This window comes from Acomys russatus, chromosome 17 (assembly GCF_903995435.1).
Source record: "Acomys russatus chromosome 17, mAcoRus1.1, whole genome shotgun sequence".
Taxonomy (NCBI): domain Eukaryota; kingdom Metazoa; phylum Chordata; class Mammalia; order Rodentia; family Muridae; genus Acomys; species Acomys russatus.
Window position 1 is genome coordinate 58,615,163 of NC_067153.1, and position 72,089 is coordinate 58,687,251.

At 45.3% G+C, this 72,089-nt stretch overlaps 1 protein-coding gene across 1 annotated transcript; it reads right to left on the bottom strand.

Moving 5' to 3' along the window:
- Positions 1-14,627: 14,627 nt before the first annotated feature.
- On the bottom strand, positions 14,628-60,430 carry Slc38a1 (solute carrier family 38 member 1). Its single transcript, XM_051160266.1, has 15 exons — positions 60,309-60,430; positions 49,949-50,024; positions 45,356-45,471; positions 28,967-29,040; positions 26,898-26,990; positions 26,213-26,294; positions 25,077-25,159; positions 23,398-23,456; positions 23,170-23,280; positions 21,851-21,930; positions 19,914-20,014; positions 17,357-17,478; positions 16,721-16,862; positions 16,525-16,622; positions 14,628-14,789 (listed from the first exon to the last, which is right to left on the bottom strand). Exons 1-15 carry the CDS (start codon positions 60,428-60,430, stop codon positions 14,688-14,690), a joined length of 1,461 nt encoding a protein of 486 aa, XP_051016223.1. The 3' UTR covers positions 14,628-14,687.
- Positions 60,431-72,089: the final 11,659 nt, after the last annotated feature.

A 72,089-nucleotide genomic window follows, 5' to 3' on the forward strand; every position in this document is an offset into this window, starting at 1 on the left:
TAGAAAGGGAAGGGAGGATGGGGAAGGGAGAGGAGGGAGGGAGGAAGGAACTCGTGCTTGGGCATGGGCAGATATTCCGTGCTGTCAGGAGGCTGAGGCAGGAGGATTCCTAGTTTGAGTCCAGCCTGGTCTACATAGTGAAACTGTCAACGAGCAAAGAAGCAAGCAAGCAACACCCCCCACGCCCCCTGCACCACCCCACCCCACCCCCTACACCAACTCCACTAAACGGGAATGAGGCGTGTGGAGCTGAGATTAAGTAAGGACTTGCAGTTACTGGTGACGACAGGCCTAGATATGGCAGTGTGGGTGAGTGGCTGGGGTAGAGGACAGTCATGAAGGACAGGGAGGGTCCAGGACTAACCTAGGAGCCCAGACCGCCACTTACTGTCATCTGAGCCCCGTGTCCACTTCCTGCCTCAACTGCCTTGGTTTCTGCCTCAGCCTAGCTGCCTCGCTCAGAGCTCCCTCTGGTTTCCTGGAAAGCCATTTGTGGCCTCCCAAGTTTCCCTGCTGGTGGTCACAGCCATTGAGACCCAGGAATTGCCCTGACATTTTATGCCAGAATGTTACCACTAGGAGGAGCCTGGTTTCTTTGCTTTGGCATCTATAGCTTTGACAGAGCTGATGGGCACAGAAACTGGTGTGAGTTTCCTGGCCTCCAGGTTCTCCAGAGCCTCAGAGTAAGCCGGGGCAGCTCAGTGGGTCCTAGTGTGCTGTGAACCCCAGATGAGCGATGAAAGTACAGCTGGAGGAAGGATTGATAAGCTGACACTAAATGGCAGTATACGCCAGGCTGGTCTTTCAGCTGTGTTGTACAGTTCTATAGAAGTCCTCGTCCAACAGCAAGCTCTTGGTAACTGGAGACTCCACCATACAACCTGCACACACCTTGTAGTTCATAGGTTGACCTGTGGAACCCTCTTAAACTTTCTGAAGAAGGAAAAATAATCATATGAGTTATGTAGAAAATACCTGATACGAGGCAAATGTCATTTTTCAGACTTACTGTAGCTTTTCAGAGCTAAATTAACAGTAGTTTAAAAACCGGTGTGTGTGTGTGTGTGTGTGTGTGTGTGTGTATGTGTGTGTGTGTGCACGTGCATGTGTGTCCAAGTCACTACTGTTCTCATCACTTCCCTCAGTCCTCAAGGCAGTTCCATGGAAAGAGGCTAATACTATTCACAGTTGACAAAGGCAAAAGCCAGGCATTCCACTGTGTCTATGCATGTGTGTATGTGTGTGCAGGGGCATGTGTGTGTGTGTGCATGTGTATGTGTGGTGTGTTTGTGAGAGCACACGTGCATAAGCCAAAGGACAACTTGCAGAGATGTGCTTCTTTTTTCCTCCACACGGGTGCATGGGGTTGAACTCAGGTTGTCAGCTGAGTGGCAGGTGTGCCTAAGGGCCACTAAGGACACACAGAGGCCACGACCTGAGGAATGACGGGAAGAAGGCTTGGAGCAGGTTGCTTCTATTGGTGGCTAAAGTATCTGAAGCCTATGGGTCATCAAAGGCAGGGATGGAGAAAATATCATTTGCAATTATGACAAAACTACACAATTTCTAGGAACATGCTGTGAAAGGAAGGTAGAGGACCCATATGGCACACACACACACACACACACACACACACACACACACACACAAGCTTTGGTGGGAAGATGATAATCATTGATAAATATATTGACTCCATGTGAGTAACTAAGGTTAATGCATTTCTATTCACACCTGTGGTTTATCAATTTACAAAGACCTACGGTCAGCGATATTTCTTGTAGTGATGCGTATACTAGTAAATCCTATGTAAGTATTTCTGTCTATAGATAAAGAGAAATCGAAAATTTATCTTTGTCTTATTCATGCTAGGTTCACGGAATTTCTAGCGTTAACTCTAAAGGACTGTTTCAAAGGGATTACCAAGTGGAGTGGGCAGAAAAGACCACATAACCTGCAGTCTTACACACTGGTGTGAATTAGTCCAAGTCACTACTGTTCTCATCACTTCCCTCAGTCCTCAAGGCAGTTCCATGGAAAGTGGCTAATACTATTCACAAAGGCAAAAGCCAGGCATTGCGATCCTAAGGGACACGCCTAAGGTTGCCAGGCCCAAAGATCTGACTCCAAATGGGGCTGCAGAGTTCATGTGTGAATCCAGACTCAGAGCTGTGGCATTTACTCACATTTCAGCATTCAGAGACGAAGTCATCCCTGTGTGTGGCTCTGCACAGCTACTGGCAAATGGTGCTAAGTCATCCCTGTGTGTGGCTCTGCACAATTACTGGCAAGTGGTGCTAATTTTAGGAAACGGCATTATAAAACAGAAGATTATTAACCATTTCTTTGCTTTAATTATGTTTTAGATATGGTGTGTGTGTGTGTGTGTGTGTGTGTGTGTGTGTGTGTGTCCACACTTGTGTGGAGGTCAGAGGACAACTTACAGGGTCAATTCTCCTTGCCACTATGTGGGTCCAGGGGGATAAGACTGAGGTCGTTAGGCTTGGCACAAGCGTCTTTACCATCTGAGTCATCTTGCTAGGCCCCCTTACCCATCTCTTAACACATCTCTGTAATGTTCAACTTGTAAGGAGAAGCCTTGATTTTCTAAAATGTTTCCAAAGAAAAAGCTGTCTTAAAATCGAGCCAGCAGATTGTCTAGGCAGAGAGAAGCCAGTGTGGGATTGAGGTGCTGCCGTCTGTTTCAGGCCATTTCACCTTAGGGAGCAGCAAGGACTTCCTGTGACTTACTGCCACCTGTTCATCCAGCAAAGAGCCATCAGCTTCTTCTCTGGTGCTGACGTATAGCAGGGGTCGAAGTAGATGCAGACCCAGCCTCCCAGTGGGCCATATTTCAATCAGAGACAGAGAGACCACAGGCAAGTAAAAAGCAAACAAAAGTGCCTCTGAGGAGACAAGGGCTGGCAAGGAAAATAAAGCCAGGTAAGGGACATAGGGAGTGATGTGACTATGATGGAGGGGTTGCTATCTCTAGGGCGGGCTTAGTGATAAGGTGACATTTGAGACGATGCCTGAAGACAGTGAGGAAAACTGTCATGAATAACCCCTCTTAGTGAGTATGGGGGGTGGGGGGTGGAGTCTGACCTCAGAGGCAGCAGCAAGTCCAAGACATGAAGTAGGGCATGCTTAGAATGCTTGGTAGGTGGTGAGAAAGCCAGTTTCAGGCAAGGGTGGTAAGAGAGCTCATGACTGTAGTGAGGTCTCAAGCCTTTTCCCTGCATGGCATCAGAAGCAGCTGCAGAGGATGGCTAGTGACGCCATGTGACTTGTTAACTTACGACTTGGGGTCAGCTCCTGACCCAGTAATAATATCAGACTCAGGGGGACAGCGTGTGTTCGCATGGCATCTGCACAGCACTGCGGCAGCTGTCCCCACCCAACAAGCACGGTTTGAAAGAAGATGTGGCCTGGGAGTTTCCAGAGATCTTTGAGGGGGACCAAAGTCTTGGAAGAACAGCCTGGAAGTTCCATGCCAGGCTTCAGCTGGACAGACCCTGTGGTTAGTGTGTGTTGTAGACTCTCTGTGGTTGGTCCCCAACACTGTACTGTTTTATGAAAGAACCTGGGAAAAACAGGAGGGACAGTCTTTTCTACAGAACAATGCTTTTGTTTGTTTGTTTGTTTTCCCTTTGATATTGAGCTGATGGAAGAAGATTTATCAGACTCTCTTAAGGTTGACTCCTCACAACAATAATGATGAGCCCCAACACACATGTGCGCGCACACACACACACACACACACACACACACACACGCGCGCGCACGCGCGACCAAACCACAAACAACAATCAGGAAAACAAACAAGAACCAAACAGGATTTTGTTTGTCAAGATTTAGACCTGTAACATCATCAGGACATTCTTGCTGTACCACTAAGCATCACCCATGCCACAAGTCCTAGGCTCCTACTAGGAAGACTAGCCATCAGACAGGTGTGGCCTCCTTAAACAAACAAACAAACAAACAAACAACAAAACCCCAGCACCACCACCAACAAAAGCTCCCTAAGGGAAAGATCCAGGCATAAGGACGGCATTTGAGCATCAAAGGCATCTTTGCAAGCTTTGGACGGAGGCTAGATCTTTCTTCCATGCCTTCCCAACCTATCAGAATTCCACAGGAAAGGAAGTCGGGGTGGGAACCCAAGGAAGAGACCCCCAGGAACTGAAGCAGAGGAAGTGCAGGGGAATGCTTATTGGTCTTCTCCCAGTGCCTTGCTCGTTTGCTTTCTTACACATCGAAAAGGTAATGGGTTCCTTGTGGTCTAGTCCCAGTGTGTCTTTTTTCTTTTTTTCTTTCCTTCCTGTCTTCTTCTTCTTCTTCTTCTTCTTCTTCTTCTTCTTCTTCTTCTTCTTCTTCTTCTTCTTCTTCTTCTTCTTTTTTAATGTATGAGTGATCTATCTGCATGTACACACTTACATGCCAGAAAAGGGCATCGGTCACATTATAGATGGTTGTGAGCCACCATGTGGTTGCTGGGAATTGAACTCAGGACCTCTGGAAGAGCAGACAGTGCTCTTAACCAGTAAGCCAGCTCTCCAGACCCGGCCCCCCGCCCCCCCCCCCCCCCGGCCCCACCAGTGTATCTTTGTTAGGGGCAACAATGCAATGCCCTGGTCCTGCAGTGAACATGTTCAAGGGAAATGTTTCCGTTTAGCCGTAGGAGATCAATTGCACTGTTCCACCAGAATCCAATAGCTTACCTTCCCTACTTCCAGGGGGAGGGGCGTGTTCCGCCTGGGGTTCCAGAAGTGCTCGTCGTGGTGGGAGGGGGCCTACCAGATGGGGCACGCTCACTTCTGAGTTCTTTGAGATTTTCAGTCAGGTACCCCAACCTTCTCAAAGCCCCAATGACAGCCCCTAAGAACTGTCATGGGGATCCTGGTGGTCCTCTAGGGGACTGATGAGTTTGTTCCATGGGACAAAGGATACAACGCTGGGAAAGGCAAGAGGTGGAGAAAGTACAGGTAACTGCTCACTGATGTGGCGAACAGTTCCATTGGGGGTGGGAGTCTCCAGAGCGGTGAGTCTGGGCTGGGCGTTTTATGGAGCCCTTGGGTTCCTCCCCTTTGCCTCTTTGTTCCTGTCCCTAACCCTGCTCTCGTCCCTTTGAACTGCCTCTCCTTGCATTGTATTCTGGGGACAAAAGCTGTGACTTGAGGAGCCTGTTCTTGCTTTCCTGGTCTCCCTGCGACTCCCTACCTCTCCTTCGCCCAGGCAGAGGGGGCTGCCTTTAGCCTCTCAAAAGAGCCTTCCTCTCCAAAGGCGGGACAGCTTCCCTCGTGACCATTTCGAGGGCTAAGCTGTTGCTGAGGGTCAAGTTTAAGTCAAAAGTTACCAACTAGCACTCAGGAGCCTGGCCTATTCACAGATGTCTTTGTCTATGTTGCACATTTTATTTATTTATTTATTTATTTATTTATTTATTTATTCTTTTTTCAGAGTCTCTAGGCCTGGTTGGCACACAGGCTCAGTATGCAATAAAGGGTGGCATTGAGCTTCTGACCTTCTTGCCTCTGCCTCTCAAGTGTTGGGATCAAAGACGTGCACCACAGTACCTGGTTTTGCTTGTTTTTTTTTCCTTTCTTTCATTTTTCAGTTTCTCCTTCTTCTCTAATGTAGTTTCTTGGTGGTGTTTTGTCTTTGTCTTGTGGTACATTTTTTTAAAGGAATGATAGAATAACACAGCTAATTAAATACATAAGCTCTGAAGTTATTATTGTTGCTATTATTATTATTATTATTATTATTATTATTATTATTATTACTACTACTACTACTGAGTAGAAGTCACTTGTATTTCTACCAAGAAAAGAATGTTTATATTAACAATAGTAAAAAATAGTAAATAGCACATCCTGGCCTAATACTATGTCTTCTATTTGTACTGAGTTTTGAATATTCCCCCCCCCCTTTGATGTTCTGAAATGGAGTCAATTAAGTTTTGTGTGTGTGGCATCTGTGTTTTGGACCAGGAGAGCCTCCCTTCAACACAAAATGGAGATGTACACTTGGTAGAAAAGCCTTAACATTGAAATGGGGTGGAGGGCGGAGGATGCTGGCAGTTCCTGGCTGAGCGCTCAGTGGGACACTACGCAGTCATGCAGGCTTATTTTTAAAAAGACCTGTTGGTGAACAACATGATAGCCACAGGCTACTGCAGCACATCAGCTGTAGCCACCCAGGTCTAGTGTCTTCATCTCCCTGAAGGTTGCCCAAGGTTGTTACAAACTACAGCCTCATACTGGGGTCTCCAGCAAGGCCTTCCCCAGAACCCCTTGGAGAGCGATTGTGTGCCGAGATCCTTAAGCCACTGACACTCCCAAGAGTCGACGCCTGGCCACAGGCTTCTGAGTTGACAGTCCCTAGACATATCTCAGGCTGCACCAGCGGAGCAAGTGTGAGTGCCCAGGACTGTTTTCAATCCAGAAGCAACAGCTTTATGTACGCCAAGTGCCAACCCAAGATTCAGCAGAGCGGTATCCCAAAGGGGCAGGATGACCTGAGGGGGGGAAAAAAAAAAGCTTCCCCGAGCTGACAGGGTTTTAACGCTTCATTCCAAGGCCATATAAGGAAGCGGGAGCTCTTTCTTCTCCAGCTGCCTTCAGCCTGTGACAGTGCAGTAGGATGCGCCCAAGAGACCAGAGGGAAAACTTCCCTGCACTCTCCCAACACTGGGACCGAGTCCCTCTACTTTGGCAAAGCAGTGTAGTCACGAACATATGGATTCAACAGGAAGTTCTTCTTTTCTCTGTAATTGGACAAGCTTGTGTAGTTCTGGCTGGAGAAGGCTGGCCACTTGATAGGTATGGCAAGGAAGGGTAAGGAGCTAATGCCTGCAAAGTCCTCCCAAGCAACTGGCCTAGAACCAATCTTACAGGCCTGTAACCTGCGCCCTAGTTCCAAAGGTAGGGTACTAATCCTGACTAGCCTAACGAAGGGTACTTCCTCATAGACCAGGAACCTCAGGCACAGGGAAGTTCAAGTGGAAAGGAATACCCTCAAACAGACAGGACGGGCGGCTGCCATTGTTCCTTAGGTCTGCTTGCCTAATTTCGAGCTGGGAAGTAATAAACTTTAAAAGTGTGCTCTGCTCCACCAGGAGCTGCCCAGTACCACAGCTCTAGATTGCAAAGGATGCCTTTATGGTCTGTCAACATCTAACCACACCTACACAGATAAACAGGCCAACCCTACCGAGAACAGCCATTTTATTACCAAGAACAATCTGTGAGACTGAGAGAAGTCAAAAAAATTAACTTTGAATGAGGTTTAAAAAAAACTATTGGGTAAACTTTCAGTGACTGAGTGTGTGTCCCACTGGGTTACGGTATTTATTTCATATTTCCTACAAGTTGTTTTTTTGCCCCCCTATTAATTTTTTTTTTTGTCTTTGAGCTATTTTACAATCTTGTAACTTATAGCAGACTGATAAGAGATGAAACTTTTATTGTCCAAAGAGAAAAAAAAAATGAATTCTGGTTGAGCCATATTTAATAGATTTGACTTCCTTGTGAAGGGCAGTTTTACCTCAATCACTTCCATGTCTGGTTGTGAATTCTTTGAAATACCTACCTAGGCTTTGTGCTAAAATATTGAACCTAGAGCCTTGCTTTTTTTTTAAAACAGCTTCAAGTTTTTACTACATAGTCTCAAGCTAGTCTCAAGCGTCTCATGGTGTCTAGACTGCTCCGTCCTCCTGCCTCATCCTCGAGTGTGCTACCATGCCCGACACTGTAACTCATTTTTAACACCTTGATCCTTAGTTATTAGATGAGGTAAAGTTGGGTGTGTGGCTCACGGCCCCAATCCCAGCACTCAGGAGGCTGAGGTAAGAGGACTGGCAGAAGTCTGAGGTCAGTCTGGTGAGTTACAGGCCAGCATGGGCTACAGACACCTTGTCTTAATGAAATAAAGGCAAGCCAGCTAAGACATGATTCAAGTCATGCCTCAAGTACACACCATTTGTGTTTTGTATGTGTGTCTATATATTGTTAAAAGTCTTTGAGTTTTATTATTGTCTTTAGACATGAGATGTGTAGTGATCTAGAATTATGGTCCTCAAAAAAATAGCTCCCCTTCCCCCGGTATTTAATTATTAACCTTTATTGTCCCCGTAGGTTCTAAAGGACACTTTTCTGGTACTATTTATGCTGTCGTGGTGGCAATTATTTTTATGCCAATACCAATTTGGCTTTAGTGCTGTAGCTTTAAGATGAGCTGATAATTTGGTCAATCTGATATTGTGTTTAATCTAGAAAAGAAGAGCAGATCATAATTCAACTTGAATTAGTCTAAAATTTGCAGTAACCATAGATTTTTTTTTTTTTAAAGGCTCAAATTATTTGGGGCTCTTCATCCTCTCCAGACTATCCAAGTAGAACATATCTTTAGGATGCGGCAAACAGGGCCTGAGGTGCAGTCTCCACAAAGCCCATTTAATCTCCAGGGGTGGGACAGAGCACCTCTAGCCCCAACAAGGATGTTACAGGCAACAGAATGTGGCACAACAGTACACACACATACACACTCGCACGTGCGTGTGCGCACACACACAGGCACACAGTAGGCACAAGAGACATGTAAGGATAATGGTACACAGCTTGGATACCCATGTTCCTGCTTCTACCTAGAGACATGCATGTGCCATTGTGGCTCTGTGGGATGTAGGATGGGCAGCCTCATACCCAGTCACAGGGAAGGAGGGGTGTTTAAAAAAAAGAAAAAAAAAAAAAAAAAAAAAAAAAAAAAAGAAAGAAAGAAAAGAAAAAGCCCAGGCTAGCCTTGCAGTAACTATTCACACAAAGATTTTGTGTACTACATTTTTCGGACCATAAGACACACTCTCCTCCCCAAAAGTGTGTGTGTGTGTGTTTTGGGGGGGGGATTAGGGTGTGCTTTATGGCCCGATTGCTGTCCATTGGGCAGCAACAAAGAGGTCACTTACCGATGTCTTCAATGTGCCAGCCGAGGAAACTGGAAAAGTGCTTGAGTCTCTAAGTCTTTCCTCATATTGAATCAACACTGTTTAATGTAACTGTATTTTGTTATATTTTAATAAATATTTTATTATACTAGTACTAATTTGGTTCAGGATTTTTTTTTACTGTTTTACTGCTCTAAAATCTGGGGGCGTCTTATGGCCCAGCCTCCCTCCGGCTGCCGTTAGCAGCCAAGATGGCCTTTCAGCACTGCTTCCTGGAGAATAACGCAACACACTCATTAAGTACTTTAATTCACATTTTAATGTTTGAAAACTATGTTAACACTGCATTTATATAACATAACTTCTTACACTTTCTTATTTATACCACACCCCAAAGGGGGGGGAAGGACAACTTTATGTGATGGGACAGGGAACAGCATTTGTGACTTGCGACTCACTTTGGATGCCCACCTGAAGTCATTTACAAGATTTTTACATGAATAAAACAGTGGTGTGCTACATGTACTGAGTCAGATGGGGCCTAGGCACACTGGACTCTAGAGACCGTGTTACGTACCAATGATTAAGATTCAAGTGTTTGGGGAGGGGGGAAACAGACAAGACAGTCTAAGTTGGCATCAACACTAAAAGGCAAACATGCAAGACCTTCAAAAGCTTACATAACAGATGTTTTCCCTCAAATCTGTGCTCAGATTAATATCCAGCCCTCCTTTCAAGGATCCCAATGTTTGGGAAACAACAATTCCATTTTGGGAAAAAAACAGCAACAAAAAGCCCTCTCTAACTTCTGTTTTCATAAGTCCTATGCAATAACATCAACATTAGCCATGAAAGAATGTTATGAAGAAACAATTTCTCATTTTGAGCATATCTCTTTCTATATGACAATGATTTTCTTCTAAGTCATCTTTATTTGTAGCATCTAAATGACAGATCGTTAATCCCAGCATAAGAAATCAAAGTGGTTATTTCTGAGACATCTCTTTTTTTCTTTTTTCCAGACAATTAAGTACAGTTTTAGGGTCCAGGTTCACATTGACAGAGCTATGAGACAGAAGGTAAATTTCTTCTAGTTCCTGAACAAAACCACTAACATCTATGAGAACGCATATATTTTTTTTTTATATGCAGACACTGGTGACCTCTATTTCTGTGTGGATCCACAACTGCAAAAATATACAGCCTCCTATGTATTTACAGCAGTATTTACATACAAGCGAAGGATTCCTCAGGTGAGTCTCAGCTGCATAGATTCCCCAAGCCTGTGTACACATAAGCCCAGTGCTCTGTGGCTCTTCTTCAGGGAGACCCTAAGAAAGACACCTGCATCCACGCGAAATCTGCATTGTTCTCCAAGAGCCCAGCCCTTCAGACTTAGCATGACTTTCAGTTATTACCCACAAGCCCAATCTGAACCCCAAAGTCTATTATCCTTATCAGCAATTCGGTGTTATTTTAGATGACTGTGCTCTGTTGCAGGATTCTCAGATCTGCCATCCTGAGAGGAAAACACTGATTCATATTGCTAGGGAATCGTGTGGCATCTTTTCCTGAGTGCCTGATGCTCCCTTGAACAGGCACTGCCGCTCTCAAGCAGATGCCCTTCTGAAATGGATGAATGGAGGCTTTGCTCTAAGGCATGCACCGCCATGTGATCATACCCCCACCTCTGCCCTACTCCAATTGGCTCACCCTCACAGCCCCTTGCAGCTCCCTTGGCAATGCAGACCTACAATATTCATTGTATTGATGTTTAATACTTTGCAGTGCTGGGACTGAACTTCACCAGGGCCTTGCACCTGCGAGGCCAGCCCTCTACCCCACCATGGACACAGTCTTGACTCCTGAAAACTTAGCAACACTCTTAAGGCTGCATTAAAAAAAAAAAAAAAAAAAAAAAAAAGGCATTTCTTTTAATTTACCTAATATTTTTAAAGCCTCAATTTAAAGTCTTCACGGCTGTAAGAAAATATATTAGTGCCCCAGGCTACTTTCCCTAAAGGGTCCCCTCGGTTTCACTCATGCCCCTGCACGGCATAGAACTCAGGTAGGGGCTGGCAAGACTCTTCCTCTCCTGCTTCTGCAGACACTGGCTGGACCCTGTTCTACCGTTCCCAAGTGCTTCCTCACCCAGGGAACCATCCTTCTGAAGTTGGACTGACTGAGGAATGGCTTGGAGTGGTTCCCAAACTTGATGCCACTGGCATCACCTGGGGGCTAGACTTGCAGAAGACAGGTTGCTTTGCCCGCTGATGACTGATGCTCCAATGAGCCTGCAGATGAGGCCCATGCTGCTGGCCTGGGCGGCAGCAATTTGAGAAACACCAGCCTGGGGGTTTGAATCCTTGGCCTAGCTGTTGGAGGAGCCCTCGGAAACACTGAGGCATCTTACCACAACCTTCCTGCAACTCACCTCGACGGTTGCTCTTACGATTCTCAACAGGGTCCATAAACATCCAAGAAGGAAAAGTGGATGGAGACCCTTTTGTACCTTTTGTCTGATTACCAGGCAGTTAAAACATGTGTGCTGGCCTCAAAGCTGGCCCCTGGGAGAAGCTCTGATCTGAAATTAATGGCCAAGAAGGAGGTGACCTCCAGCAGCTAAAGGTCATAGAAATGGAAGTGGCCAGGGCAAGCCTGACGTTTCCAGAGAAAACAAGAGATACCAGCTAAGGATACCCCCTCCCCCACCCCACCCCTCTTTCATCACCATCCTACCAGCAGGTTTTTTTTTTTTTTTTTTTTTTTTTAAACTTAGCTCCTAATCTTGCTGGAGACCATACTTCAGGCTACTGTGGTGGAGCTCCGACCCTATTGCCCAGCAGGTGACCTGTGACAGAGGTGAACAGTCCGGGTTGTCCCTCAACAGTGTGAAGTGTTTAGTGACTCCGACACCCCGAACCTCCAGTCTACTGGAGGACATGGCTCTTCTGGAGTCCTGGTGCACGATTCCATTTCAGCTCAACTCTGACTTGACAGCCTTTTCCAGATGCTCTGGGGCCTAACTGCCACACAGAAGCCAATGAAGAAAAACTCCATTCCAGGTGACAAAGCTTTGGACTATGTTCTTCCTTGTGACCAGGGAGCTGCCTTGCCCACGCCTAAAAGAGTAGGTTTGCTTCTGCACACATTCTGTAGACCCTACTTCTAACAAGCAACACTAACCTAAGAATCTACAGTATTCTGTGTTACAATAACCAGAAAACGGTTCTAAACCGGGAAGTATGAAACTGGCCTTGGTCAGCAGTGTGGAGATCCCATGTGCCAAAGGAAAACACCGCTTCCCGTGGCTAAGGCGGTCTACTGCATTTGACTGTACTGTTGAGTGCTACCTAACATCTGTGATATAGGTATGTTTTGGCTACAAGTTCGTTATTCTGAACAAGAGTAAGAGCTTTACAGCAAATACCACAGAAACTGTGGAATTATTCGGTGATACCTGACAAGTGAGAGCAAGATCTGTTACCTTCAAACAGACTCAGGTACAGATATAAAACAGCCTTTTGAAAAAAAAAAAAAAAAAAAAAAAGCAGGTATCACAGACATCAACAACTATGTGCTCCCTGCATATAAATATCCTGCAAATAATACATTAGTTTTGCCAACACGTAACACCCAGAGTCCCGAATCACAACGCATCCTAGAGTTAACGAGAGCTCTAGAATTCACTTCAGGATTGTAAGTGAACATATTACAAGATGAGGAGAACAGGAAGAGCAGTGCGGCTTGCAAACTGAATTGATGTATTTTTTTTAAAGTGCCAAACAAGCTACAAAGGTTGGCTGAGCCTTCTGTCACTCCCTGTGATGTGGAGAGCATTTCCACAGAGGGCAGAGATGGCAGTAGGGTTTATCCTTTTCCTCTCTAGGCCCGGTGTTCTGTTGCCTGAACTCGAGGTTGACAGAGCTCTAGGTACCATACCAAAGTAATGACGCAATAAAGGAAATAGCTTTGCCTTCTTCCCCAAGAGGTTAGTGGCAGGCGCTCTGATGCTCACCTTGTCTGTGGGACTTCAGCATGTTGAAGGGACATCTCTGTGTGACTCTCGTGAAGATTCCTTGAGACCTTTGGGGATTTCAGGCAGGAGAAACAGGTGTCTATACCCAAGTTCCCGGGGCCTCTGCCAACTCTGTGTGTTACCTTCTTCCTATCTCTAGATAAGAAATGCGTGCTCAGCGCATTTTTATATCTGAGAATCCAACCAAAGCACACCTGGCTGTGATACAAGCCCTGTTTGCGGAGAGCAGCCACGGCACGTGCGTGCGCACTTTTTCCTGCGGCTAAGCTATAGGCAGCCACAGGTATTCCCATTGACAGGGTCATGCTGCTCTGGGTCCCCTAGCTGCCATGTCTGAAGCTCTTGTAGTTTTCAGTCTCCTTACAGTTGCCCTCTACTCTCCCCCGCGCCCCTCAGGAGGGGTTAGTGAAAGAACATAGGCAATTCTGCCCTCCTGCGTGGGTCACATGAGAGAGACAGTAGTAAAATAAAGGAAGAAACACAGATGGGGAGGTGCCTCCTGTCTCCCCCACCTGGGGCAAGAGGGGACACAGTGACTTCAGAAGCTCTCCACAAAGACTCTGTCAGTAGGTTTACTTTAGAGATTGGATGGAGGGTTAATGGAGAATAGAAATGAGGCTTATTTAAGGTACAAAAATCTTATATCTGTAATAACCTAGATTTATAGATATAAAACAAGTCTTCTAAAGACTCCCCTAAAGTAAAGTACCCAATATAAAACAGGCTGACCTACGTACGCTAGGCCATCCTTAGATAACACATTATTCCCTGTCGCAAAAAGCTGGTGGATGTAACTAAAGGATGCCGGGCGTATAAACTAACAAATCATTTCCCCCAATGCCGTGGGTGTAGACTGAAGGCTGGCTGCATCCGGAGTATTTCCTTGGACACTCTGGGCAGTCTCATCTGTCACTGTAGGTGCCGAGGGACCCCAAGCAGGTGACTGAGATCTGTGAGATCTCCCAAATGTGTATTATAACATATTTACAGAGGTGCCGTGCCCACCACTTCCCAGCTGCAGACACTCCCATGGAATAGCTCCATACGGGAGCAGGATGGAGTACTAGCAGGTCTAGGACAGTTCATATTGGGTGATCAGAGGTGCCTCAAATATTGGGCACGCTCAGACGCAGCCATGGCACGCAACCTGTCTTCTCAAAGGCTTATCCCAGTGTGCTATGTTAACCAAAATAGGCAAATTATTTATGAAACCTTTTTGTTTTTTCCTGAAACCCCCCCTTTTTTTTCTGTAAAGCAAAATAAATATATACAATTCAAGATTATTTTTCTCTTCTAAAAAGATACAGATAGCATGAGCGGACCATCAGTAGGAAAATGATTTCAGAATCTGGGTGTCTAACAAACGAACACAACTGATGATCATGTTTTCAAAGTTCTAAGAGACTGAGAAGCCATAAAACGTAGTGAGCCAGGGGGTGGGGGTGGGGGTGGGGGAAGGTAATGGTGGAAAGCGCAGGATTAAGATGACTGGGCAAAGTTTGGAAAAAGCTAAAATCCACAATCCCTAAGTGGAAACCCCGGGAGGACACGAGTCATTCTAGAAGCGGGTCTCTGTGTCGCAACCCAAGTAGTTATCCTGTGCACTTCTGTTTCTGTAAACTTGCAAAAGAAGTGGCGGAGGGCTGCGGATGAGTGAGGGGCGACCGGATGGGCAGGAGCAGATGCTGGATTTTGTGGCTGGTCTCAGTGGCCTTCGTCACTGCCGGATGAGCAAGCCCAGTCGTAGATGACCAGGGGGATGCTGATTAAGGAGAACAACACGCCCAGACCCAAGAAGAGGGCCGCCTGCAGCAACAAAAACACAGGTCATTTCCAACGTAACCAGCACTTTCCCCAGGTACGGGGAAGAACAGAAATTTCTGCCTCCTCGAGTTCGTTACAACTGTGGCTGAACTTTCAAGGTTTTTAAAACTGGATGAATGTAATTCTGTAGAATGGGCAAAGAGCAGGGCAGCCCTGATCCTCTGTATTTTACCCTTTGACTTCTAGGTCACCTCGGGTGTCACCATGCTACAAATGACTGAGTCTTCCTTATGACTTCCTCTCTAAAAAGACTGTAACATAATACGCTGGGTGTGATGATACGTGCCTTTCGTCTCAGCGCCTGGGAGGCAGAGGCAGGCAGATTGCTGAGTTCCAAGCCAGCTTGGTCTACATAGGAGTTACAACCAAAAAAGAAAAAAAAAAGCATTGGGAAATTTATCTAGGTTGTTTAGGTTGTTTTGTTGGCCATTACCTATCAACCCACATTATTACTGAAAAGCAAACAAGCAAAAGACTAGATAGAATACATGCTGATTTCATCCAAGGGTATTGGCAACAGGGTAAAACTAAATGACTTGAAAAAAAAAAAAAAGTTTGATGATGGTCACAGGTGAGTCAGCACCTGGGGATGTCAGCTTATGTACCACTTGAACTTGGTAATGCTCCTGGCAAACTTGGTGGGAGTGGGCGTCGGGGTTCCTGAGAGCCAGGGGCTAGCCTGGAAACTGGAAGGGGAGACAGCTAAGGAAAGGGTGGTAAGTGGTGGGACTGGCCCTCTAACATGTCACAGTCCCTACTCAAGCAGAGCTCCTGTCTAGTGCTCTTTGGGAGACTCAGTTTGTTTGTTTGTTTTTTATGGGAGTGGGGCTGGAGGAGCCTAGAAGTCATGTGCAACAGGCCGTTACTGTTGTAGCTTCAGTCTGAGTGGGTTTCACTGGCCTGCCCTGGGGACTCTTCCTTCCTATGCTAGGGAGGACTCTCTGCACAAGGCTACAGGATTTGGGACTCCTGGCTTTAAGGATACTCATCTTGGGGAAGCAGGGTTCTACAGGTGTGTATAATCCCTCTCGCAAGTGCACAGGGAACCATCCCTCCTGCTGGATACTCTCCTCTGGGTCCACAGACTAAAGTGACACATGTGACTACAGTGCGCACACTATTCCAAGGTCAAGTGAAACAGCACTCCAGACAGGACTGATCCTCTTTAGCCCCGATCTCCTTCCTCACTGTCCAAACCCACCACCTCCAAGATGCCCTAGAACTTCAGCAGATCCACAAACTGTCCCAATACAGAAAGGCAGTTCTGAATCCAGACCGGCTCGGTCCAAAGCACTTTTGACCCATCTTTATGCTAACTCCCAACACCTGTGCATAACGCATTGCCTGCATCCTGAGTCGTGCTAGGGAGTCACGTGGTGAGAAACTGTACTCCAACAGTAGATAGCATCAAAGTCTTTTGTGTCTGTGTTCGCGTCCCGTCTTGCTAAAGACACCGCATTGCTCTACAGAGACACTGGAGTGTAGCATCCAGTCTCCTAGCCAGCCACGCCCTCAGTGAGAACACAGGCAAGACCCAGTCGGAGCCAAACTGGAAAAGCGACTGTGAGGGGTGGGAGGGTTTGGCTCTCCCAAGGGGAAATCAAAAGGGCTGAAGCTGCCTTCCACGCAGCTGAAAATAACATTAGGAGATTGCCTGCGAGTTTAGGTGGGGAGGGATGGAATCAGGAAAATTAGAGTGGTCCAACAACAGACATACCCAGATTCTTTGAGTGCCTTTATCGCCATCCTGGTTTGTGATTTTTAAATAAAGAGATGAAGGAATGATGAAAATGAGCATATTAGCGGACGTGACTCCTGTAAAATGAAGAAAGCCATTGTTTTAGGGCTGTTCCTGAGAAGTTTTAACCGCAAGCAGCCTCTGTGGGCTGGGCAACGGCGATGTAAAACCATACCTACGACTCCGAAAATATCCTTCATGGAGGGGATAAAGATCACCAGTAAGTTGATGATCACCAGAAGCAGGATGGTCACTGAGACATGGCGGCACATGTGGAACTTGGTCTTCTTGGCCAGTTCAAACAATGACGAACGAACCTGCGGGGGGGGGGGAGGTTGGGGGCAAAAAGCGGAGATTCCAAAGGGGTTCCAGACAGTGTGAGGACCCCCCCTCCCCCGGCTCAGCAGCAGAACGGCTGACTTACTGGTGCATGGGATTTTTTAAAGCGTTTTTCTTAACGCTTGGCAAACCTAGAGATTCGCTTGACAGTTTGAAGGTATTGGGGGGGCAGGGGTGGGGCTTGATGCCAGCCATTAAGGTCCTCGTGTAGGAAATAGTAAAAGTGCGCAGTCTCTGAGGTAAGGTAGGACTGAGATGCCACCACCCTATCTACACTCTTGTCAAAAGAGGAAGCTGAAAGGCAAGAAGGCAGACCCCCCTAGAGACCACACAAACTTAGGGGTCCCACTCGCTGACTAAGAGTGTGGAGACTTGGGGCTGTGGCAGGCTTTCTCTGGCACAGGATTCTAAAGTCAAAACAAAAGTCCAGAACCCTGGCGTTTCTCCTGTGACCCGAAGGCCCTTTACTTACCGTGAAAAACAACACAGGCACGGTGAGGATGACAGCTAAGATGACAGCCAGCCGCACAGTCAGGATGAGAATGTCACCGTTTTTGCTTGGGTACTTATGGAGGAGGTCTGACTGGACCTTTTCTGAAATGAGAGGAAGCCAGGGGACTTTAGATGAGACCCTCGAACTGCTCAGTGACAATTCACCTAACCAACCAAGACTACAAAGAGCAAGGAAGCTATGCTGGCTGGTTTTGTGTGTCAAGTTGACACAAGCTAGAGTCGTCAGAGAGGAAGGAGCCTCAGATGAGGAAAAGCCGTCATGAGATCCAGCTGTAAGGCATTTTCTCAATTAGTGGTCAATGGGGGAGGGCCCAGCCCACTGTGGGTGGGGCCATCCCTGGGATGATGGTCCTGAGTTCTATGAGAAAGCAGGCTGAGCAGGCCATGTGGAGCAAGCCAGTGAGCAGCACCCCTCCACAGCCTCTGCCTCAGCTCCTGCCTCTAGGTTCCTGCCTCGTTTGAGTTCCTGTCCTGACTTTCTTTGGTGGTGAACAGCAAGTGTGAGCCAAATAAACCCGTCCCTCCCCCAACTTGCCTTTTGGTCACTGTGTTTCAAAGCAGCAATAGAGACCCGAGCTCAGACAGAAGGCAAGGTTTTGAAGTATCTATTACACCAAAATTTAAAGGAATGGCCCTGTGAGACGTGGCCACTGTACATGTGCTGTTACCTAAAAGGGATCTAAAGTCACCACCAGAAGAAGCTGCCCCCAGAGCTGGAGGCGTCTTTGTGCTGACAAGCACACACGGGGAAAGCACAAAGCCCTCCATGTGGGCCTTTCCACACCCTGGGAGCTCATCCCAAACGTCAGGCTCCCAAAGCAACTATGAACCACACACATCATCTCTCCTTCCCACGTGCTCCTTGGAATTCACCTCCCAGTGGCCCAGCAGCGAGCATGCTAACTCACCCACACCATCGGGAAAGAACCCTTCCTGTCTGGGTCCATTTCTCCCACGAAACAGTCTTTATAGGTATGGGTTACTTTGATTTTCCTCAACTCACAACTATAAAAAGTGTTTATTTTTAACTTTTTTTTTCCCCAAGTGTGGATGCTGGAGTGGAAACCCTGGAGTGTGAAAATGCTCAGTCTCACCCCCTCGTGACTCTCTTCCGGGGCGGGATTCACACGGTAACCAGTCCTACCAATCATGGTGTCAGCTTCAGAAAAAGAACTAGAGATTATAATTTTAAAAAATCCCAAATGTATGTGTTAAAAAGAAACATAATGAAAAAAATATATTTTAAAAAAGAAAAGAAAAAATTAAATTAAAAAGAAAAAAAAAATCTCATTAGGGGCTGGAGAGATGGCTCAGTTAGGTTAAGAGAGCACTGACTCCTTTTCCGGAGGTCCTGAGTTCAATTCCCAACAACCGCATGGTGGCTCACAAGGATCTGTAATGAGATCTGGTGCCCTCTTCTGGCATGCAGGCGAACACACAGGCAGAGCACTGTATACATAATAATAAATGAATAAATCTTTAAAAAAAAATCTCATTAGATCTAATATTCTTTACTCAAAATGCATAACCAAGGACCCGGTGTTCCATTACAGGCCACGGTGGGATGCTGCTTATTGGTTTGGACTAAAAAAAAAAAAAAAAAAGACTCATAACCCAGGCCTTGAATGTTAGCTCTTTTATCTCTCCTCTCCGCCACCGGCTCTGTGATGCAGGAAACCTCAGAAGGCCATTTATATAAAAACGAAATGTGGCAGTCACGTTCGGGCCAAGCTATCCTCCCTCTACTGCTTATAAAATCAATACCCTCCACGCTGACGTAATCCGCAAATCTGTTTAAATTTTAGATTTTTTTAAAAAAATGGTGAGGGGTGAGTCTAAAAGAAGCATTTAATAGAAAAGATGATGAAGTCTACTTAGGTTGTCCTCAAGCTATGGCACCATAGAAGAGTTAGTTAAAAACTGCAGGGTTATGGAATGAAAAGGGCAGGGCCGTGAGCTATCCTGACCGGGGCAGCAAGCGAACCGGAAACGCTGTCTTTCTCAACTTTCACTTCTTTTCTGTGTCATTGTTTCCTCTCTCTGCGGGCACCAAATTCTAGCGAACAATTAGGTGCTTTATTTTTAATTAACATTGAGTGTCATGAGTGTGGGCTCAGCTCTTTCTCACTTTCAGTCTCTCTCTCTCTCTCTCTCTCTCTCTCTCTCTCTTTCTCTCTCTCTCTCTTCTATTAATGGAATCTGACCCAATTTGCAGTGGCAAGTAGGAAAAGCCTTTTCTGATGTCGGTTTAAATTTTCCTAAGATGGCATCCTTCTAAAATGTAATTTCTCTAAGAAAAAAAAAAAAAAAAACTCCAGGGAAAAAGTTTATATTATTTATCAGTAATTAGCCTATAAATATGGGAGGACTCATCGGGATGCAGTATAAGAAAAAACAAAACAGAAAACATGGACCGTTTCGTTGCACTCTTTGGTTTCAATGTAAAGTTACCTCAGCACTGGGTTTTCCTGTTATTTTTAAGTACAGATAGGTGTGCACCAGCGGAAGTGGCTTACCATAAAAGGTCAAGTACCCAAAGATGGCGGTCAGGAAGTACATGACAAACATGGCAAAGAAGGAGATATTGGAGACCATCTGCATTCTTTTCTGTGAGCGGCTAAAAATAAAGAAAGAAAAATTTTAAATTTTATTGCTGATTTAAAGCATTAGCTCCTCTCTGGCTAGGGCATTCCCTGGCGAGCTCAGCTGGGCCCCTGTAGTGATGTGGCTTAGAATAATTCTTTAACAACAAATGGGTGCTTTTAAAAGATATAGTTCTCAGCCAAGTGGTGGCGCACGCCTTTAATCCCAGCACTTGGGAGGCAGAGGCGGGTGGATCTCTGAGTTCGAGGCCAGCCTGGTGTACAGAGTGAGTTCCACGGATAGCCATGGCTACACAGAGAAACCTTGTCTTAAACAAACAAACAAACAAAGAAACAAGATATAGCTCTCATGTGGAGGGTGGACCATTGTTAAATATTTGTGGTTGTTTTGATTTCCCATGATGACTAAGTACAAGAAAATTCAAGTGCTCTACTCCGGGTCCGAGGCTGAGCTCTGGTTTGGCAGGGCTTGGCCTTGGCTCTGTCTGTCTGTCTGTCTGTCTGTCTGTCTGTCTCAAGCACTCAGAAGCTCTCAGCTAAGATGGCGGTGGGCTATGGCTCTCACGCTACACATATGTGGGGTTGTGAATCACTCTTTAAGCTGAGCTGCCGAAACAATAAATCTACAACCTGTGCTGTTCTGGACCAGTCATAGCAACCGGTTAGGCTCACAGATAACTGTGATGTCACAGGGAGTCTAGAGGACAGGGGCACTGGGAGGGAGGCACTAAAAGGAAGTCAGAGACTAAATACTGACTGCTCAGCTAAAAGGTATGCATAAAGATACACGTAAGTTCCCCTCGGTTAGGACCATAAGGCAAGAACAAGGTTCTGTGTTCATAGAAGCGGGCACTTCAAGGCTTAGCTACGGATCGGTTAAACGGGGAAGCCAAGACTTAAGGGGACAAGAGCGGAGGGACATCTCAACATAAGGACGGCAGCCATGCTGTGTGCTTCTTCAGAACTTAGACTGTATGTATGACAATCTTTACACAGAAGTTAAGAGATAGAACACAGGAGGAATTTATAAGCTGCTCATTAACTCCTTCTGAGCCAACATAAAAGCCACATCCACAGGAAGGCAGCATGGTATTTACCAACTACTAGGGAAGCTGAGGCAGGATGGATTGTGAGTTTCAGGGGAAACCTGGGTTATCTAGTAATCTCCTATCTTAAAAGCAACAAATTCGCTTACAGAACAACCGTAAGTAACAAAACTCAATACACACAGTATTTGGAGAGGGGGGAAAAAAAAAAGAACGAAAAAGCCCACATTTGGGGAGTGGGTGCTGAGGAGATGGCCCGGCGGCTAAGAGCACTTGCTATGCGAGCAAGAGGACTGAATTCAGATTCCTAGAAACCAAGTAAAAGGCTGGTATAACAAAGCGCCTGTAACCCCAGTGCTTGGGGGGTGGGGTGGGATGCGGGTGGGGCGGCCCCTGGTCTTGCCAGGCTAGAGACTCTGTCTCAAGAGAATATGGTGGCCAGAGTGACCGAAGCTGAATGCACACACATGTGACACTCACACAAGCTCACACACAAGCTCACAAACACAAGTAACTAATCAATTAAAGCCACATGACTTGTCACCTTCTTTTAAAACCAAAAAACAAACAAACAAACAAACAAACAAACAAAACAAAACAAACAAAAAAAAAAAAACCAAACCAAACCAAACCAAACAAAACAAAGCACTGCACATTTCGGAGCTTCCTCAACAGAGAGCTTGCTCGAGAACAGCAGGGAACACTGAGGCTGGAGGATGAATCTGTGTTTATTTCTACACAAAACTTGCCCATTAATGGGAGGGGGTGATAAAGAACTGGGTATAAAAATGTAATAAATCTTACTCTTTGAGCTCGCTGTAGATTGGTAGGACAGATGGGTGGCAGACAAACGCAAATGCAATGGTTGGTAAAGCGTACACCGTCTATTTGAAAGGAAAAAAGAAATACATTCAGGATAGACATTTTTTTTTTACCATAAAAATTATGCAGCTGTTTTATTTCTGAGCTGTCATTATCAGACTTCCTTGGGATCCTGGGATCATGTGATTATCAGGAGGATTTTTGTCTCCTTTTACGAACAGCTCTTCCAAGAAGGCTTATCTAGCCAAACCACAGGGCTCTTCTAACAGAGGGCCTGCCGTTAGACCCGGCCCCCATGGCGAGTGTCAAATACCCTGGCACACCCACACTGATGCTATGATTGTGTTGCACTAGCCAGGTACATGGGTCCCCAGTGCAACTGTGAGGAGAGGACAGGACACTGCTCCCATTGCACACTTAAAAGCAGGGAGATGGTGGTGCGCACCTTTAGTCCCAGCACTCCGGAGGCCTAAGTTCAAGTCCAGCCTAGTCTACAGAGTGTGTTCCAGGCCAGTCAGATCTACATAGTGAGGTTGTGTCTCGAAAAAACAAAGCAAACAAACAAAAAAGATGGTAGCTAAACAAAATTAGTTTCATAACTTACTACTTTGGCTATATTTTTAGAGTAAATAAAGAAATATATTTTCTTGGAGGAGATTTTTTTTTAAAACACTAAAACTCAGCTTCTTATATAAGACAAAAGAATCCCCCCCAAAAAAACAAAACCAGAAGAAAAAAAAAAAGAAAGAAAAGCAACGTATCTTATGCTCTAACCGTACCAAACACCCTCCAACATGAGCCCTGGGATGAGAAGACAGGACCGCTGTTTCCACACAGTAGTTGGAACACCCCCTCCCCGCCTCCGGCATGAGGATCCCAAGCCATGTCTGACTGACTGCAAAGGTCCAGGCTGCCAACCAAACCCCAGCAGTATGAAGGTTTTGAAAGTGCCCATCACGGTGTTCCCTTCCCCCACCTCCACACAGCAGCGGTGGGCTGAGGGTGCGATGAATCAAGGCGGTGCCCAACACTCCACACAGGGAGAGATGTGTGGAGACAACCAGCCGGTCACAAGAATTCGAAGGCTGTCCTAAGCCAGATAAAGGGTGTGCCTGTGAGCACGCGTGCCCGGCAGAGCTGTGTGTTTCTCAAAGGCGTGTGAACGGGCTGTAGGACACAGAGGAGGGGTGCCGGGTTCTTCTTTCATAGATGAAAACATCCCAGGCAGGCGATTACAACAAGAAATATTATGGCCCTCAACAGCAATGCTCGTATTTGCTTTTTAAACTCGTAAAACTTACTTTTGAGTTGAAGGTGACATATTTTGGCGTACACACGTCAGTCACATTAGCACTAATTGTTGCGTTTTGCTCTGCGTTCATGCAGGGAATTTGAAATTTCTTGTAGATAACCTGGTATTGAGAGACACAGGAGAATCAACGGAGGTTATATTAACGTCAAATCATGAGTAACTATCCCAGGGCCCCCAGCGATGTCACAGGCGCAGTGATCGCCTCATCAGAACTTACCACTATAAGGAAGAAAACCATGCAGCTCAGGGAAAATCCACTGGTGTAGCCAAGATATCCTTTTTTTAAAAAAAAGCAAGATATCAATTACTTTTTTTACTTCACTTCGTGTATGCATTATTTCAAGCATGGTTTGGGACTTCAGTATTGATAGTGCTATTTTATTTGACAAAATAATAACGATAATAACGGTGATGGTGGTAGTAGGGCTTTGAATGAAAACGTCACAAGTTGGTATTCTGATTCTAGGTATTCCTGGCACATTCCAGGACACAGATCTCACCACAGCTCTTTCTTATGCACTTACTGTGGGAACCCTGAATGTTACTGATAAAACTCTCTCCCGATGAGAGGCCACACAAGTAAGATGCAAACTTCTGGGAACAAACAGAGCCGTGGTTCTCGACCTTCCTAACGCTGGGACCCTTTAAAATACAGCTCCTCATGTTGTGGTGACCCCAACCATCAAATTATTTCATCGCTACTTCATAACTATAATTTTGACACTGATATGAATCATAATGCAGGCATCCAATTTGCAGGACATCTGATATGTGACCCCTGTGAAAGGGTCATCTGACTCCTCAAAGGGGTCGCGACCCACAGGTTGAGAACCACTAAAAGCCTTTACACCATTTGCAATGCCCAGGAAAGGTGGCCAACGGCTTCCAGGAACTGCGCTGTTGTTATCCCCGGGAAGTTCGGTTCTCTACACAGAGACAGGGACAGAAAAGCCTACAGAAACCCAGAGAGCTGAGAACAATCTACTTAAAAACTTCATAGACACTGTGCAACCCTGACATAGCTTAGCTAAACCAAGATAAAAACAAAGGAACAAAACCCCTGCAATTCGTAATTATTTTTTAAAATAATTTCAATCCAAACGTTTGCCTTGAATTAGCCCAGACGTTAAAAATGCATCTTGGAGTCTTTGAGTAGACCATACCCTGGTTTCATTATTCACTGTATGAAATTCCTGAAACCCCAGGCATGCTTGTCTCCAAATACAGGAGTGAAAGCAAATGTCAAAACCAAATGGGTGATTTGGAAAGCATCTGACGTTTTTCACCCCCACTTTAAGTTTCTCTTTCTCCCTTTGGCAGGTGAAGACACGGAGACTGGCTACACTCTAAACTGAAGAGTGACTGAGCCATAACACTTCCGCTTTGTCTTGATTATCAGATTTGAAGTCTCTGGGTATAAATGAATGGCTATTTAAAGCCACAAGAAGCCAGCCAAAGTGGGAAGATCTTGACTTTAAGGCTTGGGGAGACCCTGTTTCTGAATTCACAGTAAGGGAGGTATGGATGTAACACTGGGGTACATGCATAGGTTCTGGGTTGGATCCCCAAACCACAAAACAAAACAGCAGCACTTTATAGAAGAATTCCATTTTCTGGCCTTTTTTTTTTTTTACAGCTCCTAGAAGCTGCGCTACTAAAAATATTAAGAGTCTATTCCACTCCCAGAACCCCCTTCGCCCCTGCTCCAGCTCAGGGGAAAGGCTTGTCAGAAAGCCGCGGTGTTCTCAGTCTCACACACTCAAGGCATCCCTCATTAGTACTCCCAACTGAGGATTTGTTTCGTCATTATCCCCCGTGAAAGCGGGCAAAGCTGTTCATTTTCTAATGTTTCTGATTCGCCTGGGACAAAGGCCAGCTCTTTCTTTGCTCACTCACCCAGGTTCTTCAAGAGACAGAGCGGGAGGATTATGCCAAAGGTCACCAGCACCACCAGAACTCGGCCATCTACGTACCAGTCTCTGGAAGGCAAGCAAGGAGGGGCTGGGTTAGAGTCTTCAATTGGAAAGTGATGTTTTTCCTCAAATGTAGAATTTCACGATGCATTTTCATGACTATTTTTTTTTAAATCAGTACCTTTGCCCATTCTTTTTGAGGATTATTCATCAAATACTTTAACTCCACACTGCTGTACTGTCGCCTCATTCTCACGTGACTAACGGAAGGGGCTCCCCCTCTCCTGGTGGTTGGCTAAATGTGGCATTCCTATGAATTATTTATGCGGTTTCAAAGCCAACTGCATATGTGGCATTCTGTCAGATTACAACTTGTCCTATCAATTATTTAAAGAGAAAGTTCCCTTTTGTTTTCCTCGGGTAACATCAGCAAGGACGGAGCCACCGCAGGTGGACATCGCTCACTCCCCGGTCCTTTGGGGGTGACCTTGAGCAGAATACGGGGGACTTTGGCTTCTACAGCTTCCCGTGAAGGGAACCTGGGAGACTACGGCTGACAAGGACACGCTTTAAAAAATCAAAACGTAATGTTGTCCCAAATGGCATCGCTCCCTCGGGTGAGCCGCATTTATAGTGACGTCAGTTCATGGAAATTCTGCTCCTAAAATGACAGGACACACATAGCACACAGAAACAGAATTCTGCCATTTTCAGGACCACAGGCAAGTGGCTTCTTCCTGTTTCTTCCATTTATGTTTCCTCCCCATCCCCTCCCCCCGCAAAAAAAAAAAAAAAAAAAAAAAAAAAAAGAAAGAAAAGAAAAACATACTTAGGAAAATTTTCTTTCTAAAACTTTGATAAACTAAAACTTGACCAGCCTTCATTTAAGCCAGCAGTCCTCAACCTTCCTACGCCGTGGCCCTTTAAGACTGTTCCTCACGTGTGTGGTGACCCCCATATTCCAACCATAATATTATTTTATTGCCACTTCACAGCTGTAATTTTGCTGCTGTCCTGAATTGTAGTGTAGATGCCCGATACGCGGCCCCTGAGAACCGACGGGGTCATCAGTTACATCACGCCACAAAAAACAAGAAAAGGAAGAAGTCAAACGCTTACGAAAACGCCTCGTCCTTTCCCATCAGGAACTTTATGGCGGAAGGAAGTTCGTTTTTCACTATGAAGAGGTAGCTCAGCATCGCTGGAGGAGGAGAACAAGTTCAGACAGGTGACACCACAGCTCTTGTTACCAGGCGCAGGGCCGGTGGCGGCTCGGAGGCTCCTCTCAGGGAATGTTCTGCTGAGGCGCTTGACCCAGCCCCTACTTTACTGTCCACGTGCCATGGAGGCAGCAACAACAACAAAAAAAAATGCTCGCCGCCTGAATTAGGTTAAGTTGCATGTGGACACCCAGCCACCAGTGTTAGAAAAGCCAATAACAACCGGGCGTGGTGGCGCACGCCTTTAATCCCAGCACTCAGGAGGCAGAGGCAGGCGGATCACTGTGAGTTCGAGGCCATCCTGGTGTACAAAGTGAGTCTAGGACGGCCAAGGCTACACAGAGAAACCCTGTCTTGAAAAACCAAAAGAAGGAGAAGGAGGAGGAGGAGGCGGAGAAGAAGAGGAAGAGGAAGAAGAAGAGGAAGAGGAAGAAGAAGAGGAGGAGGAGGAGGAGGAGGAAGAAGAAGAAGAAGAAGAAGAAGAAGAAGAAGAAGAAGAAGAAGAAGAAGAAGAAGAAGAAGAAGAAAAGCCAATAACATCCACACAGGGGCCAAGTCATAGAAGAGAAAAACGCCCATCTTACCGCCAGTGTTCTGCAGGGAGGTGGCTCCAAAGATCACCAGCTTCCCGGTGGTGCCAAAGACTTGTTCTCCCAGCTTTTCATAAACCATGCAGCCTATGTACAAATTGAATTTGTGATGCCAGAAGTGACAAGACTCTAAGAGTCGGGACAGCTACCATCTCCTTATGCTGGCCAGCTATTCTTCAGGTGACTCTGTGCCTTTCTCAGATTCATACCTTGGCACTAGAAGGGTTAAGCCATCTTCATTCTGAACAAGCTTGACATCTCTAAATGTCACACGCTACCACCATTGTTTCCCCTTTGTCGAGTCTGCCTTCAGGAATATTACAAGATTAGATCATACTGGGTATTTTTCATGGATCTGGTATGCAATATTAAGATAAAAGTTTGATTTTTTAAAAATCTCCATGTTCGAGACAAAAAAAAAAAAAAAAAAAAAGAAAGAAAAAAAAAAAAAAAAAAAAAAAAGAAAAAGAAGAAAAGAAAAGAAAAGAAAAGAAAAAGAAATTAATGTCCTGAACTGAGTAAGCTAATTGAGAATTATCTTCTACTTGCAGTAGGTACTTTGACCCCAGCCCTGCTTTGCCATTTGAGAACGACACTGTTATCAAGGAAGTTTCTTGCTGGCAGTGGCCGGTGCAGAAGTACATAACAGGCTGAAGTGCTAAGAACAGGTTGTGGTGGGGTGGATGGCCTCAAACAGGAACGCGGTAACATGGTTTCCACAGCTCAGGAAACACCACGGAAGAAGGGTTGGAAAGAATGGAAGAGCCATAGGATGGGGAGGGGAACAGCAAGATGCTGTCTCCCGGACGCGACACAACTGCGGTACTCATGAGCTCACTGCAGCTGTGGTGACCTGTACATTTAATCACAGATGGGGGGGGGGGGGGGGGAGGGGGCAGGGCCCAGGACGTCCTACCCTTCCCTGAGGGGACTATTGGCAATTACTGGTTGTTGGAGAAGGGGTCATTTTCTTGAATGCTGTAGTCACTGACAGCCCTTTCTCCAGCAAACAATCTCTCACCCACGCATGAAACTATTTAAGCTTAGTGGGCCATGAACAACATGTACACAAATAAGAAATAAAAGTAGGGGAAGATCTGTTAAAAAGGGGAAGGGGAGGGAGAGAGAAAAATGGGGTAAAGCTACTAAAATTCATTGTATGAATGCATGAAATTGCTGAACACCCTTTCAAAGCTTAAGAGAATTATCCTCACAATATCTCTTCAGTCCTGTTTTAAATATAACAGTGAGCTCAGAACATCTAATAGTCACTACATAAGAATTTTCATCATCATGGGTAAATATAGTTCGAAGACATGCAACTGCCCAAAGAAAGTGGCAGACAAATCTCAAAAGAACTTTGGCAGTAGCAAAATTCTCAAGTGGTCTACCAGCTCATTTCAATAAATAGCAAGTTTCTAAATCAATTCACTATAAATAAATAAATAAAGTTAATCCTTCTTGATGGTAGTTCATAATTTCAGAATGTGCACAAGAAGCAATTTGGGTCAGGCTATAATTAAACATTTGCTTAACCTCACGTCAGGGGGTGGTGTTTAAACTAGATAATGGCTAGATCCTGGATTTATTACGAAACACTCCAGTCATCTGTGTATAATAGCTGGCCAACATGGCTTTAGCTAACGTAAAAGTCAAAGTATTACAAACACAAGCCAGTGTCCCAGGGACAGAAAATAAACACTTCAGGTGTTACACTGCCCAGAGAACTTGAAGTCCCTGGGAGTATGTCCTCAGTCCCACAATGCCTTGGGAGTAACATTTTCTCCTTGGAATATGCACAAAAGAGAATAAAGGGCCTGTTTACTTAAGGCCTTGGAGCCTATGATATAAAAACATAGGATCTTTGCTCAGGGTTTATAGAGGCCTCAGGAAACAGTGACACCTTTAAAATAAAGTCATCTCAAGCTAGAAAACCAGGTACAATTGAGAGCTCACTGTGAACGCGCCACACACACACACACACACACACACACACACACACACACACACACAGACACACACACTGCACTCCGCCTTCCACAGAGTCATATTCCTCAGCTTACCGGTTTCCTTGGAACAGATCAACAGTAGGTTTATTGAGTATATGGACAGCAACGTCACTGAAGTCAGAAGTATCCTATAGCAAAGAAAATAAATCCAATTGTAGCATCTAGAAAACACATTTTCAAAGGGCTATAGTCTCCTTCCGGTTAGCACCCAAACTTAGCTGCCCGCTTAAAATCCTCAAAAATCCTCCTGTCAGATGAAAGGCTCATCAGAGTCTATGTGAGTGAACCTGTCTCTATCTGTGACGCCAAAATCCAAGCAGTGATGTGGGGACATTTAGCCTGTAAGATGAGGCTATGTCCCAGCACTCGGGAGGCAGAGGCAGACGGATCACTCTGAGTTTGAGGCCAGCCTGGTCTACAAAGCAAGTCAGGGACAGCCAAGGCTACACAGAGAAACACTGTCTCGAAAAACCAAAACCAAAAAAAGACCAGGCTATGAAAGAAAGCCTATAGCATGAATGCTCTTGGGTTACATCGGGGTGAGAAAGTGGTTTTGAAGGTGGGGTGGCAGGGAAAGTCATTACAGACCTTTGGAGAATGATCATGGTGACTTTGGCAGACACACTTGACTTCCAAAACCTCGGATTTCTCATGGATAGCCCAAAGAAACGCCAGGCTACATGACTTATCGCCCGGAAGCTATTCCTCAATCTGAACATTCTGTCATTAATTAATTAATTTTTCTCGGCACCTGGTTCCTCTTAGATAAATGTGAACCTCTCTTCTCACAATCAAGCACAACAGGGGAACGCATCCATGTTTTTATTGCAGTATGCCTGGCTCATCAACAGACCTTTCTCAGAAAAGGGGATAGTTAAAGTGACATGGGAGGGTACACAAATTGTTTCGACAGCACTTGGGTAAAACAAGACATGATAACTGGGGGGGGGGGGGGGGAGGAAGCGTGTTTATTAAAAGAAAGAAAGAAAATTCCAGTCCCCAAACGAAACCACTTAACTTCCTCACACAAGAAACAATGCCTTGCATGAACTGGCCCCACTTTATTTAGCCGTGGCATAATTAAAAGCAGTTATTTTTCTAGTAAACATTGTTGAGAGGCACTTGGCACCTCAGGCAGTTTTCTGTGAGCTCAGGCTCTCAAACCTCCCCCACTGCACACCTGTGGGCCTGCAGCTCTGGGGCCCGAGGCTTGTCTCCTCTGGCCCCTCTTCCCTTCCCCTGGGCAGAAGGGCTGCTCTCTGACTCAATAGCATTTTCCCCCCTGCACACTGCGCTGCCTTGGAGAGATGAATAGGGAGTGTGTGGTCACCAGAACGGATGGGCTCCAGAAACAGATCCAGAAACAAGAAGGCCAAGTCCCCTGGAGGCAAAACAAACACTAGGAGAAAGGACAGAAGAAGAGAACCCTGGGAAAAGCTAAAACGCCCTGCTGACAAAGAGGAAGTGAGGTTATTCGTGATAAGTGAGGAAGCGCGTTCAGACTTCTATTTATTTGGCAAAGGCCCTTGAGTGAGGAACGTGATGAGAGATGGAAAGACCCTTAAAGGGGAATGAGAGGTCAGGAAGATAGCAAAAGCAGGCATTTTATTAGCCAATCTGGTGGTCTGTAATGGAACAGGGTTTGACTTGTGTTAGAAAAAGGAGAACCAGGCGGTCTTACAAACAAAAGTACATGTTGAAGAAACAAGCTTTGGGTTTTATTGGACACCATTGGGGCAACGTCTACAAGCGAGGGTGACAGGCCCCCAAAGCACAGTGTAACCCCGACAGGATGAGGGTCAACTCAGGATCTGTCATGTGCTATTCTTGAATGACCACGGGCCACGTTGGGATGCTGCAAGGACCAAAGAGTTAGTGTAGAGGAGGCATTACCACCCGCAGACCCAAGAACGATGGATGCCAAGTACAGCCTGGTAAGAGGGAGATCCACCCCGCAGGAAGGGCTGATCATTCTCATCTGCAGAATGAATCGATGCATTCCAAGAACCCAGCTGTGGCATGACGCTACCATGTAATTAAGAGCTCCCACAACCACGTGGCTTCCTTTCCCCATTCTGTGAGCCCCACCTCTCTGTGGCTGACACGCAGCGGCCTGTAGCCAATGGCAGAAGTGAGGGACACGGTCAAAAGATGCCCCTCATGCCTCTTCCTTGTTCAAGAAGAAATATTGATCAGGGAAGATTTTAATAAAGCATGCCTGTCTTTCCCACACCTGAATGCAGAGGCATGAGGTATTCCCACAATAGTGAAAATGACTCAATTTTTTTCTATGTTTGGTGACAGAATACGGTCCCCTGCAGCCAACAACATGGAGTGTCCGGTAGTCTTTGCCTCAAACCATTCAGTCTCTGAAAATTCTTCTTCTTCACCCTTCCCAAAAATACATCCTCTCCCCTCTCCCTCCTCTTTTCCCCCACCCTCCTCACCTAAGACAGAGTCTTACCACATAGTTCAACTTGGTCTCAAACTTGTGTACCCCCTGCCTCACTGGAAACCAACATGAAACAAAGCCTGGGCTGCAGAGGTGGCTCAGAGATTAAGAACACTGGTTGCTCTCCCAGAGGACCAGGACTCAATTCCCAATAGCCACATGGTAATATATAGCCATTTATAGCTCCAGTCTCAGGGGACCGGAGGCTCTCTTCTGGCTCTCCACAGGGCACACGGTACACAGACACACACGGGACACAGACGCAGATGTAGGTAAAACGGCCAGACACATAAAACAATTTTTTTAAACCCATCTTTTTCTATCAGGTCACTAAAAAGCAAACTGTATATGTGAAAATTCTAAGAACGCAGGCTACACCAAAATCTAGCACAGAATTCCGCAGGATGCACCTTTTTTTGTTAAGACGTTAGGAAGAAGCAGGGTTGTCTAACTGATATCTAATATGCCTGGATTGGTTTGAGAAACGAATTAGAGATGCTTTAAGACCCAAACACCATGACACCTGGAAGAATGAGCCAAGAGGAATACAGCAGAGAACACCGCGGTCTCAAGCATAACCACGACTCTATTTGTCCCAATAGCTGGACACATAATTATGGTTTCCTGCAAAGACACGGACCACCCAGAGATCGCTCCAGCTTCCACACTGCTGATCACTAGGGAAAGGCTGGTTGCTGGAGGCATCTTTCTGTGATAATTGGGTTGTCAAGGTACTGCTCATCCAGTCTTGTGTCATCTTTGCCAAGGGACCTAGCATGTGTAACTATGGCAGGGCTGGCAAGAGAGTTGCAACTCTGAAGGATGTGGTTTAGGACTCTGAAGAATCCTTGTGTATATAACACTTCAAAAGATGTGGTGTACTGAGCCCTGATCCAGGGCTCTGAGTGGACCTCACCCCAACATCTACCCCATGTATGACCTGCTGGAACACATGAAGGGGCCGGTTCAAAGATTAAGAATCTCCTTGACACACGGCAACAACGGGATATCCGACAGCAGTCCCAGTGAGGATCCAGTAACGACAGCGTAGGCCTCCAACCAGATCCATGGCTTGTAGCAATGGACATTTGAAAGTAAACATACGTGGACAAAAGGCCATACTGTGTGATACACTACAGCTTCTGTGACAAGAGTTTTTTGTTTGTCTGTTTGTTTCATTTTACTGGGGAGAGGAGAGGGATTTTGGTGCATGATGTGTAAATCATAGACATTTTATAAAAGTAAACAAAACAAAACAAAACGGGGGGGGGGGAGATGTGATGCCGCAAGCCAGGAATTCCAGCACTTAAGAGGCAGCAGCAGAAGGATCAGGAGTTGTAGGCCAGCCTCAGCTATGTAGCACGTTCAAGGCTAGCCTGGGCTACATGAGAACCTATCTCAAACCAAAACTAAAATGACCCCAACCCAATAAACATATCTCCTCCGAGATACAGTACAGGGATAGTCTAGAAGGCTTTGTTTCTTCTGACAAGAAGTCTGTTAGGAAACAGAATTCTAGACTCCTGGCTCAGAGCATCATCTTCAAAAACTCTCGCCTGGCAAGTCACCCCAAAAAGGAGACCTCTTTGTCCTGCGGCAACATGGACATCCCCGTCTGCAATGCCTCCTCATGGGGAATGCACTAGGCAACTCGTTGCATTTCTACAAGTTCTGTGTGCTAGAAATGAGCCAAAATGGCTGCAATTATGACTACATTTGGGTCTTTGCTTTACTCCGGGGCCTCTCTCAATCCACCTGAATTCTACCGGCTCTTCTGTTTCACAGCCCTTCCCAACGCTGCTGCTCCAACTTAATCACCTCCAACCCTTTCATCTGTTCATCTAGTGAGTATGCGGGCTCTCTACACCCCAGTCAACCTCAAGGGCTGTGTGCTGGGACAAACACAAAGACACAGCATCATTTTTTCTCTAAATGGTGCAAAGCATGATGGGACTTTTAATTCTCTGAGTTGGACAGCACACATTGTTTTTAAACAACCCATTTTGAGATTCATTTTTCTGGCAGTCATACCAACTTTCTTCACTGTTGGTTTTTGTTTTGTTTTTAGGTTGCGCTAAGCTGACCTGACTCGATTATCTTGTCTATTGAAGTGTAAAACTCCCCATGCGCATATACTACATTTGCTCTCTCAAGTCCTGGGAAATCTTTTTGAATTTTCAATCCTCCTTGTTCTGCATTGCTCAGCAGCTTCCTGTTTGCTGGGTGCCTTCCTCCAAGCTACAGGTAGGAACTGCATAGAGTAAGACCATGCAAAATGGCCTCCCAGTAGCCCACTATCCAAGCCCAAACCTGCTCATCAGACAGGCCTGTCACCTGCTGTCTCGTGCCTCACATCTGCTCAGTAGAAGGCACCCTTTGTTTCCGCTTGCAAGCATGTCCAAAGGCAACAGTCTGCCTGCCTCCCTTCTCTTCTGAGGTCCACTTTGCATCCAGCAGCCAGAATCCTCCTTATCGCTTTATGACTTCAGGTCGGGCAGTTTAATTTGCCTATTCATATATAACACCAACATACAAATGAGCTAAGAACCAACTAACTCACAAGCAGGGTCTTGTCTGCGAGTTATGCGAGACTACACCAGTGCCTAGATAAAATCAAGACACACCTATCTACCTGCGGCAGTCCTGTGACCAGGTTGTTCACCCTTATCTCAATGGTTGACGTCGGTCTGGGGACCGTGGAGCTTCTTCTTGCAGCAACCGTATGTAAATGAGTGTTTCAATCATTTACTCTGGGAGGCTGCTCGAGCCCTTCAAAAGCACAAAGAGAATCTTCCCACATTAGCCCTTGGGGGATACAGCTGCCCCCCACAATCTCCTGAACCACGGTACTCTAAGTAGCTCAGTAGTCTAGTATTCAGTAGACAGTATTCAGTATTCAGTAGACAGTAGATATGTTTATTCTACTTTCTGCTGGAAAATTGTAACTCAAGTCTTAAAGAACTCTTAAGACACCTAGTTTCTCACCTGTGTGTGTGTGTGTGTGTGTGTGTGTGTGTGTGTGTGTGTGTGTGTTGCTGCTTGTGTAGGTACACGTGCATGTGAGTCTAGAAGCCAGAGGAAAACCGCAGGTGTCATTCCACGGAAGCTGTCAACCTTTTTGTTGTTGTTGTTGCTTGTCTTTGAGATAGGGCTCCTCAGTGACATGGAGCGTGGCTGGTCTGCAAGCCCCAGGAATCTGCCTGTTTCCACTTCACCAGAGCTGGGATTACAAGCTTGAGCCACGACAACACTTTAAGAAACCAGGTCGTGGGACCTGAACTCAGGTCCCCACGCTTGTGTGGCAAGGGCTTTACCAACTTAGCCAGCTCCCTAGACACCTCTAACACTTCTAAACGATTTGCTGCTGTAACTACGTTTAATCACGTATGTATCTGTATGTAGGTGTGTGTACAGGAGTACTGATGCCTGCAGGGAGCGGAGGTGTCAGGTCTCCTGGTGCTGCAGTTTCAGGCAGTTGTGACCTGCCTGCTATGGGTGCTTAGGATTTAAGCCAAGGTCCTCTGCGAAAAGCAGAAAGGGCTCTTGACTGCTAAGCCATCTCTCCAGCCGCACCCATCTTTAGACAATGTTTATGTCATTGCTTTGAATCTTTCTGACTGGCCTACTATTCTTCAGACTTCTGTAACATGTAAAGATTGTATAGACGGGAGTTGGAGATGGCTCAGTGGGTGCAGCGCTTGTGTGAAGAGTAGGGTTCAGACTCCAGAACCCGTTAGGTGGGTGTGACAGTCCCGCTGTACCTCAGGGCTCCGGGAGATGGGATTTGGGGAGCAACCTGGCTAGCCAGACTAGCTGGGCTGGCGAACCCTGAGTTCAAATCAGAGTCTACACCTCTGTCATCCACATACATGCACATGTGTATGTGCGCCCCTAACACATACACAAACATGAACACACACATTTGAAAAAGACCATATAGCTTACATACTAAATATGATGTCTACAGTTTATGCTAGCAAAATGAAAAGGTGTAACAACAGAAGGAACCAGAACATTTGAGCCGATTAAAATAATGGATATCACGATCATGGTGATGATGTCACACCTCCAGCCTACAAGGACAACTGGCTTCTCTCCTCTCTTTAAACCTAGGTGTTTATCCTTTTAAATCATGTCCCACCACCCTCTTTCAGCCTCTGAAGATGTAACTTCTGGTGAAAGAAAAAGTCTTTGTAACAAGTGAAACTATTTAGACTGGGCTTAGATTCCAGCTCTAGAAGTCTGCTGCATGCCCACGGGGCTCCACCCACATGTCCCCCCTCACTCCATCTCCATGGGAACTGTGCATGCCCAGAGATGTGAAGTGGACCAGGAATGGCCAATAGATATGACCCCTGACCCCCAGGAATTAGTGTCACCCTAGAAAAGCTATTTAACCTCTGTGAATCTCATTTATTGATATATAAAATAGAGGCCACAAGTAGGATTGTTGGAATTCCATAAAACCAAGCATAGTTTATGGCCATCTTCGTGTGTGTGTGTGTGTGTGTGTGTGTGTGTGTGTGTGTGTGTGTGTGTGCTTATTTTAATTAGAAGCCAGTGATAGAGACTGCAGAGCTGTCCTGTCAGCCACTGCATGGCAACCCTTGACACGAATGCTGATCTTTGATGCCATGTGTGTGACACAGAGCCATGCAAAACTAACTGGACTATGCAAGAGTCATTTCCCTTTCTATTAAGTCAGTGCTGGGAGATGAAATTTAAGTCAGCTTTCCAAACTCGTATCGCCAGACTATATTGAACCTGCCCCGCCATGACACACAGACCTTGTCTACTGTGAGCCAGAGCGGACAGAAAAGCGTTCTATCCATTGTGAGCTTGAACGATGGGGTGAAGACCAAAGACCACATAGTTGTCTCTCGTAAGCTAAGAAAAATACAGCAGGACAAAATGGAGGCCATGGCGCTATGCTCTGGTTATGACGAAGCACCACAGGCAGCGAGGTACACGCGCGGTGAAGTCTTGCAGCTATGTGTGGTGCACACAGGCACACAAACACACACACACTCCCATCTCCCTGAGACCAAAAGAATCGAATTCTGGAAACCCTTTATCAGAGGCATGGCGGATGACCCAAGCTAAGCAAATAAAAGCTCAACTCTGAAAACAATGCCCGGGACCCATCTCCTACACAGGCCAGCTCTCTTGTTTACAAAACAGGCCCTCATTGTGAGCATGTCTCTATTTCTGAAAAGCCTCTAAATCCAATGAATTTCAATAGACTCCAACAGCTCTGGCCCTGTCCTTTCTACATGAATTCCAAACGTTGGCAAGCTTGAATGTGCCACTTCTCCCCTTCAAGTGTCATTATTCCCAAACAAGAACCTCTGATGCCAATGGGGTTTTGTTGCCAGCAAAAAGAACATTTTTCTCTGTAGATCATTTCTAAGGAACCATGACTATAACTCAAAGAATTTTAAAAACAAATAGCTGATGGACAAAAAGGAGGACGATTGTGATTATACCCACAGACCTCCGAGGAGCATCCGGAAGAGCAAGGTCTCCATGTTGACTTCCTTTTAACCACTCCATTTTTATACTGCGTATTTGTCTTTCCTTAGGAGTGGCCAGAGAAGATGACTTAGCATTAACGAGAAATAAATTGATGTGTAGTACATGAACCACCTTCTGTTTAAAGCAAAATTGTCATCTTAGAGGTCGATGAGGTCATTATCCCATCACTCCGCCGTTTGGGAATATACAGGAAGTAATAACGGCAGGTCAAGAACAGAGGGATCTTAGGAAGAGCACACTGCCATCTTCAACTCAGTGGAATTGTGGGAAGGTGTGTAGACATTAGAGCATGGTGCAAAAGCACGTGCTTAAGAATACAAATGTCTGGGGATGGGGAGATGGCTCAGATGCTGAGATGGCTCAGCATGAAGACCTGAGTTTCATCACCAGCACCAGCCTAAAACAAAGCCATGTGGGGTGGCTCGTAAGTAATCCCAGCACAGGGGAGGCAGAGGCAAGCCAATCCCTGATGCTCTCACTCACGCCTCAACCTATTTAGTGAGTTCCTGGACAGCAAGAGATCCTGTCTCAAAACCTGGGTAGAGACACTTAAAGAGTGACACTCAAGGTTGACCTCTGACTTCCAAATAAACACACACACACACATATATGCGCTCCTGTACACACATGTGCACTCACACACACATGAGTGTCTTGATAAGAGAATATTTGAGGATAATGTCTTAAAAATGACAGTAAAATACTAATTGAATTCCTATAATGTATGAACAGAGGACTTGGGTAAAGTGTTATTCAGTCTGTAATTTAAGTATTCTGGCCAATATACACAGATGTGCACACATCCAGCCAATACTCAGTTTGTTTTCTTGCAACGACGTCGCGTAGTATAACGCTACCCATGGGGAAAGTTTTTCCTGCCAGTTCGTAAGTCCATTGAACCCCTCCCAGCAATAGTCTAATGTTCATGGAACTGGCACGATGTTTCAGCCAATTTTCTAACTGTAAACTTGGCATTGTGTGACTTTACTATTGCTTGGTTTTTAGTGTAGTGATAAATCGTAGTGAGAATTTTGGTCCCTTTAGAAACACAGAGATGTTATGTGAATACGTTTTTGTTTTAATCCCAGGTATGGGATATGGGGCTGCTTTAGATTGACCACAGCAGCTGACTGTGATTTGCCTCACACTCTGGAAGGGGTGTGATTTTGCCAGCTGAAGATAGTTTGTGTCTGGAATTCTGGGCACTCTTCAGAGGATAGATAAATGCCAGAGCCTCGAGAGAGGTGGTGATGGCTGCCCTGCCCCGGCAGCCCCCTCTCCTTCCCCCCACCCTCACCCCACCCTCCTGCTTGCTGCTCCTGCCCCTGTTGCTCTTGCTGCCTTTGCAGATTGCTGTATGTTGGTTGGAGATATTCTGACAATTAAGATCAAACTTGCCCCAAGCAACCTGACACCCCCAATCAGGAAGTAGTATGCTGACACCCCTCCCCCCTTTAACCTTCTTTCTCTCTTACCTAGTGTTAGGGGGTTGGAAGGGATAGAGGTGGCATGGAGAGGCAAGAAAAAGAACCCAATAAATGATTCAAGTTCAATTACTTCTTTGAAAGGGTTCTTTAGTAGATCTTGCTTTGGTTATGGCTTTGGTTTTTTTTTGTGACAGAGTTTCTCTGTGTAGCCTTGGTTGTCCCAGACTCACTTTGTAGACCAGGCTGGCCTCAAACTCACATCCATCTGCCTGCCTCTGCTTCCTGATTAAAGGTGTGCACCACCATGCTTAACCCAGTAGATCTTAAACTGAACGTGAGGGGACACCAGGAAAACTCAGTGAAAGCTTCAATGGTGGTTTATAAATGAGAAATGACTCCAAAGTCTTGGGCATATGAATACTCTGTCCCCAGCTAGTGGCACTGTTTGGGGAGGCTTAGTTTGGGACAGCCTTGTCACTGAGGGCAGGCTTTGAGAGGAAAAGCCTCTTCCGCTTCCCTCTTCCGACTTCGTGGTTGTGGTAAAGGCTGTGAGTTCTCCTGCACACCTACCACTTGCTGCCGTGCTGCTCCATTGTAACGGACCCCTGTCCCTCAGGAACCCTGAGCCCAAATATCATAGCGGAGGAAAAGTAACTCATGCCACCACATGCAGGTTAGAAGGTTTACTGTCCTGCCACGCACTTTAGGGTTTACAACTCGCTGCTATGAGGAATTTAAGCCCCAGATGTGCAGCCTGCACAATCGAACCCTGCACAGCTGGTTCTCTTAGAGGAGGCCTTAGCAAGGTCATTCAGGGATGCTCCGGACTGATTCCATCATCCTAACGCTAGGAGGTAGATGGTAATGGACTGGCACCCACTGGTAAGACTGCTTCCTCCAATACATTAATAACACACCTGGTTCCCACGGCTGACAACAGTGAAGGGCAGTCCCATGTTTTCTATCGCACAAGCCTGGGTGGAGTCCTGGCTCTTTATATTCTAACTCATGGCCACAGACAGTCACTAAGCACTGGTTAATTTTGTGGCTATAGTTCATGGCGTTAGTTCAATGGGTCTAATACCAGTAGTGCTGGTGTGGGGGAGTAAACGGAATAGCGTGGTATGTATATTTATCTACCGTTACTGAGCAACTAATGATAACAAGTACTTAGTGACTGTTAACCTAGTACTCCACACAGTGCTGACTACACAGTGCTTACTCTGCCAGGCACTACCGGCACTGTCTGCATCTTCCCTCATCCACACAGAGAAAGACACACACATGCGCAGACATCACACACTCACTTCTCATAGCAGCCCTGGTGTCCCAGGGGTTGGCATCAATTACTACAGCTTCCTCCTACACACCACTTTGAGGACCATGTTTTTAGACGCCTTACCTGCTTTGTTTCTACAGTCACTACCCAAGTGAGACAGGAACTTTTCAGAAAACAAAACCGATAAACAGCTGACATTACAATCAAGTAACTTTAATTTGAACTATGACTTTTGCAGATTTCAGAAGTAATGTGTGCAAAGGATTGCTTACCAACCCACTGTCTATGATGGACTGGCATCTCAGAAGTTATCACGGTTGTACATTCTTTTTTATGGTTTTCAGTTTAATGGCCAGGCTAGGGAGATGGCGCAAAAGATAAAAATCCTTGTTGTGCAAAGCTGACAGTCCCTAGAGCCTGCGTAAAAATCCAGATAAAAAGGCGTACATCTGCAATCCCAGCATGCCTACAGTGAGAGACAGGCTTTATCATTTATGTAGCCCTGGCTGTCCTGGAACTCCTTATGTAGACTAAGCTGATTTCAAACTCAGAGATCCACTTGCTTCTGCCTTTTGAGTGCTGGAATTAAAGGCATGTGCCACTACAATCAGCTCAGTAAATACTTTTTTCATTAATTAATTGATTTAATCACTTTACAGCCTGATTGCAGCCCCCTCCACTCCTCCCAGTCCCACCCTCACAACCACCTTCCTCAGTTCCAAATATTTTTTTAAAATTTAAAATTATTATAAAATTTAAAGATGATATTGTTAAAATAAGAAATAGTAAAATGTGCTAAGATGTTATTAAAAAGAATAAAGTTTATTGTTTCACCAGATTCTGTCATTTAACAAATATCTCACTTATCTGGTACTATGAGAAAGTAATACATTCTAAAGATATTCAATTCCTATAAAATGCATGCCTTTAACAAAAATATTTAGAAAATGTAAAAAGAAATAAACTACACACCATTCTTTCTTATCAGTGCTGATTTGCATTGTAGTTTTGCTTTTGGGTGCAGTTTGTTGAGACAGGGTCTTGCTGTGTAACCTGGAGCCAGCAACCATTTTGTGACTCTCCTGCCTCGGTGTCTCCGAGTGCTGGGATTACTGGCAAGTGCCACCAATACTGATGCTCAGCTTAATACTGATTTTGTTTCTATCATGTTCATCGGCTTAGTTTACGCTGGAGGAGGTGCACGTCCCACAGCATGCACGTGGAGGTCAGAGGCTAACTTGCAGGAGCTGGGTCTCTCTTTACACCTTGGGGGTCAAGTTGGGGGGTCAAGCTCAGGACATCAGGCTTGGCAGCAAGTGCTTTTAACATGCTGGGTTGCTTGTCTCCCCTTGATTCTGATTTCTAGCTCCTAGTCTTGCCAAGATGAAGATAAGGGGATGCTTATAAAAAGACCAGAGATGAGGAAAAAATAGCATCATGTCTCTTCTGCAGTTATTTCTTCACTGCTGGGAAAACTGAATTCTACAACGGCTGTAGCCCATTTTGTTTCTTACAGAAAATAAATCCTTAGAAAACGAAAACAAAAACTGTACTTTGAGGTTCCTCACCAGCATACTTCCTGTTTCCTGAATGTAACAGTAAGGACCCAAAATTCAGTAAAATACAACACTTAATGGTGTTCTTAGAAGCCAGCAGATCTCACTGAGTTTCATTGAGTGTAGATGTGGCACATGGTAAAGGCACCCCCTATGCTAGGCCAAAAACTGAACCCAAAACTTATCCAAAAACAAGAAGTCACACCAAGAAGTTTCCAGAGGACCCAGTGAGGAGGAGTGCCACACCCAGCCCCGGGGCGACATGGAGGAGCCTTCCCAGCTGGCTCTAAGGAAGCTGGGGCAGCCTTGGAGCCCTTCCCCACTGGCCTGTGAGCCTGGCTCAGAGCCCTGAGGCAGCTGATACCCAAGCCAGCCAACTGCTTGCTGGCTGAGAGCAGCTGCAGGAGCAGCTGGCTGTTAAACAAGTCAACACTTCCTTGTTCTGAAGCCACGAAGTTCCACGGTCTGTGAGAAACTTCTGGGTCTTTATACAACTGCCTCCATGAATCTCCACCTTGGGGGCTGATGTGCCACACTCGCTGTTCGTATGTATTGAATAAAATGCTTCCTAACAGCTTCACCGGGGAACTCTCTCCCTTCAACACTAAGCAGCCTTTACCCAATCCTTACCATCTTCCAGAGATCAAAAAGCAATAGACTAGATCAATTATTCCTAAACCAGTATAACTAAAAACCATTGATTTTTTTTTTAAAGGCATGGTAGATTGGATATGAGGATTTACTCCTGCTCCCTCATGAGAAGTCACTGATGGGATTTTTATTTTACTTACTATTAAACTGCTAATACCCAAGAAAGCAGGACCATTCTGGAGGGAGGGTAGACAGAGCTGAACTGATAGAAGAGAAAGCCAAGACCAATCTAATTCATTCTGGAATGCTCCAAGGCACTGGCAGTATTCCTAGAAGCCAGAGGCAAAGGCCAGGTGAGCTAAAAATATGCTGAGTATGTTTAATTTCCTTGAGGAAGCTGGTAGACCCCTCTTTCCCCCAACCACAATTATATGCCATAAAGATGGCGGGGCTGTTCCTCCTATTTTGGCAAAAGTGTGAAGACATCGGTCAACTAAGCTAAGCGTGGTGGCACATACCTAGAACCCGAGCACTTAGGAGGCTGAGGCAGGAGGATGGCATGTAGGTCAGCCTGGGCTATATAGTGAGACCCTTTCCTTAAAGCAGACAAACACAGTGTCAAGCTTGGAAATATAGGCATGAATTGTGATGAAACTGAACAGGTGGGAAGGTATGCATGCTGGGACATTCTCCCCATGCCCTTTCCTTCACTTTGTCCCACAGAGATGGCAGCCATGCCCTGCAAGTAGGATAACCTGAACAGTCAAAGCGGCGCAGCCTACGGGACCCACACTGGCAGGTCCTGCAGTGAAAGACTTCTGCTGGTACCTGAAGGGGAACTACTGCCTACAGGCCCTACGCACATCCATCTGCCTTGTTTTCCCCATCCGGGACCAGAGCCAAAATGGAAGCATGACCACATAGTGAGGAAAATATGAAATGAAAGGCTGCACCCAAAGCAAACCAAAGCCAACAGGGGAGCAACAGGGTGGGGCGGGGTGGGGGTCAGGCATCAAACAGACGGCAGGAAAATCTGTGGACAGACGGCCCACTTTGTCCAACAAATAATTTTGATGGGGTGGGGGGGAAGGGATGTGGAGAACCTACGTAGATTAAAAGAGGCTCAGGATACATCAGCCAATTGCATTCTGTGGACCTGATCTGAGTGACCCAATGGTTTCTGCTTGTTTGTTTGTGGGGGTGCACACCTGTGGGGGTGCACACCTGTAACCCCAGCACTTGAGAGGCAGAGGCAGAAGGACCTCTGTGAGAAGCAAAGGCTACATAGTAAGACACCACCTCAAAAGTGTAAAAATACAAATAAGGGGCATTTTATATTAGTTGGGTATTTGCTATCAAGGGACCATTAACTGTTGGTTTTAGCTACATTTCAGGTCTATACATAGAACTGTCTGTGAATAGACTGGTGTGAGCGTTTGATTTTTAAGACAATCTGGGAGTAGAGTTGATCAAACAAGTATAGTTATGGAAAGAAGAGAACATGAACAGTTTTATTCCCTTCAATGTTTGAAATTTTCCATACTTGAGAACAAACTACCGTTAGACTCCTCACTGAAACCATCTCATAGAGCCGAGGGATACTGTTAGAGAACAGTTTGGAAAGACAAAGGAAAGACCAAGAGATGTAAAATAACCAACAAAGAGTTGGGAGAAAATTGACAGCCAGAAAGTTCAGTGAAATAGTCTTAGAGGTGAAAATAAATAAAAAGCATGAAAGGAAAAAAAAAAAAAAAGTCCAAAACTAGAGAAAGAAAGTTCAATATATAATAAGAAAATGTCCCCAACTGGAAGGCCATGGATTTCAAAATGACCCCGTGTGGTCATTACCGCCTTTAAGACCAGCACTTGGGAGGCAGACATTTAAGACCAGCCTGGTCTCCATAGTGAGTTCCAGGCCAGCCTGGACAGCTACATAGAGAGACCCTGTCGCCAAAATAAAACCAATAAAACAAAAACGACATGAAAAAGATGCCCCAAGGTCCTGACATGACTAAAGAAACGTTCACTTCAAGGTGCTATCGGGAACCTGCAGAACAGTGGGGACAAAGACGTGCAGTTCATTCCCAGGAAAAAATAAAACCCAAACCAGACCATGTGGGGAAGACCCGGGGTAAGAAACACACGGGGGTCTCGCCACAGGAAAGCCTGACAGCAACTCCTTCAAAACCCTGAAGGCAAACTGTTGCTAATACAGGGAGAGTGCCATGGCTGTACAAGCTGCTAATCAAAGACACAGGGACAGAGCAGGAGACAGAATGCAGAACATCAAAGATTTAGCAGGGGAGAGAATTCCCAGAAATAACAGAGACCTTCCCAAGCTGGGAACCTCTCCAAGCACTGGTTCTATTATCTGTCCAACAGAGTGTGTGTGTGTGTGTGTGTGTGTGTCTGTGTGTGTGTCTGTTTGCACGTGCGTGCAAATGCTCTAACTGACCAGTTTGGATACTACTTCCAATAAAACTAAGCGCCCACTGAAGGGACCAGAGGCAAGAGGAGGGTGTGACCCCTTCCTCCTCCCCCCTACCCACCCCCCCCAGCTGAGTGTGAGTGTACACGTGAAAATTTTCCATAAGGTCCATTTTAACCGAGTTCCAACTGAAAGTATTTGCCAAGCCCCACCTAACCGTTTGAGATGAACTTACACAAACACGAAGACTGCCCTTTTCACTGACTCTGAGAAAAGGTGCTCGGGAACTGCTGGTCTCCAAAACAAACAACTCCTTGGTACGTCTTGGATAGCTACTACAGCACATCTGTACACAGAACAGGCTCCAAAGCAGCTCAAAATACCAGAGTGATGAAAAGCTGGGTTAAATGCGCTTCAGCATTTTGACCCTGCGGCCGAGATTTACAATGACAAGTGGAATCCAAAACTAACAAATACAAAAAAGTTAAAGCTGATTTTGAATGTTTCAGGCCTTATGAACGCATTTTGATTAATAAGAAAGAATCTCTCTCCTATAGGCATTAAACTCAAACAAATCTGAAAGTATGTATGATTACGTAACCAAATTAATACATAAGCAAATACATAAAAACCGTTTACAAACACCCCCTCTTTTTTTTTCTGTGTGATAAAGGAAGCAAATGAAAATGAAGACATGGCCGTGCCTAGGTATGGTTGAAGAGAAAGGTTATTGTAGATATGACGGAGAGCGCAGCCAGAGGCATTGGGAAAGGTCCAGACTGAACTGGGCTGTGAGACCAAGATGAGAGAGAGAGAAGATCAAGAGGGATCCAAGAGTGGAGCTGAGAGAGAGAAAACCAAGAGGAACCAAGAGAGCACATGGCCAAAATGTCAGGTTTATATAGGAGTGAGGAGCTGGGGAAAGGGAAGGGAAGGGAAGTCCTGGGCTGGAAAGATTTAGTTCTTGTAGGGGGCGGGGTGAGAGTGTAGGGGGCGGGGTGAGGAACGCTGGGAGGAGTCACGGGTACTTAGTAAGCCTAGACTCCCAAGAAAGAGCTTTGGGAAGCGAATACACTCCACAGTTAGCCACCTGTCCCCGCGTTCTTCTGGGACCTGACAGGAAACAGACAAAAAGCAGATGTAAAATAGAAATGCATAGTCATGTCCATACTCACAGAAAAAGGAGGATTCCGGTGTTGGCCAGGGCAAAGGCGAGTCCCAAAATCCCACTGCCCATGATGGCGTTGCTCAGGTTAAAAACAGACATGCCCAGAGAGGTTGTTCCTGGAATCTGAATGGTAGAAACAAATATGTTCACTAAGCACACAGTCTGAAAGCAGTGTGCTTCAAGTCAAAGCCTTCTGAACGCTAACAAGAACCCACAGAAAACTGAAATTGGGGACTTTTCTTTTTTTTTTTTTTTTTTTGCAGTCTAATTTTTTTGTTTTTAAATGGTTGGCAAGAGAAAATGTAGCATGTGACACAGTAACGTTTTCAGGGCTGTGCTATGTGAATTAAAGTGATGTCCCCATGTATCTGAGGTACACACTAATGAAAACATATGCTTTTTTTTCTTCTTCATGTATATATTATATATTTATATATTAATTTATTCATATATATAATTTTATTTTATGTTCCAACCAGTTTCCCCTCCCTTCTTTCCTCCCAATCCCTCCCTCCCACCTCCCCTCACCCCCATCCATTCCTCCTCCATTTCTCTTCAGAAAAAGGCTGGCCTTGATGGATTTCAACCAGCCATGACAAATGAGGCTGCAGTAAAGACTAGGCACCTCAGCATGGATGCAGGAGGGAAAGATGCTCTCCTCTTCCTCATCCCGCGACACCTATGGCAGTCGGGGGAGATGGCCCTGGGGTCATGAGAGTGGGAGAACTGGCTCTGTCCCTCACCTGCTGCAGCAGAAAAGATCAGTTCCTACACCCCATCTGGGCAGCAGGGTAGAGCTGGCCCAGGTTGTGGGGGTTTCTGGGGAGCATGCCAGAGGGTGTGAGGCTGGGGGGGGGGCTGGTGCTGCCCCTTGGTGGTTGAGGTACTAGATGGGCCAGCCAAGGCAAGGCAGGAGAGCTCACCCCGGTGGTGTGGGTTCAGGAGAACTGGCCGGCTGACCAGCTCAGCCAACTCTCAGGCTCAAATCCAAGGCTTTGCATTGGTCTATCCCAACATCTCCTCCATTGATGAGCTGCTGAAGTGTACAAAGGAGCTGGTCCTACAGACCCAAGAGTACAGGATCTCCATGACACAGGCCAACAACAGAATATCTGAGAGGAGTCCCAGTGAGGTTCCAGTATGCAAAAAGCCGGAGGCCTCAAACCAGACCAATGGCTCGTTGAGTCCCTGGGCTGTCCAGCATTTGATTCCTGTCTCTCTGGGTTTCCTCTCATGGCATGGGTCTCAAGCTGGACCAGTCATTGGCTGGTCACTCCCACAACTTCTGTGCCACCTTTAGCCCTGCACATCTTGTAGGCAGGACAAATTGTAGGTTGAAGGTTTGGTGGCTGCGTTGGTGTCTCAGTTTCTACTCTGGAAGTCTTGCCTGGTTACAGGAGATGGCCAGTTCAGGCTCCATATCCCCCATTGCTGGGAACCTTAGCTGGGGTCCCCCTCATCAACTCCTGAGGTTCCCACTGCACTAGGTTTCTAGCTCATCCTAGAGATGCTCCCTACCAATTCCAGTTGTTTCTTCCAGTGTTCTCTCCCTCCATCCTCCTCCACTGTCCATTCTGTTTCCCCTTCACAGTGAGATTCGTGTGTGTGTGTGTGTGTGTGTGTGTTTGTGTGTGTGTGTGTATGTGAGAAAATGCCGTGCCCTCCTTGTTACTTAGCTTCTTTGGGTCTGTGGATTATGGCACGGTTATCTTACACTTTACCGCTAATGTCCACTTACAAGTGAGTATATACCATGTGTGTCTTTCTGGGTCTGGTTTACCTCACTCAGGGTGATCTTTTCTAGTTCCATCCATTTGCTGGCAAAATTTCATGATGTCATTGTTTTTAATAGCTGAGTAGTATTCCACTGTGTAAATGTACCACATTTTCTTTATCCATTCTTTGGTTGGGCTTGCTTTTAAGTTTCTCTCCATTTAATTTGATGCTGGCTATTGGCTCGCTGTATATTGCCTTTATGCCTTGTATCCCAGACTCCAAGATTTTTATCATGAAGTGGTGGATTTTGTCGAAGACTTTCTCAGCATCTAATGAGATGATCATGTGTTTTGTTTTGTTTTTCTTCTTTCAGTTTGTTTATATGTGGATTACATTGACAAGATTTTCTTATGTTGAACCATACCTGTGTCTCTGGCATGAATCCTACTTTGTCATGGTGGATGGTCTTTTTGATGTGTTCTTGGATTCATTTCTTGTTGTTGTTGAAATCCAACTTTATTCCATGGTGATCTGATAAAACACAAGGGATTGTTTCAATTTTCTTGTCATCAGTTGAGGCTTGCTTTGTGACCAACTATGTGGTCAATTTTGGAGAAGGTTGTGAGGTTCTGAGAAGAAGGTATATTCTTTTGTGTTTGGGTGGAAAGTTCTGAAGATAACTGTTAGGTCCATTTGAATCACAACATCTGTTAGTGTCGTTATTTCTCTGTTTAGCTTCTGTCTTGACCTCTCCATTGGTGTGAGTGGTGTTGATGTCTCTTGCTATTAATGTGTGGGGTTTGGTGTATGATTTAAGATTTAGTAATGTTTCTTTAATGAATGTGGGAACCCTTGCACCTTGAGGCATATTCAGAACTGAGATGACGGCTTGGTGGATTTTTTCCTTTGATGAGAATGAAGTGTTCTTTCCCATCTCTTTTGATTAGTTTTGGTTGAAAGTCTATTTCGTTAGATATTAGGATGGCACACCAGCTTGCATTTGGATCCATTAGAAAAACTTTTTCCAGTCCTTTCCTCTGAGGTAATGTCTATCTTTGATGTTGAGGTGTGTTTCTTGTAAGCTTCAGAATGATGGATCCTTTTTGTTAATCTGTGTCTTTTTCTTGGGGAATTGAGTCCATTGATGTTGAGAGATATTAATGATCAGTGGCTGTTAATTTCTGTTATTTTGATGTTGGTAGTTGTGTGTGTGTGTGTGTGTGTGTGTGTGTGTGTGTGTGTGTGTGTGTGTTTGCTTCCCTTGGTTTTACTGGTATGGAATTATTTATTTCCTGTGTTTTCCTGGGTGTAGTTAATCTCCGTGGGTTGGAGTTTTCCTGCTAGAATTTTCTGTGGTCTTTTAAAGTCTGCAAGACATCTGTCCAGGACCTTTTGGCTTTTAGAGTCTCTGTTGAGAAGTCAGGTATAATTCTAATAGGTCCACCTCTTACATGTTACTTAGCCTTTTCCCCTTGCAGCTTTGAATATTCTTTCATCCTTCTATACATTTTAGTGTTTTGATTACTCTGTGGTGGGGGAGGGGGCATCTTTCTTTTCTGGTCCAGTCTATTTAGTGTTCTATAAGCTTCTTGCACACTTACAGACATCTTTCTTTAGGATAAGCACATTTTCTACGATTTTGCTGAAAATATTTTCTAGGCCTTTGAGCTGGAACTCTTCTCCTCCTATTCCTATTATTCTTAGGTTTTTTCACAGTGTCCCAGATTTCCTGGATGTTTTGTGTCAGAAATTTTTTTAGATTTTCTTTGACTGATTACTCTGTTTTCTACCATCATGCCTTCTATGGCTGAGATTCTGTCTTCTGTCTCTTGTGTTCTGCTGGTGATGCTTGCATCTGGAGTTCCTGTTCGCTTACCTAGGTTTCTCATCCCCAGAATCCCCTCAGTTTGTATTTTCTTTATTGCTTCTATTTCAATTTTCTGGTCTTGAACAGTCTCTTTCGCCTGTTTGTTTGGCTTGGCTTTCTGTAAGGTAGCTATTAATTTCCTCCAATTTTTGTTTGTCTTTTCCTTGGTCTCTTTAAAGGTTTCTTTTTTCATTTCTTCTTTAAGGGCCTCTATCATATCTTCATAAAGTTTTACGGTTGTTTTCTTGTGCTTTAGCTGCACTGAAATACTCAGGTCTTGCTGTCCCAGGGGAGCTGGGCTCTGATGGCTCTACAGCAGAGTCTAGGCAACTGAGTTTGGGATGATTATAAGTCTAAGTGCCGATTTCTGGGTTTGTTTTTGTTGGATGAGTGCTTTTGTTCCTTGATTTGTTTCCTTTTTGGTCTTTTGAGCTGTGTGGTCTGGATTTCTGGAGGCCTACATGACCTCTGGTCCACTAAGGAGGCTCTGACCTGGTTGAGGCTGGACTTCTGGCAACTTGCTTGGCCTTTGGTGCAGCGGGGGATTTCTGTTCTGACTGGTGTGGCCTGCACTCTAGCAGCTGTGAGGTGGAGATGGGGAAGGCTGCTAGAACGGGTCTTGGTGAACTGAGTCCAGGGAGTGGGGCAGTTCAGCTAGCAGGGGGTCACTCACCTGCCTCTCTGTCTCTACATATGCTTTTATACTGCACCACATACACAGTGACACTGTCCCTAGTCCCGTGGGTATTGGAGTCCCTAGCCCCGCGTAGAGTCCATGCTCTGCACTACACACACAGAGACCCTGTCCCTAGGCCCGCGTAGAGTCCGTGCTCTGCACTATACACACAGAGACCCTGTCTCTAGGCCCGCGTAGAGTCCGTGCTCTGCACTATACACACACAGACCCTGTCCCTAGGCCCGCGTAGAGTCCGTGCTCTGCACTATACACACAGAGACCCTGTCCCTAGGCCCGCGGTTGTTGGAGCCTGTGCGCATGCGCACACTGACGTCACTTACATACTCATCGCATTTCCTTTTCTCCAAATGGCTGTTTGTGAGACTCCTTCTACTTTCCCGGTCAGAGATGAATTTGCTGAAAAGACACACAGAACACATTTAACTGGATGTTGATGTCTGTGAGCTCAGCAGCAACACACTGCATACAACAAACTGTGGCAAGTTGTCAGTTGGTTGCACAAACCGTCTCTTTCGACATCTCCTCACCATGTGTGACACACACAACACGCATTATCTACATCTTATTTTATCAAATGAACTCTAAGCATTCCCAGACCCCTCACTCTACTATCCACAAAGAGAACGGTTGCTTATCTCGAATGAGACGAAAGACTGCTGTAAGTTATAAAAGAGCTACGCGTTTTGAATCGTTTTCAAAGTAAACTAAAACACCACACACAGTGTGACTTAGCTTTTATGCAGATTTATTTATTTATTGCTAAGTAGAAAACTAGATAAAATCAAAACTACGATATATCCGGTGCTCTCAGCAAAGGGCCTACAGTATGGAGGGCCACTAAACACCCCCCCACCCCCACCCCACCTCACTCCCGCTCCTCTGCAAAAAAGACAGCAGCTGTTTCACCATCAAACATCCAGTGAGCACCAGCTCTGTGAAAGACACAGGAACAGACCCCAGGGGACTATGGATGGTCTCTAAGCCATCAGAGTCCCAACTGGGAAGTCACAGTACAGCAGGTGGTCCACAGTTGAGAATCAAAGGCAGGGATTTTAAAAAGTGTGTGGATCTCAGAAGCTGAATTTAGACTCTGAATAGGTCCAAGGGCCTGGGGATGTCACCTTAGGGTTCACATCTGTAAAATGGAGTAATACTATCTTGTTGCTTCACAGCAGTTGTGGAGAATAGACTATAAATAAGTCGAAAACCCAACACCCGAGCGATAGGGGTCAATTCTTTCCAGGGAGAGGGGTGCAAATTGGGATGGGGTAAGATCCAGACAGTGGAAGAAACTCCCAGCATGCAACACAACGACAGCTACACAGAACACAAAGCGTCCTCAAAACTAACACGGTGCACTCAGGGTTAATTTCAGAACTGTACAATATAAACTTGTAATTGGTAAAAAAAAAAAAAAGAAAAAGAAAAAAAAAAACTCCATTAAAAGAGTTTCTGGGGTGGTGGTAGCACACACCTTTAATCCCAGCACTCGGGGAGGTAGAGGTAGGTGGAACTCTGTGAATTCGAAGCCAGCCCGGTCTACAGAGCTAGTTCCAAGACAGCCAGGGCTACACAAAGAAACTCCATCTCAAAACCAAACCAAACCAAACCCAAAACCGTAACAAAATGGTTTCTGTTAAGGAAAAGTCTAGCCAAAAACTGGGTTGTATGCGTGTGCCTTGGCACATGTGTCACAGTGTATATGTGGACATCAGAGGACAATGCTTGGAGTCATTTCTCTCATCTTTACATGCATTCCAGAGATTGAACTCAGGCAATGCCTTTCCCCATGGAGCCATCTCACTAGTCCCCTTGTGTATATTCTTAAAGCATTTCAAGAACGAATTTTGGCCCTTGTGCTAGCTAGTTTTATGTCAACTTGACACAAGCTGAACTCATCTGAGAGGAAACCTCAATTAAGAAAATAACCTTATTAGATCTGGGCTGTAGGCCGGCCTGTAGGACATCTTCTCAGTTAGTGATTTATGTGGGAGGTTCTAGCCCATTGTGGGTGGAGCCATCCCTGGGCTGTGGTCCTGAGTTCTGTAAGAAAGCATGCTAAGCAAACCACTGAGGAGCAAGCCAGTAAGCAGCACCCTCCATGGCTTCTGCATCACCTCTGACCTCCAGGCTCCTGTCCTGACTTCCTTCAGTGATGGACTGTGATGAAAATGTAAGCCAAATAAACTCTTTCCTCCCCAACTTGCTTTTTGGTCATGGTGTTTCATTGCAGCAATAGAAACCATGTCTACCACAGCCCTTCTGGAGAATCCTAATGACCTGGTCATTGTCAGAATGAATCACAGTAAGTTTCTCATTAGTAAATTTAAGGCCACCTAGATCTAATTTAAAGAAACATCTTTAAACTGTGCTTTGTAGTTAACACACTAAATCTAATTTAAAGAAACATCTGTAAACTGTGCTTAGTAGTTAACACACTAGATCTAATTTAAGGAAACATCTTTAAACTGTGCTTAGTAATTAAGACACTTTTTTTTGAATGATGCTACATTTCACAATAAAGTTTCTTTCAAAGGAATTGTAGGTATCAGTAGTGTCTTCTCCTTTTTACCATTAGTTAAATCTGGTTCTCTCTGCTATTACCTGTTTAAGCTTGTATCATCTCATTAGAATAAGGCAGAGGCTGCTAGCCATGCAGACCCTTCCTTGCTAGAAGATGCAGTCTCCAGAGCCTGCTCTGCCTGGGGAGGAAAACACTGGTCTCCTGACACTCAAATGTTCATGCTCCAATGGAGAGAAAAGACCACACCAGCTAACGCTGGAGATTAGAATCCAGAGAAGCCAAAAGCAGTAATTGGGGAGAGTGAGTGGAAAAAAAAACAAAAACAAAAAACAAAAAAAACCCAAACAAACCCAGAAGCAGAAGCCAGAGAATTTAAACCTCTTTGCTCTTAGCAGGACAACTTTGAGATAGCTGCATAGCACTGTCCCTGATGTGTGATGTGGCCCTGATTTTGTCCCCAGTGTTTTAAATCTTTCCACAGAATAAAGGCTTATAGACCTGGCTGTGGTGAGGCAGGAAAAGGCAGCTGAAGGGCACGTGGGTGCTGGGCTTGCTACATGTCAGACCCAACCAGGCTAATTTTAATAACAAGCTTGGTTCTGTGGTATGCTGGTGCCACAAGATTCCTGTGTGCCTCTCTTACAGAGAATGCTTGTTTTCCAAAGAGAATTTCCATATTTTTTTTTTAAGCAAAGGAAAAGCCCACACATTTCCACCCCCAAGTAAATCAAAGCACTAATAAATCTGCCTGCTAGGGAAGACCTCGGTTGCAGGCCTGACAGAACTCCCCAGAGCTGGCGGCAGAGGACAGCTGGGCAGAGAAGAGGTGTGAGAGTGGCCTGACAGAACAGTATTTACAACCTTTGGGTTGAGTCTCCTTTGGAGGGAGGGGAGGCAAATGACCCTTTCCCAGGGGTCACACACCAGATATCCTGCATATCAGTTTATTTACCTTATAATAAATAAATAATATTGTAAATAAACTCCTAAACAGGAGTGGACTGACAGGAGGCACTGTTGCAGGAAGGGCATTCATCAGACTCTAATAAAAACTGGGTTTGTGTCTCAGTTTCTCTCTTAACCCAGCTATCAACCAATTAACTGAGACTCTTGTATATCTGTTTAACAATAAGCTTCACAACACAATAACAAGCAGTTATTACTTTATTCTTAACCCTCTAAGCTAATCTGATTTCCTCTCAGCCTACATGCCAGAGATACTTGCACTTGATCGTTTTCCCTGCTCCAGCTCCTCTCCTCATACTACCTGGTCCCCTCCGATGGCTGAACGCCCTCTTCCTCCTCTAATTCCTCCTCCCCTGGATGGCAGGAAGTCCAGCCCTATTCCATCCCCTGCTCAGCGATTGGCTATAAACTGCTATATTGGCATATCTGGGGACAATTGGGGAGCAGTGTTTCCATAACATTGAGACAGGGGACTCTTAGAACAAGGAGTGCAACCAGATATGGGGAGGTACAGAAATCAGCATTTGAATTACACAGTAACCTTATGCCTATAAGGCTCAAACAAGAAAACGGAGGGGATGAACACTGCGGCCTCTGCAGAACAGGACAAATGATACAAACTTACAAGTCATGGCCATTAATGTACACTAAAAGCTGATTCTGTCTCTCCTGCCTCACGTCCTGCCACATGGCAGTAGGTTGCTCAAAAAAATCTCTAATGGTGTAATGGTGATTTTCTAAGGCTGTGATAAGTTCAAGGCAACTTACAAAGAAAGTGTTTAACTAGGAGGCTCAAGGTTCCAAAGGGGGAGAGTCACTGACCACTATGGTAGGTATCATGGCAGCCAGCAGGCAGGCATGGTGCTAGAGCGATAGCTGAGAGCTTACTTTCTGAGGCAGAGAGAGAACTGACTGGGAATGGTGTGGGCTTTTAAAGCCTCAAAGCCCACCCTCAGTGACACACCTCCTCCTCCAAGGCCACACCTCCTCCAAGGCCACACCTCCTCCAAGGCCACACCTCCTAATCCTTCCCAAACAGTTCCACCAATGGAGACCAAGCATTCAAACATATGAGTCCCTGGGCACCATTCTCATTCCAACCACCGTCGTTGGCTTCCCCACTGGGTATTTCAAATATTGAATCTGGTTTTTGCCTCAGTGTTCAATCACAGCTTCCCCTATATGGCTCAAGAGGATCCTTCCCACTGTGGCTGTGGTTATAATCAAGACCAGTAAAAGCCAGAAACAAGGCAACAGCCAGAATCTGCTCTCCCACGTGTCCCCTCTCTGAAGTCCCCACTGGCCAATTTGGACCCCTCAAACTATCGCCAAGGCTCCTGACCTTCCAGTGTGAACTGAGTTTTCTGACCTATTTACTACACTGCCTGTAGTGCTGCTCAGTGTCACCTGGCCACCAAAGTGTGCACCTTCACACACAGCAACTCAGAGGAGCCTGCTTGTAACTAAACAAGCGTCTTCTATTAGTAATCAGGCATTAGGAACTAACTTAGGCTACAGGGAGATTTAGCTATGTAAGACAGAAGTATTTCATTTCATTTATTGATTTGCTATGTAAGATTGAAGTACTTAATTGTGTGTGTGTGTGTGTCTCCCATGTGGGTCCCAGGAATCGAGCACAGGCTAGCAGGGTTAGCACTGCAGACTCTAGAGCACTGGTTCTCAGCCTGTGAGTCTTTCACAAGGGTCCCGTATCAGATATCCTGCATGTCAATTATTTACAATGCAATCTATATATAACACTAGCAAAATTACAGCTATAAAGTAACAACAAAAACAATTTTATGCTTGGGCAGTTCACTATATCATGAAGAACTGTAGTAAAGGGCTGCAGTGTCAGGAAGGCTGAGAACCACCACTCTAGAATGAAATAAAAGTTCCTTTACTCTCTTCATTGCTTTTTCCTCTCTGGTTTTTAAATCTTAACTTTGTATTCCTGTAAACTTAAAAAAGGGAGAGAAAACCAACCTCTCTTATTTGTAATGGAAAATTCCATTCAAACAACTAGGTCAGGCAGCTTCCACCACAAGTTTTATCTCACTAATTTTTTTTTTTAAGGCAACTGGTTGTTTAAAATCACTGACTTCTGGCACTGAAATTGACATAAAACTTATTTTTATTGACTTAAAAAGTACTGTGGGAGAAGGTATCCATGACAAGTGATCTTAAGATGACAAACTTATTATTAAAAGGACTTTACACTGGGTCAGTCTGTACCCATAAAGTGGAATTTGATAGACCATCAAGTAGTCAACTGCTCTGTGAATAAAACAGTGAAACGGGAGCCTCCAACAGATGATTTAGTGACACAGCTTTTTGGAAAGGGACTTAGGCGTCACATTCAGATACAATGTGAGAAGAAGCAAGCAATATAAAGCTTTTATTTGAAATTAAAAGTAAGTGGCCAGACCAGTCAAGGATGTGTTGTTGCAACAGATAGTCTTTGGGCTGGGCTCTCCGTGCACCAGGTTCTTACTAGATTAGGCACTTGGTCTCAGGAATCACAACACAAGAGATGAAGAAGCGTGGAGCTGTTGAACTTAAATGCTGGTTCCTAGGCTCCCCCCTCCCCCCCCCCCCGCCCTGTGCAGATATTCTGCACAGAAAAAGAAGGGAAGGGAAAAAAAGAACAGATAAAAAGGGATCAGGCCCAGTGTGGTGGCAAGTGCCCTGTAACAGGAGCACTCGGGTGGGAGGATTGAATTCCTGGCCAACCTGGGATAATCAGTGAGTTCCAGCTAGCCTGGGCTACAGAGCAAGTCACTGTCTCAAAGAATACATACATACATACATACATACACACACACACACACATACATACATAAATACATATATACACATACATACACACACGTGTGCACACATACACACATATATATACATATATACACATCATGCACACACATACACACACGTGTGCATACACACATACACACATGTACACACACATATATACATACATGCACACACAAGATCAAGAACTATGGAGGGGATATCAGCAGGCACATAAACAGAAGCAAGCAAGAAGCCTGAAAGGGAAGCCTGAAGGTGGACAAACCCTTATTTGGCCCCAAACTCCACTGACCACAGGGGAAAGGAACAGAAGCAGAAGAAGAATTTGCTGACATGTTTCTCCTCATCCCCCCCCAAAATATAGAAAAATTAGGGGAAAAAATAAAATTAAAGATAATTTTTCAAAGGTTCTCTCAAGTTGATTCTGGGTATAATAATAATGATGACATGAATTTCTTTTTAAAAATCAAACTGAATCAAACAGTGTTCCTGGCTCATAATAAATAATTACGCACAGGAGTGAAGAAAAAAGTAGATCAACAGAAGACCAGCTCAGAGTTTGGTGGGTAAGTTTAGGATAACCCACAAACATTTCACCACCCTTAGGACAGCAGTAACAGCAGCCATTAAAACCCAACACATATCACTCCTGCGTTAGGTGGAGAAGAAAGCGCTTGGCAGAGAGAGGGGGCGGGTGTCCTATTGATGCAGACACTTTTCAAACTAAGAAGCTCAGAACTGGCCAGGTCAGACACTCGCCCAGCGCAGGGCTCTGCACGGATGTGGCTCATCTATTTTCATAGCAATGAGCAGGACATGGTACTAGCTTAAGGAAATGAAATAACCCGATTGAAGTTACGTTGTTAATTCCTGAACTGCTGACCTAGAGTCTGAACCTACACAGGTGACTGCACACACGGGCTGCGTTCTTAATGTATCAAATGCACAGCTTTGCTTATCCCTGACAGCCCTGTAACCTGTCTCAGGCGGTTAGGTCAGACTCTCAGAGAAAAATCACAGAAATTCAATACAGGACTAAACCCAAAGCTATGACATCTCTCTCCAGCCCTCCTTCATCCTCCTCTGTCGTCTCATCATCAATTTGCTGGGTCCACCCTGTATCAGCTACTATGGTAAGTACGGTAATCTCTGGATATTACGGTACTTCCCTTTCCCAAGGATACTGCCTTAATACTAGGCAGTATTAAGAGCTGGCTACTCAGTTTGGCTCCCAAAAAGTATCATGTGTCACTCCTCCATCTTACTGGAACACAAGTCTCCGGACCCACTCCAGACTTCCTGAATTAGAATCTGCATTTTAACCAGCATTTCAGTGTTTCATACGTATACTGAAATGTCTGACAAAGGTCTAATAGGCTATTCATAAGGCTGGTCATTTAAGCTTAAACTTCTCATTATCTGGCAAAACTTGGGGCATTAAAAACAAACAAACAAACAAACAAAACAAAGCATTTGAATGCCCAAGTGAATCTACTCGGTGATTAATTAACCCTCAGAAATGATTCTTACTGTCTCTGGGAGATGTTCAGGCAAAGCTAGAGGATGAAGATCGTCTTCCACGTTTTCTCTAGTTCCTTCCAAAGAGGCACTGACAGGAAGAAGGGCAGGTGCTTCGGGAACTTCTCTCAGAGTGACATGCTTGGCTTCACCTTCCCACAAATGTGAGCTAGCTACGGGAAGAGCGAAGGGCAAGCAGAGCTTGAACCAAGGATGACTGGATGCAACAGTGAAGACATCCAGGTGACTCAGTGGGGTCTTTAATAAAATTAGCATATATATATATATATTTGTTTGCTTTTATTTGCTTCATGCCGTGTTTAATTGTCAGCGGCAGAAATGAAGGGCTGAGGCTGGGGCATGGCCAAGCTCTTGCCTGGCATACACAAAGCCCTGGTTTCATGTCTCAGGGCAGCCCAACTGACAAAGCCAGAAAAGAATTATGTCAGTAAAGGAGAAGAAATAAAATGAGGTAAAAGAAAAAGAACTGCAAGGCACTGACTTTGAGAGATTAGGAAAAATTCCATGAAATGTCACGTAGCGCTCTCCTGCACCAGCTATGGGGTGGTCGGCATCTGTGGGGAGGTGAGTTCACCCCGCCTGAGGCCCACGCCTGGGTGAGGAGGGGTGTTCTTTCCACCTACCCCAAGTGGCAACCACCTAAAAGCCCAACAGTTTATAAGTACAGCTTATAAAATTCAGTGCTACAAATGACTCACTTTAAGGCCCTCAAGGTAACATCGCTTTAAGAATGTAGCTTTGTCATAAAGTCAAAATGTCCTACTTAATCACCATTATGTGGAGGTCAGCAATGACTACAGAATGCTCCAAGATCATAGCACACGAAGAGCATGGAACTGTGAAAGCCAAGACTTTTAACCAAGGACCCTGCATTGTATTGAACATGGAAAGACAGAGACAGATTTAGACTGTTCAGAAGATCCCTTGATTTGTGAATTTTCACTCATTGGAAGGATGCTTGCTTTGAATGATCCATGGCAGTGTAAGCAAACACTTGGATTCAAGAAATGGATTCGAGCTCTGTGATTTTGAGGCCAGCCTAGTTTACATAGTTCCAGGGTTCCAGATCAGTTAGGACTACATAGACAGACCCTGTCTCAAAAAACCAAAATGATGATGATAATAAATGGCAGATAATAATAATAATAATAATAATAATAATAATAATAATAATAATAATAATAATAATAATATGAAGAAGAAGAAGAAGAAGAAGAAATGGCAGCTATGGGGCCAGAGAGATGCTTGCTGCTCTTCTGGAGTACCCAAGTTCAATGCCCAGCTCCCACATTAAGAGGTTCACAATTTCTGATTAACTCCAGCTCCAGGAAACCTGATGCCCTCTTCTGGTCTCCACAGGCAACTGCACTCACATGCACATACTCTCACACAGACACTCTCATATGCATAATCAAAAAGAAAAGAAACGGAAGTTATTATTAATTACCACTCAAAAAAGTGAAAGAAGTAAATCCAATTCCAAAAAAAAGAAGCATCACCTACCACTATAAACACACCTGGACAATAAGGAGGAAGGGTCTGTCCTGGAGGCTTCCCCTTCGCTATGGGAAGGAATGGGGCAGTGTGTATATAACCACGGTCCTGCGTTGGGCTGTCCAGGGCACGCCGCATCCACACGTGCCGCAGACTATCAGAAATGATCTCTGCGAAGATGCTTGCCTGTGACTATGTTCTTATCCTCCCCAGCCCTGTTTCCCTGTGGCCTTAACAAAGTGCAGCATTGATGGCATCCTAATAAACAGCCCCGCTGGGCTGATGAGACGGCCCAGGGGTAAAGGCACCTGACACCTGAGTGGAGGCCTGGAATCCACAGGTTGGAAAGAAGGAACCACCTCCTGCAGGTTGTCCCCACCTGGACTCTACATTCTTACCACGACATAACGCGCTCACACGAGTGCGCGCACGCCCACACATGCACGCAATTAAAATTTCTTAAAGGAGGCTGGGCGTGGTGGCGCACGCCTTTATTCCCAGCACTAGGGAGCAGAGGCAGGCGGATCGCTGTGAGTTCGAGCCTCCCTTAGTAGAGAGTCCAGGACAGCCAAGGCTACACAGAGAAACCCTGTCTCAAAAAAAAAATTTTTTTTTCTTAAAGGAGTCCTGTAGGCAACACACTCTTCCAGACCCCTGCAGTGGGAAGGCTTTCTGCTAAGAATCCATAAAAACCAGATAAAAAGTCACTATGTCCCAGGATAGTCGCGAGTCATTTAGAAATCAATAAATTTGGTTCCATCCTGGTAATTTAGCAGTCTCAGACTAAAGAATGGGGAGGACTTGTACCAGGCCAGCCTTCTCCCTCCCTCCTCCCCACCCCCCAGGACTACCTCCCTCCCAGTCTTTCACAGAGACTCTTCCCACTTGGATCTATCGATTGCTATTAGTATTTAAAATCCGCACTTCAGATGATGTTCAGAACGATGACGCCCTGGTTGTTTTTACTCACTTGTAGAAATACCACGCAAAGGCAATTTGTATGGCTTCTGTTGGAAAGCGTAGCAACAGTCACAGCCCATATGAGACATGGTGAGATCCCACAGTCAGGATACCTCACAAGTGCAGAGCTTTGAGAAGTTTGGGCTGGTCAGAGTCCAACGTATTTATACATTTTTATTAGACTCGATCGAAAGATTTGCAAAGATGAATAAATCACTTTGCTACTCCCCTCATCTGCCATTCCACACTATGTCCAACAGATGTCACATAAGAAATTCAAATGGCATCTTCAAACGAAGCGTAACTTCAGTAAATGAGTAATTCACCAGAACAGCTGAAAACCAGGACAGTTTTCTAGAGCCTTCCTTTCACTGCGTGGCACTCACCTACTCATCTGGCCATTCTCCACTTCAGTGAAGTCGTTCGAGTCATTGCTGATGTTGTCATCTTCGGGCACTGTCATGTTCTGCAACTCCGTCAACTCAAGGCCACTTTTGAAATGCATCATATACTCAGGTGTCAGCCAAAAGGTCAACCGAAGCTCCCTCTGCCCTGAGGGTCTTTAGAAGCAGACAGCACCAAGGAGAGATGCCCGAGACCCCTAAAACAAAGCCAAATAATTACTAAATCAATGGAGAACAGCACCGATGATACAGGAGCCATTTTAAAATGCAAATAGTAAAGTCAGCAAAAATGCCACTTTTAGATTTTTTTTGCGTCTTAGAATATTTTTAGACGCATTAAGACGCTTATCTCTAAACTTTATGTCTTTTACACATTTTCCTCTATAAAGTAAGTCACATCCCATAACCTTTAGCTCACATTTATAGAAACCTCATGTTAGCAGCAGGCAATAAACACACTCTTTTTGTGAACTTGTGTTTAAAATGAAAAGCAATGGGTCAGCAAGGCAGCTCAGCAAGTTGAGGCTCCTGCTACCAAGCCTAAGAGTCTGAGTTCAAGTCCCATGATCCGCACAGTGAAATGAAAAGGTCAACTCCTGCAGCAGCCTGACTTCCACGTGTGTGCTGCGGCATACATGGCCCCCAACCCAAAATAAACACAAGGTTAAACTAGATGAGAGCAAGTCAGTGGTTTTAATGCGCTTGCTCTGAGGGCGCAGAAGTATAGACAGCAGGCACAAGCACATCCCCACTGGATGGGAATCCAAATCTTCAATAAGTGGCATCACCGGGGATCGACCTACCTGCTGGACAAGTTTTATTTTGGAATTTAGCAAATAGTTTATACATCAACTGCAAGAGATTAAGTCAATCTCTTCAATGAAATCACTCCACGTCAGGGAATTAGGGAATTAAAAAAAACTCATACTCAGAGGATTTTGGTTAATCCACCTGCTATTCTATTTCCTCATCAGAGATGAGAGATAGCGGAGGTCTTGTTTTCCCTCCTGAGGACAGCTGTGGCATCAGTTCCTGAGGTGCCACCAACAGAATGTACAGGAGGGAATTTGGGGACACAGCATCAAAAATCAAAAGGATAGCCACATACGCAAGTGAGACTTGAAACTTGAGGCCAAACCAGGGGTGGTGGCACAGGCCCGTAGACATGAGGGGCTGGAGTGACAGTCCTGTGCTAATATCACAAGACTCTGTTTCAGAGGGGGAGGAGGCTCAGAGCTCATATAAACATGGGTGCCTCACTAGGCTGGTCTCAAGTGTCACTTCAGGGCATCTTGGAACGGCACAATATGTCAAAAAGACATACCCCTTAGAATCTGGAGCTTAGATCAGCGGGTCTCAACCTTTCCAATGTTGCAACCCTCTAATACAGTTCCTCGTGTCGTGTTGACCCTCCCCCCCCACACTGTAAGATTATTTTCATTGCTACTTCACAACTGTAATTTTCCTATAGTTATAATTCGTGATGTAACTATCTGATAGGCAACCCCTGTGGAAAGGTCATTCAACCCACAGGTTGAGAACCACAGGCCTAGATAAAGCGCTACAAGCAATTAATGGCTGCTGAGTGAGAGAAAATCAGTCTCCTCCGAGGACGAGCGCCCCCCTCCCAAAGGCTATGCAATCCCAGTGGTCAGCCATAAGCAGACACATATGAGCAACACTAAATGGGCACAGCAGGCTGTATTTATATTTGCATATATGTGTATAAAAAAATAACCAAAGAGGTCATAAAATTTGATGGGTGAGGGACATGAGAGGAGTTGTGGAGCGAGAGGGTGGATGGAAATTACGTAACAATATTAACGTACAGAACTCTCAAGGAAGTCAACAAATGTGAAAAAAAAAATTTAAATTGAAGTTTAGAGATGTTAACACGAAGAACCAAGTGTTCTAAGGAGCACTTCCCTTGAGAATGGTTGATGTATTATCTGACCCTGAGTAGCCCACGATGACTGCAGCCTTGGTAAGGGAACTCCGGTATGCCTGCCTAGGCGTCATGGCTGCCATGCACCAAGAAGCAGTCTGCTCATTCCTATGTGATGGGCCCACAGATGTGCCCAGAACGACAAGACCTGAGGCATGCTCTCCTTGCACAGGCAAACCACACAATCATCCTTTCCTTCCAGGCCTACCATCCAGGAGGAGAGTCTTCTGGTGCCGGGTGATTAAACTTGCACGGTATACAAGCATGTCCTAATACCTCAGATCCAGGAGCCTCTCCATCCTGCTGCCCTGAGCATCTCTGAGAAGGCAGGAGGCCAAGATGGAGCAGCTGACTACTTTGGGGGAGGGGTGTGTGTCTTCAAACGGCAGCAATAGTCGCCCCTGTCTTCTCTGTGCAGAACTGAGGGCATTCAAGTGGACGAACCCCACTCTAAGCTCTGGGTGGGCCTCTGCGCACGAGAACTGCCTAGAAAGCAGGCTGGGTCATTTCTAGACTGGCGATGTTCACTCTTGCTTCTAAAACTGCCTGAGAGGCTGCTGGAGGGAGGCTGCAGGCCTGAGAGAGGGGGCTGAAATGTCTCGTCTGTGGGAAGGAGTTTTTCTCCCTCCAAACTAGAAGGCGATAGGGCACCTACCAGGCGGGGATTTTCTAAGGACAGAATGGGGTTAGCAAGGGATTCCAAGTCTAATGTTTGAAGTTGACCTTTCACATCTGTGTGTGCATGTGCACATGGGCATGTCTGTGCATGTAGGATATACAAACAGCTTGTCACACAAGGAAATACTTGTCACATAAGGGAAACAAACATGACAATGGTTATAAAACCCCGCCCACTAGATCTACTACAAGTGCATACAAGGTCGTCAAACGAGGCAAGTTTTTGAGGGTATAAAATAAGTAATTCTTGAAGCTTAACATCCTCTTAAAGACCGAAGAAGAGGGGGCTGGAGAGATGGCTCAGCAGTTAAGAGGTCCTGAGTTCAATTCCCAGCAACCACATGGTGGCTCGCAACCATCTGTAATGCGATCTGGTGCCCTCTTCTGGCCGGCAGGTGTATATGCAGGTAGAGCACTCATACCCATTAAATAAATAAACGAGTTAAAAAGAAAAAGAAAACTGGAGAAGAAACAGAAACACCAGCAAGGTTCACCATACCTCCCGTCTCACCTGGGCTGTGCTTGGGAAATACTTTTCTGCTCATATTTTCACTTGTTTATTTGAGTACTGAGTGATGACAACATTTTAAAAATGTTAAAAAATATCAACTATCTGGAGACCTGAGACAGTGCTATAGGAAAATTATTTGGACCATGGATTTTATTTTATTTTATTTTTCCTGAGAGTAACACACACTTGATGGAGAGTCTTTAGAATGAATGGAAAAAAGATTTCACCAACTAAAAATAGGCCCCTGCGGCTCCCTCCCTCCCTCCCTGCCTCCCTGCCTGGGTTTCACTGCCTTTTCTTGTCTCCCTTCCATCTCTGCCCCCGCAACTTCCCTTTTGGTGTAACACTGAAGATTTGAAATTGTTTTTAACCTTTTCATTGAGTACCAGACTGTAAGGGTTCTGACAGACAGAACTGGTTTTTTGTTGTTGTTGCTGTTTGTTCTGGGGACAAGGCTCAGGAGTGAATCGTGAGGACCTGAGTTCAAACCCCGCGCCCCCCATCCTCACACACTGTAGGCTGTGCACATTGTATCTGTAATCCCAGAGCTGGGGGTGGGGTGGGGATAGGTGGGTCCCTAGAACTCCCCAGCCAGGCAATCTAGTGGAATTGGTGAGTTCCAGGTTCAAGGAGAGACTCTGTCTCAAACCCTAACGTGGAAAAGGGACTGAGAGAAATACCCGAGGCTGACCTTTGGCCTCCTCCACACGCATACGAGTGAGCCTACACATATGAACTCCCGAACACACGCGTACACACCTGTACGCACACATGCACATAGACCACATGCGAATGCAAAACCAAAAGTCAGCTCCTCACTCATGACCCAGGTTTGTGTAAGAAATACAACCTTTAAACTGGAGGAAAACACGTCAAAGGGTTATCTGCTCTCTCAGCCCACAGTGACCAGCAATGTGTGTGAAGCACTGTTAGGTTTTCCAGACTTTTCACACCAGCATCCCTCAGAAAATCTGTCAAGGAAAGGACAACCAGGACATTTACACACTCAGGAAAACGAGACTCACACCAGTCAATAAGGAGGTTTTCTTCATGTGTGCATTTAGGTCTGATTTGTTCTGTTTTGCTTTAAGAAAGCCTCACATAGTCTAGGCTGCCTGAGGATGACCTCGGATTTTGAAATCCTGCCTCTACTTCCCAAGCACGGACATTACACATGGTCATGCTCGGCTTTAAATCTTTTAATATATTTATTTTCACTTAAGATATAATTTTCTTAAAAAATATTTTTAAAAAATTTAAAGATATAATTTTCTACCCCGAGTTCTGTTGCCTAACACAAGTCTACACACGATCACTGCTAATGCCTGCCTAATTGCTGGATGCCCGAGGGATGAGGACCCAAAATGTCACTGCTGATGTTCAGACGACGACTGGTGGGGAGACTGACAGGCGGGGATGGGGCCTGAGCTGACACCTCTCAGGAGAAGTAACTCAAGGTTGGTCCACAGAGGCAGGAAGTACAGGCTGGACGTAAGAAATGAGCAAACAAATCCATTTCCCTGAAAGATAAGCAATTGTCAGTATTAAGGCTCTCACACACTCACGTAATTTGGAACTTGGGAGACACTATGAATGAAGGAGAGTGAATTTGAGGCCAGTCTGGGCTATCACAGAGAGCTTATCATTCAAAAGAAATGGGAAAAAAATCATTAGGGCCTGGGGAGATGACCCAGTCACTAATGAACTGGCTGCACGAGGACCCAAGTTCAGGTCCCCAGTGCCCAGGGGACAGCCTGGCAACACCTGTGACCCCTGCATTGGCCCCAGGAGTTGAGGGAGAGAGAGGAAATGAGTGTATCCCTGGAGGTCACTGGCCAGCCAGTTTAGTGGAAACAGTAAATTTTAGGTTCAGTGAGAGACCCTGTCTCAAAAAAAAAAAAAAAAAAAAAAAAAAAAAACCAAAACAAACAAGAAGATGGCCCAAGGAGATAAAAGTCTGATGACCCGAGTTCAATGCCTTGGGCCCACATGGTGGAAGGAGAGAGTCAACTTCCACAAGCTGCCTCTGCATCCATATGCTCGTGGTGGCACATGTGGTGCACACACACACACACACACACACACACACAAGCAATAGTCAGACTATACAATTAATTAAATAAAAAAGCATCCTATGATGATGTTAATGCTAACCTAACTTTAATTACTACACCTCAGCGTTTAAACTACCTACAAGCCACAGCATTCTCAGAACAGAATATTTTGATCCATACCATAGTCCCGCACTGCTCTTGAGGCAAGGATTACTACCTTGGTACGTTTTAGCACAACACCAAAGTAAAACACATAAGATGGCTCTGTGTTGCGTTATGTATCGGGGAGGGGGTATCCGAATAAACCTGTCCGGCTTTAAGCCACCTGGGACCTGTTTAAGCAAGCAAAGGCATCCCATATAGGATGTTTGAATACTATAAAACATTTTGCACGACAGAGGTCAAACTAATAAAGACAAAATCCAGGAAGGTTTCAGAAAGAAGGGAAGGAAAGAGAAAGGAAGAGAGATAAATGGGAGTAGAGGAACCAGGGCTTGAATTGTGTGTCTTAGACTGGGGCAGGGGTGCTACTTACACTGGGGACAGTACTATTACCATAATACTTAGGGCTAATACTAGGTCATGGGTCGATTGGCTCAGTGTTACAGGTAGTGTGAGCTGCCGTGTGGTTGCTGGTAACAGAACCTGGGTCCTCCAGAAGAGTAGTCAGTGACCTTAACTGCTGAGCTGTCTCTCCAGCTCCCCCCCCCTTTTTTTTTTAATGCAGAACTAGTATGATCATAAGTATCCTAGCTCAACACCTGACTCAATTATACCAGCTAAGGCAGCAGTTGGAGGGAGTGTTAAGCAAAGCAAAGCAGACAGGCCAGTCGCTAACAGATCACGAGAAATGCTCAGTACTGCTAGTAATCGGGGGTGCAAATCAAAACCACAAGAAGCAACAAACAACCTCACACTCATTTAGAACAGTGCTCCTCAAAGTGCACCCAAGAGATAACACGTGTTGGTGAGGGTGTGGAGAAAGAGCGCCCTTGTACACTGCAGGTGGGAACTTACATTGTGACTCCTAAAGAAATTAAAAATAGAACCACCATATGACCCAGCAATCCCTCCTCTGGGCACATACCCAGAAGAAATGAAATCATCCCTTCTTCAGGATGCCTGCACTCACATGTTCACTGCAGCATTATTCTAACAGACATGACAGCAAAACACGGGAACTGTCACACAGAGTGAGAGAGAAAGACAGGGACAGAGACAGACAGACGGATGCACGGATGTCTCTTCCCACCACTAACTGAGCCTATCTACAAACCTGAGAGTCTGGCTCTCTGCACTGACGCTATAATGACATGTATGTCCACATACATTAACATGGTCTGTATTTCAGAATGCTTCAATGCAGACTAAACATGTTAGCTATAATGTTATCTTACTTTTAGTTGGGTCATCTTGTCTAAATGTAATAATAATAATATATATATATATATATATATATATATATATATATATCTCAGATAGTCAAGCTCCCTAACCATTATACACAGCATCTGATCGCTATGAACCCAGAAGATTGGAACACTTTGTAATCTCAGCACAGGGAAGCCAAGGCAGAGAACTGCTTCAAGTTCAGCTTGTCCACATAGTGAGTTCTAGGTCAGCCAGGGCTAATTAGGGGACCCCATCTCAAAACAAAGCAAACCCAAACAAACACCCCTAAAGACCTGGGGCTGAAGAGATGACTCAGTAGTTAAGAGCATTTTCCACTCTAGCAGAGCCTGAGTTCAGTTCCAGGCACCCACACGGGGACACAGCTCCAAGGGATTTGACCCTTGTTGGATTTCCAGGGTACTACTGCACCCACACAGACACATACCCACACACAGACACACACAATACACATAATCAAACAACGAAAGGAAATCTTAAAAACAACACCACCACCACAAACGCAAAGATCTAGAGCAGAGAAGACGGCTCAGAGGATTAATGAACTTGCCACAAGTCTAATGACCCGAGTTTGATTCCCAGGACGAGTTTGAGGCCCTCCATGGTCAGAAAGAATTTACTCTTAAAAGTTGTCCTCCAACCCGCACATGCCTACCATGGCACCGCACCGGGCACTGCCTGTGCACACACACACTCTTAAGTGTAAACCAAAGAGCTACATATGACGGTGTGTATAGTACTCCGTAAAAAGGTTTAATATTGCCAACTGAAATCTTTGAAACTTGGGGTCCTTGAGGGAACAGGAAATAATAAAGATGGTCTTTGATACCAAAAGAGCAAGAGATGGCAGGTCTCAAAAGCAGGCTGTTTCCTCTTGTCTAAGACCCCAGATGCCAATGGCTGTACCTTCCCTAGGAACCAAGTACCCATCATCCTCTCGGGCATCCTGACTTCTGCAAAGCACTCTCAGAATGCCTTACTTGCCATGCGCCTATCCAAAGCTCCTCTGACCTCTCAACCTCCTGAGACTCTTGCCTTCGTCTTCACTAAGCCTTGATGCCAATGCTTGGCCTGCAAAGTCTGGCTCTACCATGGAGGAGCTATGCGCTCCCAGGTTAAGCTCTCTTGCCTCAGCTTCTCTACTTAGGAAGTGGAGACACACTAACACCCTGTTCACACAGTCATCGTCTTAGCTGGGATTTCGGTTGCTGTGGTAAAATACCACGATCAGAAGCAACTCCAGGAGGAAACGGGTTTATTTCAGCACACATGTCCTGATGACAGACCATCGTGAAGCGAAGTGAGGACAGGAGCTTAAGACAGAAACCAGGAAGCAGGGACAAAGCTTACAATCCTTCCCACAGAAGGTTGCTTACTGGCTCACTCGCCCTTGCTTCCTCAGTCTGCTTGCTTATATAGCCCAGAACCACCCGTCCAGCGGCGGTACCACTAACAGTGGGCTGGGCCTCCCACATCAATCATTAATGAAGAAAATGCTTGAGCCGGGTGGCGGTGGCCCAGGTCTTTAATTCCAGCACTCCGAAGGCAGCAGCAGACAGATCTCTGGTGAGTGTGAGGCTAGCCTGGTCTACAGAGCAGGTTTCAGGATAGCCAGAGCTATACAGAGAACCTGTAAGGGGTGAGGGAGGATCCAGATGACTATAGATGTGCAGGCTGACATAAACTGCTGGGCACAGTCATAAATGCCACGCTTTAGCCAAGCACCGTAGTTACCAACAGTGGCCTTCGCGGTTCTGGCAAGGTAAAACGACTCTTTCCTCGTCAAGGCAAATGGCTTCCCTCAACTGTCACTCTCTTTGACTCACAATCTCTCAATTTGGCCCTGGTGACCTCCCTTTTTGCCTGGTTTTTAGTAGCTTCCCCTGCCTGCCCTCAGGGCAGGGGTGAGTCTCTAGCTTTGCTCTTTCAGCTCCTAACATTCTGAACTCTCCCCTCTGAGTGTCTGGTTTCATCTCACAGGCACCTTTCGGATCTCCTTTCCTGGTCTTCCATTTCAGACTAGAATTCCTTTGCTAGGCTGTAACATGGAGTTTCCCTTCCAAACTCTACTTAACACTGCTTGTGTCTTCAACACAAAAGCACGGTTTTGTTTTATCTGTAGAAAGAGAGAGCAGGGAGGAGGGCAGAGCTATCCTTTCTGCTCAGAAACTTCCATAAACTCTCTTTAAGTCTCTGGCCGCCTGCTAGGCCTGCCTACTGGGATGTTTGCCTTCACAACAGCCACGACAGACTGGAAGCTGAACGCATCCAACCTTCCAACCTAGGTACCGCTTTAACACAGCCTACTGAATCAGCCACCAAGTCCTGCCAGTTTCCCTCAGAATGTCCCATCCCTTCCTTCTATTCCTTGCAGTGCCACAACCCTGACTCTGCCATGCTACCTTCTCCTCCATACCACTTCTGCAGCCCTCCGCTCTCCCAACTATTGAAAAGGATTCTTCTGGAAAACATTTGCCTTGCATCTTTCTCTCCCAAGGCTGTTCAGAAGTGATTTCTGGATCCTAAGTTCAAAGCCCAGATTGCTCGTAGCTCTGTTTACTTTTTCTTCCATTGCTCTGGACTCTGTGTTCCTGCTCTGGGTCTGCTCCCATGCAGCTCCCACTGGTCCTCTCTGTACCCTCCCCCACTTTCCATCCCGCCTGCTCCCACTGGTCCTGTCTGTACCCTCCCTACTTTCCATCCTGCCTGAGCAAACTGAAACAGGACCTTGCCTTCAGAGCCTGTGTTTGTTTTTTCTAGGATTGTCAAGCCAACCCCCTCCATGAAAACCTTTCCTAGTAACCAACCTGGTTATTTATTTGTGATAAATTCATACACACCTGTTATGCAGATTACTTGCTGGCATAGGTCAAGGACTCAGCTACTTTAATGTTTTTGTTTGTTTGCTTGGTTCTGAGGTTTTGGTTTTTTTTTTTTAATTTGCTTTTTATTTTGCGATTTCAGTTTTATGGGGGTGAGGTATCAAGTTAACACCAGCTTCATAGGTATCCAGCATAATAGACATTCGTTAATACTCGAGATGATGGGACGTTTTCTAACGCTAAGTCTGCAGACACATGCACAAGTTCCCCAGAAAAGAGAAATAAAAATGAGAGGAGTAGGGGGAAAGTGGGAGGGAGGGAGAAAGGAATAGGAGGATTCAAGGGATGGGATAACAATTGAGATGTAATATGAATAAATTAATAAAATATTAAAAAAGGGAGAGAAATAAAAGTGGGAGCTTGAGCAGCACAGATAACCCTGTTTCACCTTCATGAACTTCCACACAATTTCCTTTAGGTTGAATCTAGTTAAAGAGGGTATGAAAATACATCTGAAAGTCCAGAATAACTGCTGGTATTCTGATCATATCCTGCCTTGGTGTTGGAGTGTTTCAAATCCTCCGCATGGCTTCTAAAAGTCCAGAGAAGGAGCCAGGAGCAATGGTGAACCTCTTTAATCCCAGCAGTCAGGAGGCAGAGGCAGGTGGATCGCTGTGAGTTCGAGGCCAGCCTGGTCTACAAAGCGAGTCCAAGGACAGCCAAGGCTAACACAGAGTAATCCTGTTTCGAAAAGCCAAAAACAACAACAACAAAAAATATATAGAAAGTCCAGAGAAGGAAGGGTATCAAAGGTTTCCGTCTCAACTTGGGGCAGTTTTGCCCATCAGGAGATACTTGGCCAAAGACTGGAAACATTTCAGTGATCACTTATGAGAGGTCATTGCAGGCCTCCAGTGGGCCAGCTGGAAGTGGCGCTTAAACCTACACAGCAAAGGGGCATGAGATCTGGCTCAAAAACGGAAGCATGCTGACAGGGTGGCAACGGAGAGGTAAAGGGGGCTCGCCCAGAACAAGCTCCGACAGTCACTGGGGACACGGTGACTAGCCACTGCCACGTCCTATCATATTCTCTATATCCAGGGCCTGTTCCATTCTATGACTGTTCTGGTCCCCACAGAATCAACCAAGGTTCTGCTTTCAATATGCGCAGGCTAGGATATCTATGAATTAATATCTGCATTTACATGTTTCAAAATGATGCTAGTTTCTTTGAGAGAGAAACTTGGGAAGTCAAGTCAACACATAACTTTGGATGTAAGAAAACAGATGCTATACTACTGTAAAAAAAACGATGATCCAAAAAAAAAAAAAAACGATGATGATGAAAATCAACATTTAAAGCTTAATTTAATGAGAACAGCGAGCATTAGTATTGGTGTGACTACTAATATGACTAAAATACTCATTAACTGAGAATGGATTTCTAGAATTACTACAAATGTAGGGGTCAACACCAACGCTGAGCACTCTAAAGAGAAGTGCTATTCTCTGGATGTGTGTGTTTTGTTGCATGAATATTTGTGATCAAAGACCGACCTTGTACTAACAGCAGTAGGTGGTAACTGTGCTGTGTTTAACCCCTAGTTGAGGTGACAGTCATGACCTAATCAAGTGCCCTAGGAAGGACACAAATGTAGAGGGATTAAAAGCACCATAAAGAAAAAAAAAAAAAAAAAAGCACCATAAAGTGGCATGTGAAAAGTAGATCACTTAAACAAAGGTATCTTTAAAAAAAAAAAAAAAAAAAAAAAATATATATATATATATATATATATATTATATATATATATATATATATATTTACTACGTATATAGTGTTTTGACTACATGTATGCCTGGAGACCATAAGAGGGCACCAAATCTCATTATAGATGGTTATGTGGTTGCTGGCAATTAAATTCAGGACCTCTGGAAGAGCAGCCAATGCTATTAACCTCTGGGGTGTCTCTCCAGCCCAAATAAAGACATCTTTAAATACGTACCTCAATTCGAGAAGAGAAGAAAGCTCCAAAAGACACTTTGTCATTCAAAAATCACATGATGGTGCTGAAATCCAACCATTCCTTTTTTCTATCTGGGCCTCTGGAGGTTGAATGAACTGGTGCTCCCCTTTCACGCCCTCTGGTTGGTCTGGCTGTTTATGGGTCAACTGTCACTAAGCAGATGACCCTATGGACACATCTTCTCAACAGGTGACTCAAGACCAGGAGTTGTCCTACATGGACATGGGCCCCACCCAGGAAGCTTAAAATCAGAGATAAAGAGTGACCTCATGCACCACAGGTCTAGGATGGGATCCAACTATATATAGTTTAAATACTC

Excerpts from the sequence above, each read along its gene's own strand:
- Slc38a1 (XM_051160266.1), bottom strand. The coding sequence starts at position 60,430 with ATGATGCATTTCAAAAGTGGCCTTGAGTTGACGGAGTTGCAGAACATG. Across the intron at positions 26,991-28,966 it reads GATCTGTTCCAAGGAAACCG|GCTGCATGGTTTATGAAAAG; the intron begins GTAAGCTGAGGA and ends ATTTGTACATAG. Across the intron at positions 26,295-26,897 it reads CTCCCTGCAGAACACTGGCG|CGATGCTGAGCTACCTCTTC; the intron begins GTAAGATGGGCG and ends CTCCTCCTCCAG.